Raw genomic sequence first — 72,089 nt, forward strand, 5'->3', positions numbered from 1 at the left:
CACTCCATACCTTGCTGGCTTTCTCAGCATACATCACGCTATTGGCGATGTCAGGATGCACCGAATTCAGGATCCAGGAGTATACCATTCGGTTGTATTGCTTCCACTATGAGGCTTTAGCATCGGATGAATCAGGCTTCCTGATGGTTCCATTGACGAAACCAATTTGTTTTTGGCCATGATGGCTATGCGCATGGCCCGGCACCATGTAGCATAGTTGTCTCCGATGAGACTCTGAGTGACAAGAGAAATACCGAGATTGTCAGAAGGATGGAGAACATAAGCCGAATCAGAACTCATGGTGACATCGCTAGAAATCGATCTGGTGTTGCTGCTGGAATCGACCATGATACTGGATGGGTGTGATATCAAAGCTCTGATACCATGAAGGTAACTAAAGAAGATTGTAATGGAAAGGAGGAGGAGGAAGAGAGAAAAAGTAGAGATCAAGAGATAACGTGGTTAGGCTGTAGTAAGCCTACATCCACAGTAGAAATCCCTCACACCTTTTTATTATTTATTGCAGGGCTATAGCTCTCTTTTCTCTTATAGAAGAGGGAGAAGGAAGGGCTCCCATAAATTAAGGGAAACAGTTCCTATTATGTTGCCAAAGTAAAAGAAAAAAAAATCCCATTGATTACAATCACCAAAATCACCAGACACCAAAATAGATAAATCACGAAAAATAGATCTATGCCTCCACAAGTTTGTAGGAGACGCATCCGCCCAATCAGGGATATCGTCCAATAACCAGCGGATACAGGGGACCTACGAGGAGTTTGCCAACACCAACAAAGCCACCTTCTGCACTACCTCAATGACACCCTTTTGGTAGCTCGCTAGCAGACACGGCGGTAAACAGAGCCCTTTGGCCTTCGAAAACACCCCAATGCCCAAGCAATTATTAAGTTTCCACGAATTATATCAACGATTAAAGTAGATTCAGGAACTGGTATTCAAAAAAAAAAAAAACACTCAGGGTTGGAAATGAGATGCATTCACTTGTACATTAAACCTGCACGATGATACATTCTGTTATTCTCAGATGCTCTGAGATCAAAGACGCACAAAATTTTACGTGCTCTGTGCTTCTAAAAATGCATTGAATTCCTCTCTTGCCTTCCGCAAACGTGGCGTGACGCAAGCAGAGGATGGAGATGTTGGATACGAGGTAGGGGTTGATGTGGAAAATCTAACGTGACGATTCGATGCTTCATGCGACTTCCCTGGGGACAAATTTGACGTGCTCTTTTTCAGGACCCCCTTCCGATCCCTATCGAAAACAAAAGCTGTCTTCACCGGCGAATCGGCATCGTCAGCGCTGCTCCTTATCAGCTCCAGAGGCAAGTCGAAGTAGGACTCACCAGCTCCATCCTCCTCCTCATCAACATCCAAAATGGCAGCAGAAGACCACGACCCGCACTCGAATTTTTCAAGAGAAACTGCTCTTGAGACGACGCTTCCCTGGTCTCCTTGCTCATCTTGGCTAGCTTGCACTCGTTTCTTCCTGGAGAAACCTGGCAAGAACAAGCACAAGGCCCCACATTTGAAGTTTTCCTCTACTCGAGGATCAGGCTCTTCAGAATCCTTACAGTTGCCGGCGTCGTCGGTGCAGTCATAGAGGACACGAATGCCATTTTCAGGCAGCTTCATGCTGGGTCTTCTGGATGGAATGTCGTACTCATCGGATGGCGCGCAAGATCTCCCCTCACCGCAAGACTTGCTCCTGCGAAGGGGCATTCCCTGCTGCAGAGTCAAGCGGGATAGTGCCGCGGAGTGCTGGTGCTGTGCCGGAATTTTCCATTTCTTGGAGCTTTTCGTCGTAGCTGAACCGGCCTCTGGTGATGCGAGCGCTGAACTTGGAAGGCTGAAACTGAAGAACTTGGGTTTTCCGAGTGGCGGCAGAGTCGGTGGTGACCGTGACAAGCGATCTCCCACCTTTGCCGGTTGCTTGACTGATGCAGGATCCACAGAAATTTGCTTCTCCTTGTTCGGTGGGAAATGGGAGTCATAAAGCTGGCAGGACAATGAGGTTTCCTCACAGCAAACATCTTCCTCCACCGCAATATCTCTGTTCACTTCTTCCTTGTAGGCTTCAGAACCTTCCATCGCATGCTTTTGCTCGTAGGCAGGCATGGAATGTCGAGAGGCATTGAGCAAGAGAAGCCATAAATAGTTCGATGTATTTGAAGAGGAAGATATTGACTTTGGGAGAAGATGGCGAGCACGATCAGCATGTATAGTGTTGTGCATGTTCTTTTCTGGCTGTCAAGACGTTGACCAAGGACAAATAAAAAGGATAACTCATGCCTCCACTCTATGATGATTCATGCATAGCACCAGGGCTGCATTCTTTAGTACAGAATACAACATACAAGCTGAGTGACTGTTTTAGTTTCCTGCTTGAGTTATTAAAGCATTTTTCTAGTCATATATTATAGAGCAATGCTATGGTAACTCGAAAAATCACTCAACAAAGTTACTCAAAATCTTCCACCATTCATTTTGCTTAATAATGTGGCCCCATTCACAATGCAAATTCAAAGGGAGCAATGAGTACAACATACCAGCTGAGTGATTTTTTGAGTTACTAAAGCATTCTTGTATAATATAAGGCATATTAGTTGTCCCGGTGTCACGCAATTGTATAAAACCCCATTGGTTCTTTGCTGTTGACATTTATGCTAGACCTATAGAGATGATTAGAAGCAATAATAGCATTAATTTTTTATACCCAAATTTGACTAACATGTGCAAAGCCATTCGAGCTGCCGCACGTCTAGGGACCATCTGTTTACACTGCTTTACCTGTGGATGAGCTACCATATTTTCTGCAAGAAATAACGAGTGATCTTTCCAACACATGCAGAACTCTTCAGTGAATCATGAAAAGAAGAAAAGTAGAGGCCATTAATCTGTCGTAATATCTGTCACTAGGATGTGGGCTGGATCCCATCTCAAAGTGAGCAACTAATAATAGCTATCATGCAACTTAACATGATCTCCATCACCAACAAAACTAGCCTAAGTTGTTCAAGGGAGAGATTTTAGCAAGCATCAACAACTTTTCGAGGACAGACTGATCAAAATAGAAGAGTTCTTCTTATAGCAACTAAGCACCATCTATACAAATTCGAGAAAAACTATTGCATTTTGAACAGATTAACTTGAGTAGCGAAAATGCGATCTTGTGCACGTGGGCCAATATATTTATAATTACAAGGCCACACAACAAATAAAATGATAACGAATTATACGGCTCGACAACATACAAGGTTGGCTGAATCATCAAAAATTACAAATGAATATCAAATTCAAAAGAAAAGTACAGAATGGTATATAAGTTTGCTAAACTGCTACTGGAGAGAATTGTAGAATAGGATCAGTACAACTGACAGTCCAATGAGAAGTGGCAATGCTGTTACCAGGTAAAGAGCACTATATCCCTGCATGCAGTTAAGCAATGTTATATATCTGAAAACGTGAACCAAGACTAGGAAAGATGTAGGGAGGACAAAACAAATTGAGTCAGCCATATCACAGTGGTTGCATGCTCATAGCAACAGAGTAAAGCAAACAAATTGATTGCAGAAATCGGTACAACCCATTGTGGGTGCACTAAAAATCGAGACTCTTACCTCTGCACGTAAATCTCTTAAAAGCAGAAAGAACATGGAGTATTGGTACTTACAACAGCAGGGGGAACTTCTATCTCATCATTCTCATCTCCAGGTTCAATATCAGCAGCTGAATCCCAATCTATGTTGAGCCTCTTGGCAGCTACTTTTGGGTCAACACCTGTGTCTGTGGCTTTTGCATATGGAGATTTAGTAGGACTTCTTTTCTTCGGTGCTTCGACCTATCCAACAAAACAAAAGAAGAAAGAAATGAGAATTGAAAAGGCTCCAACCAATCCTGTTAGATAGGAAAAAAGCAACTTGATAAGCAGCACCCAAGCAGGTTGAAGTTATTTCGCACCATACAAGTAAATTAATGGCTCAGACATGGATGAACTAAAGTGAAAATTGAAGGTAACATAATATATATATGTAGAAAATTATAAGGATGAAAGAGTAGTAGTTTTGTTTCCAATTTTAACATAAACACTTTATTCTGCTAATTTGGTCCCATAGAGGGCACACGTAGTTTGTCAACCGCTACCCAAGCAAGATCCATGCAGTAAGCACCTCCACCCAACGGAAACAATGACCCAGGGTGTGGTTTCAGTTTGCTTTAGCAATGAACCATTGGGCTTAACAGATTAAGTAGTTGGTTCCCTTAAAAGAAAACATACCATGAGATATTTCTTGCCACAGAAAAGAGCTTAGTAACCAAGGTTCGCCATCTAAGTACCGGATCCCATAGTAGTACATCCTATTATAGTATCGGTATGCGATACAATACAATAAGATTTAGTATACCGAGTGTTAGTACAATATGGTACAGTGTACCGGTTCGATACCAGTACTGTATGGTACCAATCGGTATGACAAATCTTGTTAGTAACTGTAGAAGTCCATACTAAAATAACATGGACCTGCTATCAATTAATATTGTAAGACAAAATCAATCATCTCAGTGAATTTGCACAACACCATGAAGTAGGTTGAATCCAATAGTTCAAAGACCATGGCAGGTCAAAGGTATAGTGTAGGGGTATACCCTTTTATTTAACCCAATAGACCAGCACAATTTGCTATTACCTTCAAATGTACAATCTTTTCCATACTTAATTAAAAGGGAATTGTAAGGATCTTTCCATGCTAAAAGAAACCTCAATAGTCATTGACAGTTCTGCATATCAATGATTAGCAATTTCAAAAGACTGTTACGAGATAAGAAATACAAGTATTACCTCAAGATCTGGCCATTCCATCATCTCCTTAGCAAGCAAACGGAGAGCAGCACGATTCTCTGGAATTCTCCCTTCATTCACCTACAAAAACATCAGCATTATTAGTACTGCAAATATGTGATGCCATATGTGAATTTATCCTTGAAGTGGTTGTTAATATTAGATTATGAATTTGATCACAATGGATTGGCAAAATTCTTTATTTCATTGTCAGTGTATATTGCAATGCAACATCAAGCATATGTTAGCCTCTCTCCAAAAGCCACAACCTTGTATGACTATAATGGCCATCTCATCATATCATCAACTCTGTTGAGAGTTCGCTGGGACCATAACAGAACCTTAAGAAATCCCAGGTATAGGAGTAATGGCAAGAAAGCCGCACTCAAGCCTTATATCACCATATTTCCTGTGAAGGGCTGCAAAGGCCAGCCCATCATTCAATATAAGGTTATATTGTTGGTTTGATATAAATCTAGAGAAAAGTACATCTTCACAGCTAAAGGATTCCCTCAATGAAGAAGGTTTATTACCTTGTCGGGAGGCTATAACATGTTAATATTGTTCTACATCTAAAAAGAAGACAGGCAATGATGTTTTCCATGATTAAACTTGACCTCATTGTCAATGACCTCCTCTGCCAGAATACTAGTTAGAAAGTCTATTCCTTAGCATAAAAGACAAGAAGCTTAGCTTGTAAGACCAAGGTTTGCCGTGTCGGTATCGGTCGGCCGACAGCATAGTTCGGTATGCCCCGTGCCGTTCTATGCCAGGCTCATACTGACAAAGCAAGGAGGGCAAGAAAGGAGAGGGAGAACGGGAGAGAGAAAAAGAGAGAGAAGGGAAGGAGGGGAGAGGGAGGGAGGGCCGTCGGAGGGGCTCCGAAGGGACGGAGCACGGGCTCCTCCCTTCAGAGCCCCTCCGGTGCCCTTCGGAGGCCTCCGACAGTCCTCCCTCCCTCTCCCTCTCCCTTTCTCCTCACCTCTCTCTCCTTTTCTCTCTTTTCTTCTCCCCCTTTCCCACCTGTCGTTTACCGTGGTCCGCCACCGGCACAATTTGGTACACCCGAACCAGGCAATTTGGGACAAGTTCCACATTCCTTGTTTAAGACATTGCCTATGCTTCTGAGAGAGCTATATATTTTTCTAGTGCCCCACGTGCTTATATCCAGCTGCAAAAACCAGATTAGGTGGCATAGAAGATTTAAAATGACCCACAAGACCCACGGAGAGGGTTTTTGCTAAAGCACTTTTCTTATTAGAATGGACTCTTAAGAAAAGGGCAACTTTGGCCATACAGATGGAATCAAATGCGGCACCTACAAGATCCTATGCTTCACCTATTAGTTATGGAAGTTCATCCTTAATTTGCAAGTGGATAATATCTAACTAGACTTCTTTCTCCTTCTCGAAAGAAGTTAGGAAACCATTCTAAGGTAGAGAACTGATTTTTACACATACACATACACACGCACGCATGCACGCACACACACATATATATAGGTGGACTAGGATTTAGTAGAGTGGCTCTCCGCTCGGATCTGATCAAGTCTAGATTGAATGATGGAGGTTTCATATCTATGATCTGAACATCGGATGTGATCTACTACCTCTAAACTGCTTACTAAATATCAGGGGATTTAGAGATCCTTAGCTTATACATCAAACATCAAAAAATTGGACAGTTTCAATAACACACAATGCTATAACTAACAAACATTGCTAGAACTCTACAAAAAACTTCTTGTAAAATCATGTCAAATTATACATGACAATCCATGCACATGCAACAGTTCAGCACATGAAAAGATAACAAATAGACAAGGGATAAATAATGATATTGAACAGAAGAACTATACACTTCAATAATCAATTAGTAGATACATATCAATGCCCCTAGAATAAGGCCATTATTGAATGTATACAAATTCATTTACTAGTTACAGGATCTGAAGTTACGCATCTTACAGAACTGAAGCACATACGTCTTCCAAAGCAGCAACCAGATCATCCCTCGTGAGTCCATCAGGGTCCTCAATGCCAAGCAATCTTTTACGTTCAGCGTCTCTGGGATCCTCAATCATGATAGTTAACCTAATCTGACAATGTGAAAGAAGGAACACTGAGCATATGAATCTGTCTGTAAAACACCCAGGCAAAGAGAATTAATTGGCAGCACAGTTGACAGAGAAAATGGTCAAAGAAGTCAAGATGACCACTTCATAGGAGTAGCATGACGAATTATTATGGAGTAGATTACGTGAATCAATGATTTAACAAATTGAGTGTTAACTTTCTTGCTAGTCATATAGTTTCCTAAGCATGTATCAAGCATCCAGAAATATAATAATCTACTAAAATGAAGTTAAAAAAGTGAGCTAACATGTCTAAATCAGCTTTTCTGATATCCTGATGTTTAACTAAAAGATACCAGTTCCCCTCAACCTATTGACTAGTAAGGATTCATGATGTAGCCTCAAGGTTGGAGACCTAAAGCTGAACTCAAAGGCTTTATCCTGGCCTAAATTAAAACACCAAATCCTGCAAAAAAGGCAATGCAAGGTCTAGGAAATATTCTAACTTCTTTCCTGGATATTTTTGGTCCTTAAGAAATATTTCATTAACCGGAAAGGCAAGTATACATTTTTTTTAATTAAGTGTACTCAAACAATTTTTCTTATAGATCATTATAGAAAGAATGCTAAGATATGACCCGAAGGCATCTGCTCAAATTATTGTGCTAACATGGTTGGTTGACATGTGTCTAGTTTATTTTGTCATTATCATGTAATACACATAGCTAGATATTTTCATAAGAGTCCTTAAAGTGTAGTTATGGAAGCATTGTGAACACACTGAAGCACCCACTCCGCCCCTCCCCCCAATGGAGGAGCCTAACGGCACAAAAGGCAAATGGCTGGCGATGGATCGTGATTCACCAGCAATGGAGGATTCAAATTCATTGAAGGATGCAACAACCAACCAAGATGATGGTAGCTTCAGTGGAAAGGAATTTGATGCCACGTTTCCGAAACAAGAGAGGACCTGGGCCTAGGTAACCTAGGGTAGGTGTCGGTACAAATGGAGAGTCAAATAGTTTCAGAGGAAGAGATCGCATGCTTGTAGCAGAGATTCTTGGAGGCTTTGGTATCTTCATATGACCAGTATGAAGGTGCATGCATATGGCGGTTGAAGTCACTGATTGGAAAGTTTCTTGGTACTGGTTTATCATTAGATTTCACTCAACAAAACTTGAAGATAAGATGGAAGATTTCAAATGAATTCAAGATCATCCCTCTCTGGCAGCCACATTCTGTTCTAGTTTGCACTAGCATAGGACTGGGATTGGGTGTCATCGAATGGCCCGTGAATAGTGGCCAGCCAAGTCTTGGCGCTAGAATGGTGGAGGCCAAACTTTCGGTTTGCTTTAGATATTAGGCATGCTGCAAACTAGATGTCTCCCGATCATTGGAGCAGTGGGATTGGAAGATGGTTCTGAAAATAACGACGATCGCAGGAATGCCATTATTCATTGATAACTAAATGAAAAATGTGGTTTGTGGTGGCTATACAAAAGCCTCCATATCGATTGATATTTCTAAACCTCTACGTCCTAGGGTGGACATTATTGTGAAAGGAAGGAGGTCTTGGCAACAGTTTCAATATGAATATATCCCATTACTCTATTTCCTTTAAGATAGGACTGGGCATCTTGAGGATTGCTACCAACACATTGTGGAAAGGAGGTCGATCTGGTTCGACAAGAGGGTAAGAGGTTGTATGGACCATGGATGGTGGCCACCAGTGTTCTGATTGGTCAAGGAACAAGAAAGGAGCCAGTTCATCCTAACGGCTCTTTGCAATCAGATGGCTCTAACTTTCGAACCAGTCCAAGCTCATCTATCCCAAAAGCGGCAAACCAAACAAATAGGACTCATAATTGGCTGGCGGTTAAGGAATGGGCCAATCAATGTAAGGCAAGCGTCCACCCTACTATCCACAATGAAGAGATTTCCATTCGTGGGGAATCACCATTTGTGGCTCTTGGGGAGGATTTGAAGGAGCGAATGAAGGAATTTTGTCAACTAATGGAGATCACTAATGCTCGCCACGCGGCTACGGATGGGAAAAAGGAGTAGTGGAAGAAATCTCCACAAAGAAGTAATGATGCGGTCGCTTCAAGTTCCCCTCCACAATCGGATACTAAAGTTCTTATCCTTGAGGAGGGTGCTCAGAGAGACCGAGCAACGGTGAAGACTAAACAACTAGCATTAACCGCCTTTTATGGTTATGACCCTAACTCAAATGATAGAGAAGTTCCCCTCCATCAATGAATCCTCATGCACCCAGCAATCTTAGCCCCAAATCGAAAAATGCCCACAACGCTATGGTTGTTTTGTGCCGAGGGATGATGTTGTCCAAAAGTAAGGGAGACTCGTCTTTCCACTTATCTTCTAAAACGCTTGAAGGTGACACTACAGGTCGCCATGAACCCGAGGCATGGAAAGAGGAAGACAAATGCACTAGAAGCAAAGAAGGAAGGGCAATCGAAGTCGTTAAGGTACATACTCAAACCCAGCAAAACCATGATTCTGCTATCGTGGAATTACAGAAGCACAAGAAAGCCCACCTTTCAGAAAAATCTAAAGTGCTTGATTAGTAAGAATGATCCTGATGTATGTTGTATTTAGAACTAGAAGTTCGGGTCATCATGCACTTGGTAAAGTGCAAGAAAGCATTGGCAAATAGTAGAAGTGTTTGTCTATCCTGGTGGAAGGATTGTCAGGAGGAATAATTGTTCTCTGGCAAAAGGATTGTGACTATTTTGATTTTTATAGCATTGATACACAAGCTGAATTTGGTGTCGCATGCTCCCCAGACTCTCCACCTTGGATCCTTAGTGTCATATATTCTAGTACTCATGGAAGACAGCACCACATGGTTTGAGACATGATGTTGAACGCATTGTCCATAGGATTGTGATTACGCCCAAGGAATAACGCGGCTATCGCAGTATGGATTGGGGTGTCGATTCCACAGGAAGAAGATAGAAACACTAAAAGAAACTACAAAACTAAGGAGAAATATCAAAACAGTAAAACGTGATGTGAATATTTAAAAGTAAATTGACAATTAGATTATAGTAGTGAAAAGATGTGATCAGAATTACTGAAAGCAAAGCATCGGAAATCCCTCATTTGAATCAGGTAATTCCATTCATATTTGATCCATTGGATAACTCAATTTGAGATCATAGCACTAGATTCTCTAATCGAAAGATATAGCATTGCAATCAAAATATTTAGTACTAATTCTAGAAAATCATTCTCCTCTTTTAAAACCAAGGATTGTTATCCTATTAGACTCAGATTCAAAGACAAAAATATACCCAATGACAATATTTCAGCAGAGAATCACACTAACTAGATAAACAATCAAATCTGGACATAATTAAGCACCTCAACAATTCTATAGAAAAAGGCATGGCTAAATCTATGAAAGAAATCAGTTCAAGATTATCCCAACACAAGAAAAGATCTATTGATGAGAGATGATAAACAAGAATTGTATCAACATGAGAATCTATTATATAGATCAAATATAACTGAAACTACCATCATCCAAGCGAGTTCATCCCTAGCTTCACCAAAGAATTAGCTCTCCATGAATTTATGGTTCCTCTTTAGGATTTCTTTGTAATGCCGCCTTTTCTTTCTCAGAACGGCGAGCTCCCCCAAGTATATATATGGTTTAGGAACTAAAAACCCTAGAAAACACAGCTTAGACACTTGCATGCGTTTTTCCGACTTTATCCTCGAGCATCAACATCAACATAATGTTTGGGAGGATCCCCAGATCGCATCCGATTTCCAAATTTCAAGTTCTTATAGTCATTGGAAAGCCCTAGACGTCTAGTTTCCAACAAAATTTGAATCAGCTCAATTGGACTTCTGTAGCTCCCGACATCATCAAAATACTATACAAAGGTCCAATTTGTCAGGGCCTAGGCTGGCGGTTTAGGAAAACCTAACTTTGCAACCTCATAACTTTCTCTCCAGAGCTCCAATTGACCTGATTCTTGATGCATATGAAATCTCAACATGTCTACTTTATCTCCAACAAGTTTCATTTCATTCGGACTGCAATGGAACATTCAATCTCCTTAACTCCATTCCTACAATAAAATCACCAAAATCAATTAAAACTTGGACACTTTGTGAAGTAAAGCTCAGATTAGAAAATATCATAAAAATGCCTAAATCATGCTTAAGTGTTAACAATTTAGCCTAAAGCGATAGTATTACAAGGTACATTTTCATGCACCAATCACATTGCCAACAATAATCGAAAGGGATTTTGATGTATTGTTTCCAGCTCAGAGAAGAGAGGAGGCAAGGCACTCAAAGAAAATAGGGATAACGTAGAATTTCAAAACTTTATCAGGGATAGTGGCTTGGTTGATCTTGGCTACACTAGATGTTCGTTCACATGGTGCAATTATTGGCAGGGGAAAGCAAGAGTTTGCGAGAGATCAGATAGGGCCATGGCTTCCACAAAATGGATTAGATTACTCCCAAAATCAAAGGTCATCCATCTCACTCGAATAGGCTTAGATTACAATTCATTACCAGTAAATACCCAGGTCAAAAGAGCTCGAATGCCTTTTTCATTCAGATTTGAGAAGTTTAGACTTTCTTCTGAGAGGATCCTAGAGATTGTTCAAACAGCATGAAAACGTAGAGAGAGTATCACTAGGAATCAGAGAGACAAAAAATGTTAAATAATGTAAAACATGCTTTATTAAAATGGAACAAGGAGTTAGTTGGGAATTTATTCAATAAGGCTCAAATTTTGGAGCAACAGATAAAGCCATTACAAGAAGAGGATGTCAATTGCCAGGGTCTTACTCCACATTGCGATGCTTTGTTGCTAGAGAAGCTGAGAGAATATGACAAAAATTGTTAGAATGTAAGAAATGTTATGGTGTCAAAAATCTCGTGTGAGATGGTTGAAGGAAGGTGATTCTAATGCATCCTTCTTTCATAAATCAACAATATTGGGAAGGCAAAAGAACAGAATTTTCAGAATAAACAGAGATGATGGATCGGGTACAGATAATGAAACCAAAATTCAAGATGCCTGGTAGGGTGACACTCCTCTACTTGGTATTATCTTGAACCCCCATATTCCTCGTGTCCAAATGTGTTGCACCTCTGTTCATACTGTCCAAGATGAGGATGATTTTCAAGGCCTTCCTATGGGGTTATGAAGTGGATCAAAGGAAAATTCATTTAATTGCTTAGGATACTGTATGCACTACCAAGAGCAAAGGAAGTCTGGGATTGCAACAATCGATATTAGAAGAGGCACGATGGGCAGAGCAGCGGGCCGATTGGTCCTAAATGATAAATCAGTATCGACTAGAGTTTTGATAGCAAAGTATAAATTTGCATATTGAAATATTTATAAGCTAAAGGGGAATTCATCACAATTTGGCAAGCAATATGTGTCGCTGTCAAATGGATAATAGGAGAGTTCACATGGCAGGTTGGTAATGGAAAAGGTGTCAGAGGATCCATTTGGCAGAGCTTTTGGTGGGCCAGAAAGCACTATCTGACCCTCCAAAAGTACTTTTGGATAGAATAGAGGTGTTTTGGTAAAAAAATTGAAAAGTTATTTTAGTTTGTCAGAAAGCTAAAATAGCTTCTTGAAGCTCTAAAATGGAGCTTCTTCGGAAAAGCACTTTTAGCATACGTCAGAAAGCTGTTTTGATTTATAATTTTTTTTCTTTTTGGATCAAAATATCTATAATAAAATATTATAATTATAGAAAATGTCCCTTTATATTATAGAAATCTGCAGGAGTCCCAACAAAAGAAACAAAAAACCCAAAAATTAATTCCTAAGAATATTAGATTAATAAAATTTAATATATAATGATAATTATAATATTTTATACCTCTATTATTGTATTATATTATAAATATAATATTATATTACATTATATCATTATACAATGATATGTTATATTATATACTATCCAATTATGTTACATTATTATGCCACAGTATACAATATTATATTACTATATTATAATAATATTATACTATATTACAGTAATATTATACTATATTATATATTTATGTATTAATACATATTCTATTTCATTATGCTCTATTGTATAATACTATGCAATGCCTTTATGGTCATTTTGTCAAACCAAAAGTACTTTCTCAATTTATTTACCAAACACATATTAAAATTTTACAATATTTTAGAAATATAATTACCAAACATCAAATAGCTTTTTATAAAAGCTCTAGTTCAAAAAGCTCTATTTTCAAAAGCTCTACTGCCAACAGCTCTACCAAACGGGGCCAGAGTCTTACAAGACCTGTGGTTGTTTCCTAAACCGATTAATCAACTCCCAATATTCATCAACTCTTCGTTGTGCTATGATGCTTGGAATGTTAATCAACTCGTGGATCATGGAATCAGAATCTTCTACATGATATATTTCTAGATACCTTGGCTCAAAGGATAATGTCTATCCTAATTCCCAAGCACAATTATGATCATAGATTGGTTTAAAAGCAACAAGCTCATCCACTCTGAAAGCAAAGGATGTCTACGACATTATAAGGAGGACCTTACAGCCTCACCTTACTACAAATATCAGTTGGATTTGGAATCATATAGATATGCCTAGAGTGAAAAGTTTTTGGTGGAAATTTCTGTGGGGATGACTTCCATGAAGGGAGCTATTAATCAGAAAGGGTGTTCTGCCATCACAGAGCAGTCAATATGACCCATGCCTTTGTCCAGGACATTGAATATATCCTTGTTCAGTGTAGCTTTGCTGAGATCGTTTGGACAGAACTGAGGACTCAATTCCTAATTTTACCTCTCTGCAGAACCTGGTCGAATTCATAGTGGATCATAGAAGGAAGATAGAGTTGAGGATGCTGATGAGTTATGCTGGCTTGATCCTGTGGTTAAAAAGAAATGAACCACAATTCCAAGGAAAACGGAGTAGGCCAGAACAACTAATCATTCTGACTCGGCAACTTGCTGTTGAGGTATTGCATGCCAATGAACAGTTCACAGGAATGGGTAAACCACGACACTGGGGTACCGACAGCTCAATGAGCTCACCTACTTCAATCCATTTGGTTTCTTGGATCCCCTACCCTGTGGAGTTGTGAAGGTGAACTTTGATGCATCATGGAAGGATGGGAAGGCTGGTGCAGGTTTTATTATTTGGGACGGCTGTGGTAATGTTCTTTGGCCGTTACAAGATAATTTTATGCATCTATTATGCATGAAGTGGAATTTAGAGCGGCTTGGGAAGGGATAACAGCAGCTATTGAAAGGCTACAGTGCTCCAGGATCCGGTTGGAAGGTGACTCATCAATAGTCATAGGTTGGATTAATGGATGCCACAGTACCGCTTGTCTGACACCAAGCCATCCACTTCTTATGGATATTGTGCAGTTCAAGCAATACTTATCGCTTTTCCATGCAAGTCATTGTTCAAAGACGGAAATCATCCAGCAGATAAGCATGCCGGAGAGCGACCTAACGAAGACAACTCATGAAACTTGGCTGATATGCTAGGTGTTTCGTATTTAAGAATTTCGTTTTTGTGGGACTTCCCACTTTGTTTTGCCAAAAAAAATGTGTAGTTATGGCAAACAAAGAGTCATGTAAGTAGAGTAAGTGAAGAATCATATAAATTTTCTAGTTAGAGTATGGAATGTTTTCTAGATTTAATTACATGGAAATTCGGATGGCCATGAACAGCTCTAGAAAAGTTAAAATAATTGATGTCCAACTACTCCAGAGTCACTCTAGAGGGGCCCCTAGGGTCTATATATATTGATGGGAGGTTCATCCCTTGCAACCAAGTGAGCAAATAGTATGTTGAGCATTCCCAAATCAAACCCTTTGTGATCTTGCTTGATTAATGAAATATTGAGTCTTTGGGATTCAGAAGGACACCGGACATGTGGCTCACTTTGGCTACATCAAGGATGTGGTAGGTTTGGATAGGATTTTTTGGAAGAAGATCCATGGCATCCAAAACTCGATCACTTACTACAATTTTCAGAGGTCATACTTTCTCATATGGTGTCTATTTTCAGCATGTTAGGCATTAAAATCAAGCTCTCAATGAGTATAATGACGCTTCAACCCCAATAGGTTTGCCGTATCCAGCTGAGGTTTGTGCGATATTTGGACCTCTTAACGGGCTCAACAAACTAATTTTTTTTTAGATATGACTTTAACCAGTCTATCTTCTAACGTGGGAGAAATTGAGCAATGCAACTATGAGTGTGAATAGTTTGGGTCAAACTGGGGTATGCTTGCCTCCAACCCGACCCACTTTCATGTTGGGTCTTGATTTTGGAGCCAGACCTATCCATTAGCTGGTCAAGCAGGTCTAGTTGGATCATATCTGTAGCCTAGGTCAAGCACTCAACTATTCTTTTATAGCTAAAAATATAATAATTAATAATTAAATATAAAATTACTAAAATTTTTAAATGAAACTAAAAAATAATTTAAATATAAATGTTTAATTCAAGAAATACTTTTAATTTCATCAAAAAGTTGATCATTCTTAAGGTACAAAGTCACAAATTACAATTTTTAAAAACATATATCGATATACCTAAGAATAATATAAATAAGAATCCACCAAAACAAATAATGAATTTTTAAATATAATTAAGGAAAATAGGTGAAAAGAAATGTCATTGTTGAGATGAACAGGGAGAGTTTTAAAATCAATGTTCATTTGATAAAATTAGAAAAGATATTTAGGGTAAGGAGAAGGGATTTTATATGATTTGGATTTTCAGGTTGGGCCAGATCAAGTCTTGGTCGTGTTGGACCAATTTCTGGTTGTCTCAGGTTAGATCTAGATGATATATGGGCCGTTGGTTGGATCAGGTTCAATTATAAACCTAACCCAATTTATAGGTCTTCGAATATGAATAGGATCAAATTTAATTGAGCCAGGATTGGGTCAAGTCATAGATGGATCCAATTCATTTGTAGTTCTAGATGCAATAGAAGAAAAAGTTGATATAGAAATCGATATCTTATTTTAGAGGAATTATAGTTTTCTAAGTAGAAGAGGAATTCAACTCAGATTCCATAAGGATGGACCTTAGTATAAAAAGAGGATCTATGTAACACCTTTCATCATCCTCAATGTGTTAAGGTTGATATATTATTGACACTTTTCCTATCAACTTAATTTTTTGGAATTAACTGGTAGTTAAGATGGTGTCAAAACTCAAGTTTGCTGAAGGTCAAGAGTTTGAATCCCCTCTAGTTCAATTATTTATTTAATCATCCAATTATTTGTTATCTTTACCTTAACTCAAATATGCCTCCATATGCAGTGTCTTTGTCCACATAAGAGGGGAATTGTTATGCCTGATATACCTTGTTGAGCAATTTTTTCAGGATCAGTTAGTTAATTAACATAATAAAAGTAATGGTCTTAAAGCCCATTTCGGAAAATTCTTAATATTATTCTTGTTATCTTATTCTGAGAGATTCAAGTTGAGCAGATTATAGAAAATTTTGTCTTCTCTCCGATTGGATCAGTTTGTATCTCGAATTTGTTCTTCCTATTTATTTTGGTCATGGCACTACGTTCCTAGGCATGTAGTCCAGTGTGCCAGCTCCACTTTTGAAAGCGACCATACTCCCCACATCATCATCATCATCATCATCATCATCCATGGAATATCAATAGGCAGACTATAGTGAAAAGGCAAAAGAATCCCAATTTTTCACTTACAATGACTTCATGCCGGAGATTCAGAATAGTAAAATCAAAGAATCATCAAAGCAAAATAGAGATAATCTTACCTCACCGAAGAGCATGTCTCTTTTCTTCGTGAGAATCTCCAAAACCTGCCAGAGAAAAAAGAAGAAAGAAATTGAGACCCAAATTTACAAATGGCCAAATTCAGTGAAGACGAGCGAGACCAAAAGACCCTTTGGATCTGCTGAACGCATTCCAAATCCTCCGGGCTCGCGTCCCGCTGCTCCTTGCCACTGGAGACGCGCAGCTCGGTCTCTTCCTTGCCGACGGAGACCACCAGGCGGGGGCCGAGGTGACGGCGGAGGCGGAGGACATGGGAGAAGGGACGGACGGCGTCGGCAGGGGGAAGCTGCGGTCTGGATGGAGGTTTGGAGGAGCTCCGCAAGTGGAGGAGGCCTGGCGTCTCAGCGGACGGGACCGGCAGATGCAGAGCCATGAGTAAAGAATAGCAGTGGCGGTGAGAGACCCACGAGACTGTAGAGCTGAGAAGTTGTTTATCTTCATTCATCTCTTCAACGGGTTGGGCCGGGTTGGGTTGGTAGTTGGGCTGGGTTGCCTTCCAACGAGCTCTGACCTTTCTTCGCAAGCATGACATTAGTTGGGACGGGCTTCATATATTTGGGGTTTAAATCCTTTTTTGAATTCTTTAGGCTTTAGGCTGCGTTAGGTCCAATTTTTTTCTTTTTTTCTTTGGATACAACATCAACTCACACACAACAAGTATGGAAGTAGTCAACAAAATCAGATAATAAAAAACTATAATCGTTGTGTGTAAGCCGCCGTTATACCAAAAAAAAAAAAAAAAAATCTTTTTAATCTCTAGCTAGCATGCAGTCTGCACCAAAAATATTGTGTAGTTCTCAGTGGCCACCATCAAGAGATAGACAGTCATCACATAATGTGCACCTCACACGATATATGCTCGTGGATCATATTATTTGATGGTTGTCCATCTTTTGATGGTAGGTATCTCTGTGGTGCTGCCCGCTCACTACAGAGAATCTATACAAGCAAACTATTGCCTTAGGATTTTTTTTTTTTTTTGATACAACGGCGATGCACACACAATAAGTGTGGATGCGGTCAATAAAATCAAAAAATAGAAAACTACACTCGTTGTGTGTGAGCTGCCGTTATACAAAACAAAAAATCTTTTTAATCTCCAGCTAGCATGCAGTCTGCACCAAAAATATTGTGTAGTTCTCAGTGGCCACCATCAAGAGATAGATAGTCATTACATAATGTGCACCTCACACGGTATATGCTCGTGGATCATATTATTTGATGGTCGTTCATCTTCTGATGGTAGGTATCTCTGTGGTACTACTCACTCACTACAGAGAATCTGTACAAGCAAACTATTGTATTAGGTTCTTTTTTTTTTTTTGATACAACAGCGACTCACACACAAGTATGGATGTGGTCAACAAAATCAGAAAACAGAAAACTACACTCGTGTATGAGCTGCCGTTATACAAAAAAAAAAACCCTTTTAATCTCTAGCTAGCATGCAGTCTGCACCAAAAAATGTTGTGTAGTTCTCGGTGACCACCATCAAGAGATAGATGGTTATCACATAATGTGCACCATGTGATACATGGTATATGCTCATGGATTATATTATTTGATGGTCATCCATCTTCTGATAGTAGGTATCTCTATGGTGCTGCCCACGCATTACAGAGGCTCCTCATGCCAGCAAACTATTCTATTCAATCCCGGGATGGTTTACTCCAACGCAAAGTGGAGTAGGAATATTCTCACATTTTTTATTTTGGAAGTTAACCCATCCTGAAGCTAAGCAGAAGAGTAAGATGAGCCGTCACAGCCCTCCATCCTTTTTTTGCTTTGGCAAAGAGTAGGGAGAAATCTGACAAGTGCTCCGCAAATAGGACTTGGTTGGCTTGGAGCGGAGAAATTTCTCGATCGGCTCAGAATTGGATGCGTCGTTGGACTCCTTAGATTCCGGAGGGGCAAGTGGTCCTCTCCCATTTCTTCCTCTGGTTTGGAATTGCCTGAGTGAGCTTATCACTTGGACCGTCAAATAACATTTGCTAGCCAAGCAAACCTAGACTCTGTAGACTACGCTCCATGCCATTTTGGTAGCCCAGCGGTGATAGCTCAGCGAACAAGTTCTATTCTTCCAAAACTTATATGAAACTGGATAAGATTCCAGCACACCATTACCACAAGACAAAGGTGACATGGTTATGGTCATCATGTTTGAGAATTGTTACAAGGGAGAACCGAGGGTGCTGGGAAAGTGGATTACTTATTCTCATACCATAACATTCTCATGCCATTTTTATTTGGATGCTGAGTAGAGCAGTTTCCTCTAAATTACTTGGGATTCCCTTTTCATTTACCGAAGGCCTGTAAAGAGGACTGGGAGGTGCTTGTTGAGAGGGTGGAGAAGAAACTAGGTGGGTGGAATGGAAAGCGAGGTCCTTAACAGCAATGCTTACTTTATGTCAGCCTTCTTGCTGCTGGTTTGAGTCAGAAAGAGAATAGAGGGAGGAGATTTTTATGAAGGGGAAGAGATGTTTTAAATGGGGGACACCGCCGGGCTAACTAGAGAGTTCGGTGTGTTTGGCATAGGACGAAGGAGGTTTAGGAGTGAAGGACTAAAAGGATTTAAATATGGCAGTGGAGGCTTCTAAAAGAGGTTAGCTTTCGGTGGAAATGCTTTCATTTGACTAAAGGTTATTATAGGAGGATGGTAGAAGTGCTCCATTCTCTTCTTAGGCAAGCTATAGATAATATTCATAAGTTCAATGCACAAGGACAGCCAACAACTTTATGAAAGTAGCAAAATCAAACAACCAAGAGAATATAAACACGAACAATTTATGTGGAAAATTCTTCAAAAGAAAAGAAAAAACTACGGGGCACCAAACAGGAATCCGCTAATCAATGAGATGAGGTGTACAATAGGTCCACAACAACAAGAAAATGTATGGATACAAGAGAACCTCTGCAAGAAAGATATCAAGTAATTTCTAACTTAAAAAATTAGTGCACACACCCTCGAAGAGAAAACCCCAACTTTCTGGAAGCATTACACGTCACTTGTTTCTTGAACTTCAATTCAAGAAGAACCTTGTATAAGAGCCTTGTTTTGTGTAGAAATTCCTGAGGCGCACCTCTTCCCCCTTCTTCCTTTTAACTTGTATTCTATCTCATATTGTGTAAACTACCACTTAAAAAAATACGTCTTGTTAGTAAGGTCCATGCCAACACCTATTAGTATGGTGTGGGCCACTACACATGGGGCTAACCCAAAACTAGTAAGCCCAACAATCTCTCCTTCTAGGCCCTTGACGAGGTTCTCATTAGTTAGTGAATCCTATGCCCAAGTGCCAATGCCCACCAAGTATCCATACCCATCAAGTCCCTAAAAAGTTCTTGCTTCTCCTTTGTAAGGGGCTTGATCATCATATCATAGATTGCGGTCTATTGGGATCTTCACAATTTTCACCCATTGTTTCTCCAAGAGACTTTGATCCAATGATAGTGAACATCAATATGCTTGGTTCTAGCATGATAGGTTGCAACCTTATTAAGATCAATAGTACTTTGACTATTACCATAGACCACATACCCATCTAACTCCAAGTCCAACTCCCACAAAAAACCTATCAACCACAACATTTCTTTGCAACCTTCCATAATGACTATATACTTCGCTTTAGTGGTGGAAATAAAAATACATTTTTGAAGCTTAGATTGCTATAACATAGCTGTTAAGTGCACATCTGTGCACATTTTTAGCACTCTTTTGTATCTAATTTTCTGAAGTTTTCATGCATATAACTCTTAAAAAGATGTATTTCTTTATTTTGGTTCCTTGTTGTAATTGAAGGTCCTTCCGGGCCAAACCCACCTAAAACCTAGGTCACTCCCTATCTTTCCACTGCATCATCATGATTCATCCCTATTGTTATGGACAGAAGTTCATCTCAACCAATTGCGATCAGGCACATTTCAGCCATGGATCCCTTCTCTTTGCACCGCTCTCACTTCATCACAAAAGGGAAGATCCTTTTAGCATCCAATCCCATTAATAATGGCTGAAGTTGCATGGACGACTTGGGAAAAACCTAGAAGAAAATGCTCAAGAATCCTTTATCGATAAATTGAGAAGAACCTAAGAGATTTGGTGTAAGACATGCATAGAGGCAAAATATTTCTACATACTGGATTAAAACAGTGGAGAAGTTAAAGAAAATAAGATTGTTAAAAGTCCCAAGAATAAATGACAAAGGATGATCGACCAATTAATTAACAAGAAAAGATACAACTAATGTTATTGTTTTCTGAGGGTGTGCTTGGCTACGTCAAAAGCACAAGAGGTTCTGCATGTCTTGGATTTCAAAGAAAAAATGAAGCACCATAATGACATCCATCATATCAAAATTGTTATTTTTAGAAGTCACCACAAAAACTCTAAACTGTAAAAAAAAAGTAGGGGTGATAAGAGATGAGAGTACAGATTAATTTACAGATCAAATCAAAAATTGTTCAAGTGACAATAGAAATGATGACCCAATCAAATTGTTTTCATGTTCATTTCGCCTATTCCCAACAACTATGAAACTAATTCTTAATAATGACATTTATCCCTGTTCATGGCTGAAAACACTATTCATATGAACAGTGTTTGAGATGAAACTGTTCATATGAATACTGTTACGTAAAAATACTCTTCATATGAATAGTGTCACGGAAATGTTTTTTGATGTTCACTGTTCTTCTTCCTCCCAGCAGCTCTTTCGCCTGTTCCAGTTGCATCCAAGCTTCTCGGATCCCGTGTCCGAGTATCCCGCAGCGCTCTTTAGCCTCCTACGTGTTAGAAGTATGCCCTAGAAGCCAACGTGGCTGACGCATATTTATAATTCGGGGCATAAATTTGTAATTTGACACTTATTAATAAATAAGATTGGGCAATTTGTTTTTCATTCATGTTTGTATGTGTCCATGAATCATCCAAGAAATTAATAGATGATGACACATATTCTCAAGAAGTTGAGAATTTGAGGCATGTGTCATTAGGAATTAATTTCTTAATGCTCCTGATCGATGGATCCATCACGAGGGACGGTGATCAATCCGCTGAGATTAGTGCACAGATCACTTAGTCAGATGGACGAGTCTCGAGTCCACGGTGTAGAGACACTAGAGTGATTATGCAAGTACTTGTTAGAGAACAAGGTACTGAGCGTGACCAAAGATAGTAGTTACATGTATGTCCATCCACTCGTTAGTGACTACTTATGCTGTAGTTGTATGACTGGTCCTTTGACCTGCGATGCCTCAGCTATTCACTGTGAGGTTACTGTAGTTTGACGAGCATGTGAACTTGGGCCCTAGCCATTCGGATCCTTGTAGTACGGATTGGCTACAGTAGGTTCATTTTGGAATAGGGTTGCATCTAGATGGGATTTATTGACTTTGATAGATTAGGAGTGATCCTATGTGATTTATGAGATTGAATTCGATAAATTTCTAGCCAGATATTTTGGAAAAAGAGTTTTCCATATCTCGAACTGGAAGTCGTATAAATTTGACATATGACGGATGATGGGGTTTGACGAGATATCCATAACCTCCGTCACATCAGGATCCATGATAGAGGGACTGTATCATACGCTAACTACACCTAGAGGTTCAGACATTCCATTCTGCTGGGTTGCCACCACATACTGCTAGGTGTCACTAGTGGATTGTGAGACTCGAAGACATTCACTTGATGATCAGTGAACCCTGAGAGTAGAACTGAAATCATTTCAGTCCACTGAAAGAAGTTTCAGTGATATTGAGATGGAGCTCTCAATATATCTCACTACCAGTCAGAATAGAACCTACAGGGTCACACACATAGAGGATTTAATTAGTCACACTATCATAATTATGATTTAGAATCTTAATTGAAGTCAATTATCAATATGATTGGTGATTAAATTAATCCACTAAGTGTTAGTGAGTTAATGGAAGAAGAATTAAGTGGAATTGATTGCAATTGGATTGCAATTGGGCTAATTTAATAAGCCAAATCAAATTGGGTTCGACCCAAATTGATTTGGGTTCATGATTGGATCAATTTGATTAAACCAAAATTTGTGCGGATTTTAAAGACCACATGTCGTCGTAGGATGAATATGACTTAAGTCATGTTCACACTATGCGGACCTTAAAGTCCACATGGCGTCGTAGAATGCATGCTCCCAAATCAATTAATTCTTCTAATGAGATTAGAAATCCTAATGTGATTAGAAAATTAATCAATTGATTAAGTGAACACATGTCACGCATCTATGAGCACAAAAATTGGACACTTGGCATTAATCCAAGGGTGGGTTATAGTCCCATACCCCTAATAAGATTAGGAGAAGCCCTAAACCAAATCTATAAAAGGGTAGCAAGGGAGATATTATGAATCTGCACGCCTCCGTTTCTCTTTTCTTCTTCCTTCCCACGGTAGCAAGAGGCTTCCCCTCTTCTTCCCACGGCAGCAAGGGAGATCAAGTTCATCTTCTTCCAAGTGTTGGAAAGAAAGAAAGAAGAAGAACCTAGGAAGAGATCAATTCGCCCAAGGAAAGAAGGAGTTCTTTCCTCCACACCCAAGCCCATTCTTCCTCATTCTCCACGGCAGCAAGGGGGTCCTCTACATCCTCTTCTTCCACGGCATCGAGGCAAGGAAGATCCACTCGCAAAGGTTCCTCCTTCCTTTTCCTCCGTTGCGAGTAAGATCAAAGAAGAAAGGGTTCTTCTTCAAGAAAGTATGTTGCAGATTTCTTCCAATCTATTTGATAGTCATGAGAGATCTTTGCAAGGAGCTAGCACTCCGGTAAGACCTTATCTCAGATGATTAGATCCTCGTGTGGATACCTATTGAGGTCGGACACATGTGCGGCTCAAACAGGAACCTAAAATAGATTATCAGGCTGCAGTATTCTACACTTGCAGAATTTTTTAAGATGAGATCTTCAAATCTAAAACTTCTGATTTTTGTTTCAGTTTTATAAATCTTAATCAACCCTTCTCAGATCCTAATCTTTCCACCCTAATGAGTTCAAAGATCTTCTGGATTTGGATCCATAAAATTTTTTGAATTCTACGATCCGAGGCGCATTCATACAATGAACGACGTTCCGTTCGAATTCCGCTGCAAATGTCGCATCGAACAGGGCGTAACTCAGCAGTGGTATCAGAGCCATGGTTATAGGGAGCATGATTAGGACTTAAGTATTGGTTACCACATTTTTAATCTGATTTTTAAAGAAATTATGCTTGCTGGATTTTCTGCGTGCTGAAATTTCAGGTTGCTGAAATTTTCAGCATACAGATTTTTATTTGCTATGATTTTGCAAATTATTTTAGAATTGCAATTAGATTACAATATTTTAAATCAAGTAATGCATGATATGAAATTCAGAGAATAGCATAATAGGTTTAAAGTTTCAGATCTGAAAATATACATGAGATGCATGTGGTAATCACAATGTTTATACTTGTTTAAGATATGTTTAAAACAATGTATGCATGAGATGTATGTATTAGTTAAACAAAATTTATTTGCATGAGATGTAAATAAAACCTTTAAACAATAGGACATTTACACACTACAAGAAAATTCACTTTTAGCGACCACTTTCGGCGACTACATGAATCGTGGTCGCGGCAAATAAGGCTATTTGCGACCAACATCCTTGTTAGTTACTAAATGATTGTCCTACACCGACGAAATGCATATTTGGTTGCGGAAAAACAAAACCAAGTTGGCGGGGTGGAGGTAAAACTTTTGGCGACTAACGTTTGGTCGCTGAAAATAAGGCTATTTGCGATCAATATCCTTGTTAGTTACGGAATAATTATCCTACACCGACTAAATACATATTTGGTTGCGGCAAATCAAAACCAAGTTGGCGGGGTGGAGGTAAAACGTTTGGCGACTAAAGTTTGGTCGCTGAAACTAAGGCTATCTGCAACCAACATCCTTGTTAGTTACGGAATAATTATCCTACACTGACTAAATCCATATTTGGTCACGAAAAATCAAAACCAAGTTGGCACGAGTCCAATATTTCGCGCGGGCTGGAGGTAAAACTTTTGGCGACTAAATTTTGGTCCTTAAAGTTCACCTCCAACGACTAAAAAAAATTTAGTCCAGAAAAACTTTTACGAATGGCGCCTTTTTTCGATGAAAAAATTGGGCAGAAAGTTTGAGTTTTTTAGTGACCAAACTTTTGGTAGTGGAAGGTTCCCGTAAAACCGAACGATGTTGTGCTAGCCCCTGTAAGATGCTAATTTCTAAGTTCAAAAAAACAAAAAAATGCTTATTTTCAAACGGTGCCGTTTGACACCTTAATTCACTTAGGCATGCATATCCTCGTCTCTTCGGCTAAATCTCAATTCCACAACTTTTCTTCATACTTAAATTCTTTTTTATTTTTATTATTATAATATAATTTTAAAAGCTCGAGCTCGATGCTTGACTCCTTATCAAATAAATATACGGATCGACAGGATATGCGGCTTGAGGACGTGGCGGGAACGGAAATTCGCTTAAAAATATATAGAATTCTTGGACATCCTACGGGCAGGATCGAAAATTCGCTTAGAAATAAATTTGCACGCATCCTTTTTAGTTACTGAATGATTGTTCTACATCAACTAAATGCATATTTGATCGTGAAAAATCAAAACCAAGTTGGCGCGGGTCCAGTATTTTGCGCGGGCTGGAGGTAAAATTTTTGCGACTAAATTTTGGTCTCTAAAGGTTCATCTCTAGTGATTAAAAAAATTTAGTCGCGAAAAGTATGCATGCAGGAAAACCAAATAAAAAAAAACCTAATTTCCTATTCCTCTATAGCTCCTTGCCTTCACTCGCACGTCGCCTTTACCTGCACGTTGGCATCGCCCGTTCGCCCGTTCTCTCGTTCGCTCATCCCTTCGGCGTCGGCGTCCCAAGGTACGTTCTCTGGATTTTAATTTAGCAGAGGCCGGGAGGGAGAGGGAGAGGGAGAGGGAGAGGGAGAGGGAGAGGTGGCCAGGGGTCGTCGGGGGTTGTCGGGAAATTTGGAGGCGAGCCGGGAGAAGAAGAAACCCATTTATTTAGCAGAGGCCGGGAGGGAGAGGGAGAGGGAGAGGGAGAGGTGGCCGAGGGTCGTCGGGAAATTTGGAGGCCAGCCGGGAGAGGAATTGATAAGCTGGGAGAGAAACAGAGGCCGAGAGGGAAAGGGAGAGGGAGAGGTGGCCGGGGGTCGTCGGGGGTCGTCGGGAAATTTGGAGGCAAGCCGGGAGAAGAAGAAACCCATTTATTTAGCAGAGGCCGGGAGGGAGAGGGAGAGAGAGAGGGAGCGGTGGCCGGGGGTCCTCGGGGGTTGTCGGAAAATTTGGAGGCGAGGCGAGAGAAGAAGAAACCGACGAGGGCTTCTCCTCCTTCGTCGCTGCCGCAGCCACCGCGGGGGGCTTCTCCTCCTTCGCCGCCGCCGCAGCCACTGCGGAGGGCTTCTCCTCCTTCGCCGCCGCCGCAGCCACCGGGGAGGAGATTTGGGGCGAGGTCCTTTTCTTGGGCCGGCAGGGAGAGAGAGCGAGGAGGGATTTGGGGACGGTGGTTTTGTTTTGGGTGGAGAGAAACAGAGGGGAGAAAGATAGGGGGCTTGGAGATGGACTTCACTTTTTTGGTTTTGGTCTTGGTTTTCCTTCCCTCACATTACTCCGATCCAGCTGGGCCATCGGGAAGAAAGATAGGGGGATTGGAGATGGACTTCTTAGAGGGTGGAGATTTTTTTAATTTTTTCTTCCCCTTTCTATTTGGGTTGAATGGTTGCCGTGCTGTGGTATCGAAGGGGAGATGGGAGATGGAAGATGGGAGATGGGATTTCTTTTAAACTAAATATTTTTTCATGCTCCTATTCAAGAATTATATTAAACTGAAGAGGCTTCTTGTCTATCTTTGTTAGATTCATGCATCTTTGTTGAAATAGTATACTTGATAGCTATCTATTTTCATATCATTTTTTTAACTATTTTGTACTTATTAAAATTTATTATTATTATAATAATAAAAAAAGAAAATGTCTCATTCACTGAATTTGTCTTAGGTCTCCAAATGTATTGGGCCGCCCCTGGTTTTCTGCTGCAACTTTTTTTTGCAGGATACAAAAATAAATCTATAAACTAATCAATCTAACTTGATGAAGTACTTTGTAGGTCAGTCAAAATGGACAAGAGTTGGATGACAATAAAAAATAGAATGAAGAGTAAAGAGTATAGAGAAGGGGTGAAGTCCTTTATTGAATTTGCGGTGGCAAATTTAGGCTCAGCAAATGATATTTGGTATCCTTGTGTCGAGTGTATGAATGACAAAAAACAAAGCATTCAAGTTGTCAAGATTCTTTTGATGTTGACAGGAATCTCGCCTTCTTACAAGACTTGGGTGCAACATGGAGAATCAGTTCACGTGCATCAATCTTGTGTTTCAAATAATGCTAACTGTGACAATGGTGGAGGTGTTGAGGATAGAATGGATGGGGATGGCATCGATGATAGGGAAGAATTGTCTAATATGCTGGAAGATGTTTACATGGGCACTTTTATGAATGACGATATTGACGAATTACCTAATAACTTGGGGAGGGAGGATGTACAGAATTTTGATAAGTTGTTCGATGATGCTCAACGACCCATTTATCCTGGTTGCAAAACTTTTACAGTATTATCATTCGTTATTAAGATGCTTTATATTAAGGTGTACAACCAGTGGAGCAATTCCTCTTTTGACATGAACATGAAGGTATACAAGGAAATTCTACCGGAGTGTGATAAGTCTGTTCCATGGACCCTTTATGAAGTCAAGAAATTTTTACGAGATTTGGGTTTGGGATATGTGCTAATTCATGCATGCAAATATGATTGTGCTCTTTTTTGGAAGGAGAATGCGAACCTGGAGAAATGCCCTATATGTGATGAGCCTAGATATAAGCTGAATGATGGTAACGGTAAGAAGATCCCTCATAAAATTTTGCGGTACTTTTCCCTGACACCGAGATTGAAGCGCTTATTTTTGTCCCCGAAAATAGCTGTAGATATGAGATGGCATAAGGAGAAGCGAGTGGATGACGAAACATCAAGACATCCGGCTGATGGGAGGAATGGAAGAACTTTGATCGGCAACATCCTGAGTTTTCCAAGGATCCGCGGAATGTGAGGTTAGGGCTAGCCACCGATGGTTTCAATCCTTTTGGAAATATGAGCACATCGTACAGTATGTGGCCCATTATCGTGATGCTTTATAATCTTCCACCTTGGAAGTATATGAAAGAGCAATTTTGTATGCTGTCATTGCTTATTTCCGGAAAAACGGCTCCCGGTAAAGAAATAGATGTTTACTTGAGGCCATTAATTGATGAGTTGAAAGAGCTTTGGAAGGATGGCATGCAAACTTATGATGCCTCTAGTGGAAGTACATTTAGAAAAAATTAGAGGACCAAATTGTTCTTATTCTTTGCAAGCTTGAGAAGATTTTCTCTCCTGCCTTCTTTGATGTCATGGTTCATCTAGCTATTCACTTGCCTCGCGAGGCTATTCTTGGAGGGCCAGTGCAATATCGATGGAAGTATCCAATTGAAAGGTAATTGTTTGCAACCGTATAGTAGGAATAGTAATCTTATATATTATTGTACATGTAAGAATTTTTCTATTAGCATTGAGCTATTATTTATCGTAGGTTACTCGGAGTTCTAAAAGGATTTGTTGCCAACCGAGCTCACCCAGAAGGTTCTATCGCTGAGGCTTATATTTCTAAAGAGAGTATAACATTTTGCTCAATGTACCTCGATGGAATCAAAATAGTGTTTAACAGAGAAGAAAGAAATGATGACGGTGGTGATCGTGGCACGGGGTTTTAACTTGCTTATTAAGGTTCAGCTATTGTATATTTAGTTGTTTTAGACTTATATGTTACTTATACGTTACGGAATGTCGAATAGGGAACACAAGAACTACATACAAGGTGAGAGTGAAGTTGACATCACAAACAGACAACGTAAAGAATTTTCCAAGTGGTTCAAAGATCGCGTAAGCAAAATTAATTAACATGTAGGACCGTTATCCTTGCATTTGAAAGTGAAGTAACATATTATGTCACTTTTTTGTTATAGATGACTCAACTTCGAAACCAGCGATCACCAGAAGCTACTGATGAATTATGGTCATTGGCCAACGGTCCTCGTCCGATAGTCAACATATATTCGGGGTGCTTTTGTAACGGTGTCCGATTCCATACCATCGAACGTGACAACCGCCTTAAAAGCCAAAATAGTGGGTTAGTTGTTGAAGGGACCACGAAGGGAAACCGATTGACTTCTACGGTTACTTGTGCAAAGTTTGGGAATTAACATATATGTTCGGACAACAAGTCATTTTGTTCCAATACGAATGGTTCAACACTGGAAGTAAAAAAACTTTCTGCATTGATGCGCATTGCACTAGCATTGATACAAGAAGTCGGTGGTACAAAGATGATGCTTTTGTACTACCGAGTCAAGTGCAGCAAGTATTCTATATTAATGACACTGCAGAGAGACGTGGCAATTGGAAAGTTGTCCAAAGATTCAAGCATCGAGGTATATGGGATGTGCCACAGATGAGTGATTTAGAACCCAATGATGTTGAAGAAACCATTGTTCTCAATCATGCATTCCAACAAGATGAAACCAATGATGTTGAACCAATTTACATTGAAGAGCCAACCACAATGGATTTGCATAGATATGATATTGATGCTGAAATTATTCAAAAGGAGGTCATTTTGCAGTTCCGTGGGCGAGATCAAGCCGGGGGGAGTGTCGATGAAGTAATGGATGAGCCTAGCGATGAAGAAGAAGACATTGATAGTGACAGTGATACACTCGTAGATTTAGAGCCATGATATATTTCTCTAATGATCTATCTATAGCAAAGTTGAACATTTTTATCTTACATGCTTCTATTTTATATGTTAATGAAAATCATCCATTTTTATCTTACATGCTTCTGTCTTATATGTTAATAAAAATCATCCATTTTTATCTTACATGCTTCTGTTTTTTATGGAGAGTGTGATGTACTTTTTACTCCATATTTCTTTATGGCTGAATGTAATGTATCTATCTGGTTTTTATTATGAAAGATGCGCAAAGTAGGTAAAAAATTTGTGAAGCCTGGGTGCTTGTCCCAGAAGCTGACGGGATACGAAAGGCAAAGGCAAAAAAGGATTGAAATGAACTCAATGAGATTAGAGGCTCTTGGCATACCGGGTATGTCCAAGGCATTGTTTGGTTCAAATCAGAATGGTAATAAAGGACCGAACAAGATTAGCAATGGCGATGATGATGAAGAGTATCTGCCATCTGATAATGAAGGACTGAATTCTTCTGGAGATGCTGAACTTGTGCCTGTGATGGCTGCCCAACCTACTCTGCTCCCCACCTTTTCTACCCAGCAAACCCACGAGCTTTCAAGTCCACCTATTATTGCCAACAGCGTGGATGAGAAAACTCATCTTTCTGAATCTTGTTATTGCTAAGATACTCTTGGTAAAATGATGGCACTTCAGTGGTTTTGTATTTTTTTTTTGCGTTCTCTTTGTCTATCATTAGCAGGTTTGTCTTATGGCCTAAAGTATTTAAGTATTTTAGCAAGTTCATCATCAAAGCGCATGCGGGGTAAGATAGTTGGGAAAGGAATTGATAAGCTCATTGCCCAGAATGGTGGAGAAAAGCTTTCTGTTCCAGTACTTGATGAGTGGAATACTTTATGTGATATTAATGCCCCAAAGGTAGCCAGTCTGTTGGGGGTGTATATTAGGAGAATGTGTCCAATTAAGGGCATACCGACGTGGCGGCATGTAGACGAGGCTACTCATCTGCTATCATACAATCTGTCCTTATAATTATTTATTGCATAATATTTTTTTAGGTACTTGTAATAGTTGCATTGATCATACTACATAATGATTTTACTTATGTTTTTAGGACATGTTCAAAATCTCGGATGATTATCATGGCAATCTAGTAGCTCAGCAAGCTGTCCACAGAAAATGCTACAATATTCACAAAAATTGGAGGCACAATATAAAATTGCATTACAAGCATCTTAAGAGGACACGTTCTTCGAAGAGCAGTTGTTTGCACTTTCGAATATACCATGGTACGCTGATATTGTAAATTTTTTTGTTACAAACCAGATTCCGGAACATTGGGGGTCGACAGATAGAAAAATTTTTTTGCGCGAAGTGAGAAATTATTACTATGATGAACCCTATTTATTTAAATATTGCAATGACCAAATTTTTAGACGATGCATACCGGATCATGATATACAAAGCGTACTTTTTTTCTGTCACACTGATGCTTGTGGTGGACACTTTGCCTCTAAGAAAATGGCAGCTAAGGTGTTGCAATGTAGTTTTTATTGGCCTACACTATTTAAAGATGCCCACGAGTTCTGTAGGACATGTGACCCATGTCAACGTGTTGGAGGTCTAACTCGTAGGCAAATGATGCCTCTTCAGCCCATTACTGCTATTGAAATTTTTGACATATGGGGCATCGATTTCATGGGCCCATTCCCACCGTCTTTTGGATATGAGTACATTTTAGTCGGTGTTGAGTATGTGTCTAAATGGGTAGAAGCTGTCGCCTGTAGAACCAATGATCACAAACCTGTTTTGAAATTTCTGAAAGAAAATAGTTTTTCACGATTTGGGATACCTAAGGTCATAATTAGTGATGGTGGAAAGCACTTTTGTAATGAGCCTTTCGAGATCTTATTGAAAAAGTATGGTGTCACCCATAGAGTGTTGGAAATTGTATCATAAATGTCAAACGTTAGCATGTTGATGATTTAATTTTGTAAATGAATTGACAAATCAATAAAGTATTTTTTGGCATTATTCATCATTTTACATCTTCAAATGGACTCTTATATGATGAAGTCCTTAGGACTTATTAATGATAAAGGAGGATTTATCTTCGAGTCCTTAAACTAGTTCACAACCAAATGATATGTTTTTACTAGGACGACAGTATTATCGAGATTAGGTTGTTGTGTGACATATACGTTGGTTGTCCTCTTAACCAAGGAGTGTAGAGACACTGGTATGCCACACAGGTGAAGTGTAGGAGTACATTTCACTGAACGTGACCAATTCCGAAACGCTCTACTGTCAAGAGATGTTCCGAGTGGATATGGATATAAGTTTGGCCCTCTGACCTGAGATCACAACCTGTGACTAGCAAGCAACTCATTGTACTTTGATACCGGACTACCTGAATTTCTAATTCAGTAACGGAAGGTCACTGGGTGCAGTCAAATACTTGCATAGTCAGTTGTGAGTTGAGATGAAATTGACCCCTCTTGGAAACAGGAGATAATGTCTTGTGATTAATTTAGCAAAACCTTGGCCAGGGTACTCCCAGCGAGGAGTCACGGGATATCTAAAGTTAATCACATAATGGATGTACTAATTATAGGGTTGACAGTGAGTTCTAAGTCATCCTGGCATTAGGAGTCAAAGGGATTGAATTATACAGTAACCATAGTTCAAGGTTCCAGAATATTTGCTTCACATATATTTGGCCTATCCGAACGTCGGGTACCATTGCTAGATGGTCACATCGATTAGTGTAAGAAGTCGTTCTTATACTACCAGCTTAGGTTCGAACCTATGAGGTCACACGCATAGAAGATTCCTGATTGATCAAGAAGGCTGATGAATGATTAAGAATCATTCAGGGATAATTTGGTTAATTTGATTGGAAAATTATCTTATAAAATAATTAAAGTAATTATCGGAGGATTAATTAGTAATTAGATTGCTAATGAACTCAATTGAATTGAGTAATTAGACTAAGGATGAGCCAAATTGAATTAGATTCAATTCTGGGCTCAATCAGGATTTTTGATCTGATTGGATTAGGTCTGAATCAAGAGGACTTAGGTTGACCAAATTAAATTAGATTAAATTTGTGCTTAATTAGGAATTGACCTAATTGGATTAGGTTCAATCCATGGTAATTGGATCATTCTAATTGTTAGGATTTAATTAAATTAAATGGGTTTGATCTGAAACTGTTCGGATCTTGAAATCCACTATCCATGCATGGTGCCATAAATTCATTTTTAATATGATTAAAAATTAATTTAATTTATTTAATGGTGCCATGGGATACTTGGCAACATCAGAGACCTCTTTCATCATTAGATGGGTCGAAATGGAGAGATAAATTCATGAAAAGAATTGAATAAGATCAAATTCTCTCTTCATGGCATATGTCATCCTTATCTTTATCTCACTTCTAATTAAGGTTGAATTTCGAATTTAATCACCACAAAATCACCACGTGACCCTCTAATCTGATTGGGGGCATGAGAATTTCGAAATTGAAAGAGGGAAGTGGCAACATGATGAATGGTTTAGATTAGATCAAGCTTCATCATATAATGGCACATGAACTTGAATTTTGAATTCAAAATTCAAAACCCCACAAAATCCTCCACAAATATGGGATGGTTGGCATGAAGTTAGAGGGGATAGCAACATTAAAAGGACCTCCATCAGCTGGTGGTCGAATTCAAGGAAAAAAAAGAGAAAAAAAAGAAAAAAAAGGAAAAAGAAAAGAGAGGAACCCTTGTTCATGCATGAAAAAATTCTGCATTCAATCTAGCCGACTTCTTCCTCCTCTAAGTCCATCACACCATTAGTGTTAGGGGTCCCTGATAAGAGTCTTTAGATCAGATCTAAGTCCTCTTCAATCCCTCCAAACCTTTCCTCCAAGTTCTTCCAAGAAGGCGGTTCAAAAGTTGATAGCGTTGGGAAGATCAAATTTCAGCCTCAAGAAATTCTACGCAAGCTAGCACTTCCGCAGGATTGGATCTCTTCAGAAACTTCGCATGTACTTCTCGTAGAGGCCATTCGTGTGCGTGGCTGCGAAGTCAAGGATCAGATCCACAACTTTCATCCATCATAAAAGGTATTAATCTAACATTAATCATTTATTATGGTGTCAAGATTTAGGTCCGATTTCCCGAGGTTTTACCCTCTTTTGGGGCTCCTCACGGAGATATCTCCAGAATCCATTCGATGGATATTCGGAGATTAATTGGAATAGAGTTCTTAAGTTTCAGATCTGATAGTTAATCATGCATGAAAGTTTTAGCATAATTGTTTAAACGATTCCGGCATAATCTTATGTGTTCTTAAGGTGCTGATTTCTAGATTTGATCTTGTAAGCATGCATGAATTAAATTGTTTGATTTGATTTTTCCGCTGTATTTTTGAAACTTAAAAAGAACTACATATGGCTTGATCCCCCTTATGAAGGGGTACGTAGGCAACCCGATCAGGTTCAGCCATGGTTTTTAAAAAAAAAAATCAGCATGCTTAACACCGAAGAACCTAGGATTCACTTTCATAGAGTTGCTACCCCATATCATCCACTGACTAGTGGCCAAGTAGAGTTAACCAATCGGGAGATTAAATGAATTTTAGAGAAAATGGTGAACCCATCACGAAAGGATTGGTCCTTGAAACTATCAGATGCATTATGGGCTTATCGTACTGCATACAAAACCATTCTTGGCATGTCTCCCTATCGGCTAGTATGTGGAAAAGCATGTCATCTGCCTGTAGAAATAGAACATAAATCGTATTGGGCAATTAGAAAATTAAATTTTAATTTACATGATGCCGGTCTAGCTAGAAAATTACAATTGAATGAGCTTAATGAGATTCGCAGAGATGCTTATGACAATGCTAAAATTTGCAAAGAACGAATGAAGATCTTACATGATAAATCAATTTTAAAAAAATCTTTTGAACCTTTGCAAAAAGTTCTTTTATATGATTCCCGCTTACATCTGTTTTCTAGTAAGTTGAGATCGAGATGGACAGGTCCTTACATTATAAAAACTGTTTTTCCACATGGGGCGGTTGAGATTGAGAATCCACGGGATGGTAGAATTTTTAAGGTAAATAGACACAGGTTAAAACCTTTTCTTAAGAATTTTGCAGATGAAGAGGACTCCTTTTTCTTGGGGGAACCTTCTTATGACTGAGCATGAAGGCAAAGGTATGTGTATATTAGTTAGAATTATTTTTTTCTAGTTTTGTAGGTCTTATTTTCTGGATATCAATAGCTCAAGGTATTCCTCTTCTCTCCAATATTATTTTCTCTACTGTCTCTCATATATAGTTTTCTTGTATCTATTATGTTGAGGACAATGCAATGTTTAAGTTGGTGGGAGGGAAATATTTTGCCAAAAAAAAAAACTTGTTTTTGCATTTGATTTATTCTATTACTTTCTTTTCTAAGCAAATGCACATGTATTTTCATATTGAGTTTGTGCAACTATTAAGGCAAGGAACACATGCATACTATGACTGATCAGAGACCTATTATTAGATCCCCGCATATGTACTTAATGATTATAGGAAGACCTTAGAAGTTCACATTTGTTTAATGCATTTTTATTAAGCCGTATCTGTAAAAGAAATACGAGTATCCTTGTCTGTACTATAAGGTTCACGATTTGGTTTTCACATAAAGATAGAGGTTGAATACCCTAACTAGATCACCTAAGTACCTTACGATCCAACCTTGGTTGACCTATAGTCACGATGCAGTCACGTATATAATAAAAATATCAATATGGTTCAGTCTACCTTCTCTTCTCTTGCAAAATTATTATAAAAAAAAAATCCTTATGATGATAAGTCTAGCCTCGTGGCGTAGTCTGGTTTGAGTAATTAAGTCCGAGGGGTGTTTCACCTAATGTCTTGAGCCAACTGGATCGGGGGTCATTGACTGAAAGCTCGCTACATGGACCTTACTAGAGCCTAATGGGGTTGGACAGCTGTAGTCGTCATATGTATTAAAAAAAAAAAGAAGCATGAATGAGTTGGTCAGGCTGAACTCAGTGACATGTGGTAATGGCTGGTTTGACTCCATTGTATTGGACCTCTGTGTACCTAGGTTGTTTAGTTGGGATTGATATCTTCTTCTTTATATGCGAACCATTCTTGACAAATTTAGACAACATGAGATATTCTGAAAATTTGATGAATCAGGCTCTAATAAACTGTAGTAAACACTTGTGAACTTGAGTAGTGCACCTAAAATTCAAGTGGTACCATGTTGTGGTGGAGGTATTAGTGCTTTAAGAAAGTTATGCTATTTTATGCACACTACACTTTCATATTTTTCATGCTTTGATAGTTTCCATGCTTGAAAATATATATTAATTAATTACATGTGTATTAGCTTAGAATTTATTTCACATTTTTATGTCATGATGTTTGTGGGTAACATCTCTGCAAACCCTCACGAGACAACACTCGTCCACTAGGGCAACTTAGGGGTTTAACGGCTTGTTGCACATGCTAAGTGCAATCGTGATTTCCTACGAAAGTGGGTACATATTTTAGTTTTACGTCTTTAGCTTTAATAAAAAGTCATAGGTTAAACCACCCCTTTTGCACTCTCATTTTATTATTTGCTCGTTGATTGCTAGAGACTAGCAATAAGCTAGTTGGGGGGTATGATGAGAGTACAAAAGTATGATCTACATACTACTTAAATTAGTATTATTGCCAACAGATAATGATATTATCACTAATTTAATATTATATTTTTGATTGGGTGCAAGTGATCATAAATCAAAGTTACAATGCGCATTTAGTATAAATTGGGCCTAGACAAATGCATAACTCAGACCACATACGCCCAACCTCGTCATGGTCTGATCGAACCTACCATTCATCAAGCACACTTCCACTCGAGGGATATATGGCAGCCATCCTAAGGCAACGTGCAATGGGACATCCGAGGGCTTAGATTTATCAAACCGAGAAGTTCCAAAAGGGAAGAAAGTGGCCACATCAGCGATCATCCCGTGATCAACGAGTCACCTCCACGGCGTCCGAGCTTCTTCTCCCACGTGCATCTCCAGCATCCTGCGATCACCTCTCAGAGCTCAGGATCCCACGCTTCTCACGCAATCCATCCCGCTGCCAGTTCTTCAGCCATTCCATCTCCGTGTCAAAGGATCCTACACGATTCCAGCCGTCCACGATGCTTTCGGATCTGCATTCGTTCATTTCCTTCCGCGTCTGCGTCCCAGCGCATTCATAGCAATGGATTAGCGGCCTCTTGTTCGGGCCCCATTCTGCTTCTCCCGAGCATCCCAAATTCCTTCAATCATTCAAACCCCAGCTTCATGCATCCGTTCAAGTCCGCGGCCTCAGCAGGACCCGCATCCAAGCTTCCCGCGTCTGGATACTCCGCATCAACCTTCTTCTTCATTCGATCCTAGCCTCCCGTGAAGCATCCCAGCCGTCCGTGAAGCGTCCTCCGTGTCCCAGATCCCCTTCTTCCACCCATTTCACGCGCCTTCCAGCACCATCCGCGATCTCATCCTCCCAGCTTTCCGTGGCCAAAGTGAGGATGATAGTGTTATTTTGATGATTAACAAGCAACAATCAAGATTATGTTATAAGTTAATTCGATTCTTTATTTATAAGTCTGTTACTCTCAGTATATTCGTATAATTATATAAAGATGCATCTCATTGTTTATATGGATGAATCTAACCTTGAGTTGCAGCAAAGTGTGGTTTGAGTCGACCCCAAGGTTGATTGGTCGACCCCGGCACAGCAAGAAAGCATCTGGCACACTTCTGCAAAAATGGCACGGATGAACAGTAGTTGGGTCGACCCAAGGAAAGCATGAGTCGACCCAAACCTCAAGCCTCTCAAGCCTCAAGAAAACAGTTCTCTGGAAACACTAAGAGGGGCGACCCAAGAGGAAGTTGAGTCGACCCAAGCTTGAGTCGACCCAAACACTGAGAGGGTCGACCCAAAGGCAATGACAGAATACATGACAGAATAGGTTCTCTGGAAATCCTGAGAGGGCCGACCCAAGTGAAAGTTGAGTCGACCCAACTGAACCTTGAGTCGACCCAAAGAAATGTTGAGTCGACCCAAGTGAAGGAAGGCTGAATTACAAGTTTCTGTGGTTCTGAGAGGGTCGACCCAAGGAAAGGTTGAGTCGACTCAAGTGAAAGTTGGGTCGACCCAAGGACAAGTTGAGCCGACCCAAGCACGGGCAGAAGCATAATGGCTAGTCTGCAGAAGTACTTTTTGTCCTTCCAATTGTGAGTAACGTCTAGTTTTTGAATTCTAACCATTGGGGCTTGTCCAATGGATGAAGGAAACTATTTAAAGTGGCATTATTCATCAGAGAGAACATGCTTTTGCAAAATATCAAAGAGTACACAAGAAAGACAAAGTGCCCTAATCTTCTTCATCCAAGTGCTTCATTCAAGAGTCAAAAGAAAGTGGTTGAGCAGATTCCAAGAGTTATTAAGAGCTCCATCCACCCTTGAAGAGTGAAGCATCCTTGACAAAGAAGAGAGAAGTCACATCAAGCGATAACTATTCTCTAAACTCTTTTTTATAGATTATATTGTTATATTTGCTCATCTAGGAGCTTAAATCTTCTTACTTCGTTTATTAAACTCCTTGTAAAGGTTAGTTGGTAAGCCCGCAAAACCAACGGTGTAGGTTGATTGGTGAACCCGTAAAACCAATTGTAAAGGTTCGTTGGTGAGCCCGAAAAACCAACATAGGTTCGTTGGTGAGCCCGTAAAACCAACATAGGTTTTTGGTGAACCCGGAAAACCAAAGTGTAAAGATTTTTGGATTGTGAGTCCGGAAAACAATCCAACTGTAATCCGCGGGATTATAGTGAATTCCCAAGGGTCGCTTGGGGAGTGGACGTAGGTGCTTAGGAGAGCACCGAACCACTATACTTCTTGTTGTTTGTATTGTGATTTGTTTTAATTCCACTAACTCATCAATTAACATAAGTAAGATAGTTAAAATTAAGAGAAACCAATTCAACCCCCCCTCTTGGCTTGTCACCTTGGGTAACAAGTGGTATCAGAGCAAGGTGCTCCAATAGTACTTATTGATCTCACAATCAAGAGTTAAAGATCATGACAACCCAAGTGGGATGTTCTATGAGTGAGGAGCAATCCATAAATAGACCTCCTCTATTTAATGGCACAAATTACACATATTGGAAAGCTAGGATGAGGATATTCATTCAAGCTTTAGACTATGAATTATGGTACATTATTACTAGAGGACCTCACACACCCACACTTAATATAGAGGGCACTATCATACCCAAACCAAAAATGGATTGGAATGAAAGTGATAGAAGATTAGCACAATTAAATACAAAAGCAATTAATGTACTTTACTGTTCATTAGATGTAAGTGAATTTAATAGAATATCTACATGCATCTCTGCAAAAGAAATTTGGGACAAACTTGAGGTCACTCATGAAGGGACTAATCAAGTTAAGGAGTCAAAAATAAACATATTAGTACATAAGTATGAATTGTTTAAAATAGAATCCACTGAGTCCATAACTGATATGTTTACTCGTTTTATTGAAATTATAAATGGGCTTAAGAGTTTAGGAAAGTCTTATACTAACTCTGAATTGGTGCAAAAAATTCTCAGGTCTCTACCAAGAGTTTGAGAGGCCAAGGTAACTGCAATTCAGGAAGCTAAGGACCTCAACACACTGCAATTAGAGGAACTTCTAGGATCACTCATGACCTATGAGTTGACCATGAGGCAAAATTCAGAAGATGAGGTCAAGAGAAGAAAGATCATTGCCCTAAAGTCTACCACCCCTAAACAACAAACTGAGTCGGAAGATTCAGATGATGATGATGAATTTGATGAAGAAGGAATGGCTATGCTTGGAAGAAAATTCAGAAAATTTATGAGAGGTAAGAATAGATTTCATAAAAAGAAACCCTTCTTCAAAGGTAGCTCAAGCAAAGAAAAGGGTAAAGAAAAGAAAAAAGAATCACCTATTTGTTATAAGTATAACAAGCCCGGGCATTATAAGATAGATTGCCCGGAATTAAAGTGGATGGCAAGAAAACTGAAAAAGAAGAACTTCATGGCTGAATGGAGTGAAATTGAGGAGTCAAGTTCGGAAGAGGAAGATCATCAAGAGACGGCCCAAATATGTCATATGGCCAATGACGATGAGGTAGATTCTGAACTTGAATGTGATTTTACTGTTGATGAATTACATGATGCATTTTTAGAACTCATGGAAGAACATAAAAAACTAATTAATAAAAATAAAGTTCTAAAAGAAGAAAATCAATCTCTTATCAAAGATAAGGTAAAACTATCTCATAACTATGAAACATTAAGTAGGAAACTCACAAATGAAACCAAGAATCTAATTACTGAAAATGTCAAGTAAAAAGAAGATGCTGAAAAATATAAATCCTTAGTAGATAAGTTTACACTTAGTTCTACCAAATTAAATATGATTCTTGATAGTCAAAAAGCTGTATATAATAAGGCTGGATTAGGATATAAAACAAATAGGAAACAAAAATACTTTAAGAACATTTTTGTAAAAGCTAAAAATGAAAATATTACTTGTCATTGCTGCAATAAATTAGGACATAAAGCATATGAATGTAACTATAGAAAGTCCAGTCAAAACAAATTGAGTAATAATCATAAGCTCAAATTCAAGAAAGTTTGGGTTCCAAAAGGAACATCAAGTACTAACCCTAAAGGACCCAACATAGTTTGGGTACCTAAAGCTCTTTCTTGATCTTTATTGCAGGGGTGTCTTGCAGCTAATAAAGTGGAAAAACGATGGTATCTAGATAGCGGCTGTTCAAGACACATGACCGGTGACGTAGATCAATTTGTCACCTTGGAATCTAAGAAGGGTGGAGTAGTAACCTATGGAGACAATGGAAAAGGGTATATCATTGGAAAGGGTAAAATTTTCATTACTCCATCTACTTTCATAGAAAATGTCTTATTAGTTAAGGGTTTGAAACATAACCTACTTAGCATAAGTCAATTTTGTGATAAAGGGTTTAAAGTCACATTTGAAGCATCAGTATGCATAATCACAAATCCTAAAGATAATAGCATTGTACTAGTAGGACAAAGGCAAAGAAATATTTACATGGTAGATCTTCATGATTTAGGCAAGAAAAATGGATTATGTTTAATTACTAATGAAGAAAAAAAAATGAAACAAGTTGGCTTTGGCATCGTAGACTAGGACATACTAGTATGGAATTAATATCAAAACTAGTCAAGAAGGAATTAATAAAAGATGTGCCAGAATTGATTTTTGAAAAGGACAAAATCTGTGGACCATGCTCATTAGGAAAACAAACTAAATCATCTTTCAAATCAAAGAATATAGTATCAACAACTAGGCCTTTTGAACTCATACACATGGATTTATTTGGACCTACTAGAACTGCGAGTCTAGGAGGGAAGAAGTATGGACTAGTTATTGTAGATGACTTTTCAAGATATACATGAGTTTCATTTTTGGCACATAAGAATGAAGCATTTTCAGAATTCTTGAAACTTTATAATAATATCATAAATGAAAAGAAGCTCACCTTAGTAGCAATTCGAAGTGATCATGGTAATGAATTTGAAAATCAACACTTTGAAGAATTTTGTAATAAAAATGGTATCTCACATCAATTTTCAGCACCTAGAACGCCTCAACAAAAGGGGGTTGTTGAAAGGAAAAATAGGACATTGGCAGAAATGGCACGCACGATGTTGTGCGAGTCAAATCTTCCAAAGTACTTTTGGGCTGAAGCTATAAGCACTGCTTGCCATATTCTAAATCGGGTTTTAATACGACCAATAACCAAAAAAACTCCTTATGAACTTTGGAAGAATAAGAAACCAACTGCTAAATATCTTAGAGTATTTGGATGTAGATGTTTCATTTTAAACAATGGCAAGGAGGATCTAAGTAAATTTGATGCCAAGTCAGATGAAGGTATCTTCTTAGGATACTCCACATCTAGTAGGGCATACAGAGTATTCAATAAAAGAACTCTTGTAGTCAAAGAGTCAGTTAATATCATATTTGATGAGTCTGATAGTGAGTCTGCTAGGCAAGAAAATATTCTTGATGATGATACAGGAATTATTAACTTTGAAAAGTTGAATATTGATGACGTGCCAATTCAAGATAAGGGAGATGATTGCGTGCCACCACAATCTCAAAACTTGCCAAAGGAATGGAGGTATGCATATGGACACCCTAAAGACTTAATCATTGGTGATCCATCTCAAGGGGTAAGAACTCGATCCTCTCTTAGAAATTTAAATGATTATCTTGCTTTTGTTTCACAGTTAGAACCTAAGACTTATGAAGAAGCTGAAAAAGATACCAATTGGATAAATGCCATGTAAGAAGAATTAAATCAATTCAAAAGAAGTAATGTATGGACATTAACTGAAAGACCAAAGCATAACTCTGTAATTGGAACAAAATAGATCTTTAGAAATAAATTAGATGAAAATGGGTTAGTTATAAGAAATAAAGCTAGACTTGTAGCTAAGAGATACAATCAAGAAGAAGGGATAGATTTTGATGAAACATTTGCTCCTGTAGCTAGATTAGAGGCTATTAGATTACTTCTAGCTTTTGCATGTTTCATGGATTTCAAATTGTATCAAATGGATGTAAAAAGTGCATGTTTTATAGAGGAAGAAGTATATGTAGAGCAACCTCCTGGTTTTGAGAGTCATGAATTGCCAAATTATGTGTTTAGATTACATAAGGCATTATATGGATTGAAACAAGCACCTAGGGCTTGGTATGATCAATTAAGCAAATTTTTACTAAAAAATGACTTTAGTAGAGAAAATGTAGATAAAACACTGTTTCTCAAAAGAAAGGACGAAAATCTATTAGTGGTACAAATATATGTAGATGACATAATCTTTGGTGCCACAAATGATACTCTTTGCAAAGAATTTGCTGATTTAATGCACGGAGAATTCGAAATGAGTTTGATGGGAGAATTAAGTTTCTTTCTAGGATTACAAATCAAACAAACTAAAGAAGGTATCTTCATTCATCAAACTAAGTATACAAAGGAAATACTAAAGAAGTTTGGGAATGAAAATCATAAGGAAGTAGGCACTCCAATGAATCCTACTAGTAAGCTAGACAAAGATGAGAAAGGAAAGAGTATTAATATTAAGCTTTATAGAGGATTAATTGGATCCTTGCTCTACCTTACTGCTAGTAGACCAGACATCGTGTTTAGTGTAGAAATAGGTGCTAGATACCAATCAGATCCTAAGGAGTCACATTTAAGTGCTGTTAAAAGAATCCTTAGATATTTAAGAGGAATTACAAATATAGGATTATGGTACTCAAGAGACTCCTGTCTAGATTTGCTTGCATACTCAGATGCTGATTTTACTGGATGCAAATTAGATAGGAAGAGCACTAGTGGAACATATCAAATCTTAGGAAACAACTTAGTATCATGGTTTAGCAAAAAGCAGAATTCAGTGGCACTGTCAACAGCTGAAGCTGAATATATAGCTGCTGGCAGTTGTTGTGCTCAAGTACTATGGCTTAAGCAACAACAAGAGAAGCTACGGAGCCATCTACAGTGTCTCTACAAGGTGAGACACGTGTAGAGCCACCTCCTCCTCCCTCCCCTTCAGTACAACTTGCAAAGTTTGCGAGGAGACCGGTTACAATGGGGAGAAGGATCCATTCCGAGTTCTTGGATCAAGAAGGGTTCCGTTTGGGGGAATGGATCCGAAGGCAAGGATGGAAGTATCTCTGCTCCCTAGATGTGGTGATATACCCGGGACTAGTCCGGAAGTTCTACGCCTTCCTCAAAACTGGGATGGGAGGGCTCATATCGGAAGTTCGAGGAGTTAGGGTTCGAGTTTCCGAAGAGAGTTTGAGTGAGTTGCTTCATCTCTCCTGCGAAGGAGCAACTCCAGAAAAGCCAGAAAACAAGTTGAGAGCCCTGCAGTTAATTCTTGAGAATGAAGACTTCGACTTCTCGGAGCAGGTTATAGCGAGCTCTCTTTCTGCAGAGATGAGGTTGTTGCATAACATCATTGATAGGATTCTATTTCCGAAGAGCGGGAGATTTGATCTCATTACAGAGCGAGATCTAGTAGTGAAGGAGCATATGGATCATCCTACTGCACCTTCAGAGGCTGGACCATCATCATCTGTTCCTGCGGGAAACACAGATGAGTTCTGGAGTAGGATGACTGAGCTTATGTCAGCTCAGGCGAGGACTATCACTGATGAGCTGACGAGCCGACTAGATATCATGTCTGCTGAGATCAGTGATCTGAGAGAGCAGATAGGAGCTCTACGGAGAGAGAGAGACTCATGGACCATCTGTGCCACAGGCTGCTGAGTCAGAGATTTCGGCACAGAGTCATCCAGCTCACCGTGCTCCACGCCAGACTCAGTCTAATCAGGCTCGACCTCCCCTCGCCACTTATACTAGGAGGATGAGGACTAGATCACAGCCATTAGATACTCCCTAGGCTGATATTAGTATTTCTGTTTAGAGCCTAGGATATGTATCTAGTTCTCATATGTATTTTGTGTTGATCATGTATTTTAAACTTTGATTGAGGAACATTGTATTTGTTTTTGTTTTTGGCATTAATTGTACTAAAATATTCCTATTTTGATCAATGAAGTTTAAATATTTGTTAATTATTGTGTATATTCCCATGCACCTATTTGATGATAAAAAAAAGGGGGAGAAGTAAGGAAAGACAAATAAGTTGTGTAAGAAAGAGAAATAAGTTGTCAAACAAGTGGAAAATTATAATAGGAAAACATATACATTTAAGGGGGAGCAATTTGTAACAATGAAAATGATTAAATCTAAAATTTCTATTAAATTTCAGAATTTGGCACATACCTTTCACACCTCGATACATAATCTGAAACTCATGCTTTATCTCAAATTTTTGAAGTTTCATCTTTAATGAAATATAAATGAAAGGGGGAGCAATTCAAAAAGTCAAATTGGAAACATTTGGATGAAATAGGGGGAGACTTCACTCTCATATTTGAAAAGCTGAAATTCAGCAACTTGAGCCCTTTTAAAACTGAATTTAAGATAAGTATCAATAGGCTCATACTCTATATTTTGTAATCATCAAAAAGGGGAAGATTGAGGATGATAGTGTTATTTTGATGATTAACAAGCAATAATCAAGAGTATGTTATAAGTTAATTCGATACTTCATTTATAAGTCTGTTACTCTCAGTATATTCGTATAATTATATAAAGATGCTTTTCATTGTTTATATGGATGAATCTAACCTTGAGTTGCAGCAAAGTGTGGTTTGAGTCGACCCCAAGGTTGATTGGGTCGACCCCAGCACATCAAGAAAGCATCTGGCACACTTCTGCAAAAATGGCACGGATGAACAGTAGTTGGGTCGACCCGAGGAAAGCATGAGTCGACCCAAACCTCAAGCCTCTCAAGCCTCAAGAAAATAGTTCTCTGGAAACACGGAGAGGGTCGACCCAAGAGGAAGTTGAGTCGACCCAAGCTTGAGTCGACCCAAACACTGAGAGGGTCGACCCAAAGGCAATAACAGAATACATGACAGAATAGGTTCTCTGGAAACTCTGAGAGGGTCGACCCAAGTGAAAGTTGAGTCGACCCAACTGAACCTTGAGTCGACCCAAAGAAATGTTGAGTCGACCCAAGTGAAGGAAGGCTGAATTACAAGTTTCTGTGGTTCTGAGAGGGTCGACCCAAGGAAAGGTTGAGTCGACCCAAGTGAAAGTTGGGTCGACCCAAGGACAGGTTGAGCCGACCCAAGCACGGGCAGAAGCATAACGGCTAGTTCTGCAGAAGTACTTTTTGTCCTTCCAACAGTGAGTAACGGCTAGTTTTTGAATTCTAACCATTGGGGCTTGTCCAATGGATGAAGGAAACTATTTAAAGTGGCACTATTCATCAGAGAGAACATGCTTTTGCAAAATATCAAAGAGTACACAAGAAAGACAAAGTGCCCTAATCTTCTTCATCCAAGTGCTTCATTCAAGAGTCAAAAGAAAGTGGTTGAGCAGATTCCAAGAGTTATTAAGAGCTCCATCCACCCTTGAAGAGTGAAGCATCCTTGACAAAGAATAGAGAAGTCACATCAAGCGATAACTATTCTCTAAACTCTTCTTTGTAGATTATATTGTTATATTTGCTCATCTAGGAGCTTAAATCTTCTTACTTCATTTATTAAACTCCTTGTAAAGGTTAGTTGGTAAGCCCGCAAAACCAACGGTGTAGGTTGATTGGTGAACCCGTAAAACCAATTGTAAAGGTTCGTTGGTGAGCCCGGAAAACCAACATAGGTTCGTTGGTGAGCCCGTAAAACCAACATAGGTTTTTGGTGAACCCGAAAAACCAAAGTGTAAAGGTTTTTGGATTGTGAGCCCGGAAAACAATCCAACTGTAATCCGCGGGATTATAGTGAATTTCCAAGGGGTCGCTTGGGGAGTGGACGTAGGTGCTTAGGAGAGCACCGAACCACTATACTTCTTGTTGTTTGTATTGTGATTTGTTTTAATTCCACTAACTCATCAATTAACATAAGTAAGATAGTTAAAATTAAGAGAAACCAATTCACCCCCCCCTCTTGGCTTGTCACCTTGGGCAACACAAAGAAAGAATTCAGACGCAGCATTTCTAGCTTCCGAATCCTAGGAATTCCGGCTCAACATTCCGGATTGATTCCAAGCCACAGCGTTCGTGATTCACTTCCCGAATTTCAGCCATCCGCATGCAATCTTCCGTGTTAACAGCCATTCCTCCTTCCACAAACGTCTCAGCTTCCGGATTTGCAACCAAGATCCAGCGCGTTCCCAAGATCCATAGAGGGGGAGAGTTGAGGATAAGAGGTAGTCGGCTGAGAGGGGGAGGGGAGCTCGATCATTAAAATAAAAAAAAATAGAGTTGAGCCGGGCTAGGACGTTGTTCTTGTTCCCACACAAAAAACAAGAGAGGCTCTGCTTCCAAAAAGAAAAAACAAAAAAAAAGGAGTGAACAGGGGAGATATTCATGTCAATGGTTAGCTAACTCCATTGGTCAAGGGTGATGGAAGAACCCTTGACTTATTGCTCTCATGAAGTAGACTCTGAACTTTGGTTTTAATTGATTTACATATTATCATATGTTCTGATTCTCTCATAATTATTTATTAGATAGATTTATTATGGTTTATATTTATTGATGCATGAATTGCTTCGATATTTGATTTGTCGTAGACATAACCGGCACGATGAATGCTTAAAAGTTGAGTTCATGTATTCAATTGATTTATTCCATGATCAAAACTATTTTATTTGATCCTTAATCGAGAAATCGTCGAGTTTATTTGTTGAAAGTAATATTGTCAAGGGGGATTCCGGATCCCTAGCCATCTCCATTTTATCGAACTTAATCTATTAATTAGTTTTTCTAAACTTTTGTAAACCATCTAAAATCACATCTGAAATTAAACTGATAATTCATAGACCGCTCCCTGAGAAATCGACCTCGGACTCCCAAGTTTTACTGCTTATGCGATTCTCCTGCACTTGGGAGATTAGTTTTGCGAAAGCATTTTTGCAAAAGCACCACACACAATATCCCGTGAGAGACCGTCTTGTTTTTGGGCATCCAGCCCAATCAGAATCTGAATATGCTTAGATATTCAGTTGAGAGGATGACGAAAAAAATAAACCTTGGCCAGGAGATCCTTTGAGGTACCTCAGCACCCGGTGAGCAGCATCAAGATGGGGCTGATGTGGTTTATCCATATACTGGCTGAGGACTTGTAAACAATAAGAGAGATCAGGCCTTGTGATGGTAAGATACAAAAGCTTCCCAATAAGATGTCTGTAAACACTAGGATCAACAAGAGGTGAGTTTGAATCTCTAACCAATTTCTGCTCAATGGGAGATTTAGCTGGTTTGGCACCAAGAAAACTAGTTTCTGACAGTATGTCAAGCGTGAATTTACATTGACATAAGGAAACACCTTCACTTGATCTTGCAACTTCAATTCCCAAAAAATACTTGAGCTTGCCCAAGTCTTTAATTTTGAATCTTCGATCTATAACAATCTTCAAATCTTCAATTGCAGCAAGATCATTACTAGCCAATATGATATCGTCAACGTATACCAAGAGAGCTGTGAATGATGAATCAGATTGCTTTGTAAAGAGGGAATAATCTGCCTTAGACTGTATGAACCTAGTGTCCAACAGAAATTGAGAAAGTTTGAAAAACTATTGCCTGGAGGCTTGTTTCAGACCATAGAGGGACTTATTTAGTCTGCAGACCTTGGACTCTCCCTTACTAGCAAAATCGGGAGGAATCTTCATGTAGATCTCTTCATTTAGATCACCATAAAGAAAGGCATTGTTCACATCTAGCTGATGGAGGTGCCATTTGTTCACAGCTGCTACTGCAAGTAAAATTTTGATGGATGCCAACTTTGCCACTGGTAAAAACGTTTCAAAGTAATCGAAGCCTTCTCGTTGAGTGTATCCCTTAGCAACTAAATGAGCTTTCTTACATTCCACAGTGCCATCAGAATTGAATTTTATTTTGTAGCACCATTTGCAATCAATGGCTTCCTTGTCGTGTGGTAGATCCGTAACAGTCCAAGTATTATTCTCTTTAAGAGCAGCTATCTCTTTTGCCATTGCTTTCCTTCATTCAGGACACTGAATAGCTTGTTTGTATGAGGTGGGTTCAACTTCATTGCTAACAGCGAAATTGAAGGATTTATGTGATGGAGAGAGCTTACTGTAGTCAAGGAAGAGGGTGATGTCACACTCAGTACCAGTCACCATGGATTTTGATTGGGGAGCAGAGGGATTGGTGGCTAGTTGACAATAATATTGTTCCAGATAAAGAGGTCGTCTTCTGATCCTAGTTGACCTTCTAACAGGCTGAACAGTTGGCTCAGATATAGATTGTGAATTTAAGGGAGGTTCTATTGAATGTGGAGGAGGTTCTGAAAGATATTGAAGAGGAAAATTGTGATTAGATGGAATGGATGAAGTAGGAGTGTGTAACTGGGAATCTGAAGAGGAGTACACATCAGGGACAGCATTCGGAATTACACAATGGTAATCTGTGTATTCGGAAGTTAAGGAAGGAAGTTGCTTGAATGAGAAAATATGCTCATGGAAGACAACATTCCGAGAGACAGAAATGGACTTGGATTGCAAATTGTACACCTTATAATCTTTCATTCCGTAAGGATAGCCAAGAAAAACAGCAGATTCAGCACGGGAATCGAATTTACTTCTGTTTCGTGTAAGGGTAGAGACATAACATAAGCACCCAAAAGTTTTGAGATGATCATACGTAGGCTTTGATGAAAACAGGACTTCATAAGGACACTTATTTGACAACAAGGGAGATGGCATTCTATTAATAAGGTAGGTGGCTGTCAAAACACAATCACCCCAGAATTTAAGAGGGACATTCGATTGAAATCTTAATGCTCTTGCAACGTTAAGAAGGTGCTGGTGTTTTTGCTCAACTGCGCCATTTTGCTGGAGAGTTTCGACGCATGAGTGTTGGTGTATAACTCCTTTTGTAGCAAAAAATTCTTGAAGATTAAATTTAGTACCATTATCAGTGCATACAGCTTTGATATTGGTACCGAACTGATTCTCTACAAGGTTAAAAAATGATTGTATGAGGGACTGTGTTTGTGACTTTGAGTTCATTAAGAAGACCCAAGTTGACCTACTAAAATCATCAACTATGGTCAAGAAGTAATGAGAGCCGTCATATGATGGAATTGCAAAAGCCCCTCACACGTCACAGTGAACAAAAAAAGGGAACCTGGTTTTATTCAATGAAACAAGAAAGGATAGCCTATGTTGTTTAGCCAATGGACAAACAACACAATGTTGTAATTTGAAGCTTGCTACATCAGGGATGGAATCATGCAAAAGCTGCATCCTAGATGAAGATGGATGTCCTAGTCGGCAATGCCACAATTGGGCAGAAACTGCATGGACATGGTTTACAAGCTTTACTTTTGTTTGACTCATGATCTTGAACTATGTAGTACAAGCCACCCTTCTCCTTAGCCAAACCAATCGTTATTCAGGAGCATAGGTCCTGAATGAACAGGTAATCAAATAGGAGGATTAAACAGCATGGCGTCTGTTTAAGTAAAAAGCTGGCTGAAATCAAGTTGAAAGAAAATGAAGAAACAACCAAAACGTTGGTGAGAGTGATGTGCTTTGAAATCTTCACAATTTCTGTATGTGTTACAAGAACAGAGACTCCATTTGGAAGCTTAACAAATGTGGAAACTATAAAGGTAATTGCTGTTAGCTTAGAAGTTGAATGTACCATGTGATCCATTGCACCAGTGTCGATTATCCATTGTTTAGTATATGTAACGGAAGCAGAAGCTAAAAAATGAGGGGATGTACCTGCCATGTTGAGCCTTGAAGTTTCTACTTTAGAGGCATTAGATGATGAGACTGGTGAAGCAAATCCAGGATTTTGGGGAGTTGTGGAACTATTACTGTGACCAGCATCTGATGAAGATGAATGGTTGATCAGTGCTAGTAATTGCTGACATTGTTCTACTGTGAAAGGAAGCTGTGGAGCATTAGTGAACTGCTTTGATCCAGTCTGAGATGATGCTTGATTCACAGTGATTTGAGATCCTTTGTTCTTTGATTTATACCCTCGAGGATATCCATGTAACTTGTAGCATCTTTCTTTTGTGTGTCCAGTCACCCCACAATGACTGCACACAGATCGTTTCCTCCTTTGAAATTGATTTGCTCCAGCTCCATATTTGGCAAGAATTGATGGAGCGTTGTTATAATTTGTTCTGCCCAAAAATGCTGCTATATTCATGTTTGGATTAACAGGAGATGTGATCTCTCTTTGCTTTTCTTCTTGTAGTACAAGTGAGAATACCTTGTTAGTGGAGGGAAGAGGGTCTATTAAGAGAATTTGACCCCGAATTTGTGAGTAACTATCATTTAATCCCATTAGGAATTGCATCGTGCATTCTTGGTTTTGATACTCTATTAACTGTTTCATTGCTCCACAAGAACAGATGGGATTTGGTCTATAATTCCATAGCTCCTCCCAAAGACCCTTAAGTTTGGTGAAGTATGCGCTAACACTGGATTGATCTTGGGATAAAGAAGCAATGGACTTTTGAATTTGAAAGATTCTGGGTCCATTGCCCTGTGAGAACCTTTCCTGCAGATCATTCCAGATTTCTCTAGCCGAATTGATGTATAAAACACTATCAGCTAGCTCCTTTGAGATTGAGTTGAGGATCCATGAAGTGACCATGTCATTACATCGAATCCATACCGAGAGTAATGGATTGGATGGGTTTGGTCTAGAAAGTGATCCATCAACAAATGCTATTTTATTTTTTTCGCTTAAAGCCATTTTCATTAATCTGCACCAGCTTGAGTAATTTTACCCAGTGAGTGTTTGTGAGACTAAAATGGTACCTGGATTGTCTCCATGGTGCAAGAAGTACGGGCTTGATTGATCATCTGATATGCTTGGAGAAGAAGATGAGTGAAAAGAGTCAGCTGCAGCGTTAGCCATTGAAACTTGCTCTGATACCATATCAAAAATGAACTCCCAAATAGGGAAGATAGAAGGAGAAAGAAGGTATATCAAGAAGAAGGATTTCTGAAAAGAAGAAGGAATATGATGAGTGGAGGAACTCTTCTTTCATTTCTCCAAAAGTTAAAACATTACATGCATTGGTTCTCTATTTATAAACAGGGCCAGCTACTGTACACAGATGATGGAAACCTACCAACTAAATTCAGTTATCCTAACCAACTAACAGAATTCAGTTGTTAGTTGGCTTCCTTCTTGTCCACATCAGCTCCAGCTTGGCTCCAGCTTCTTGCAGCAGCCCACGTCAGTAATTGTGATGATGTATCAGTGGCGTATCTGGTGTATCAACTGTAGCTGAAACAGAGTAATGAACTGAGCACCTGAAGCAGTGGAGTAATGTGCCCTTCATGACTAATGGTTTTCAATAAGAAGTTTGTAATTTAATCATGATTATAAGGCTGTTCAATTCTTTGAATTCTTCTGATGCAGTCGTGCCATCAGAGAAGAATCACACTGTATACATTCATTTGAAGACCGCCGCTGCAATATTTTTACTCATGCATATAAAATACAATACGAGTTTGGTGGTTGGCCATGCATTCAAACCGGACATCTCACATATCTCGCAACAAGGCATCAAGGCATTTCCTCCTCAGAGTTTCCATCAAAACTCAAACACTCAAGGGAGAGCTGATCCGCGCAGCCACGGTCACATCCCATGGCCTTGCGCATCCTTTAGTTCGCAGGAACCTACAAACTAAATCGCATCCAACTCACAAAGCGCACCTAGGCATAGAGATAAATTTTCTTCCATTTTATAGATATCATGTGGCTATCACTCACCTTTCTTCTTAAAAATAAAAGAAAAAATGGTACTTTCTTTTAGACATCCACTAGGATGCCAAAAGGAAAATTGCTTGCTGGATTCCAAATCATGCGTCTCAGTACGTCCCCACAGACATGGTACTTAATTACTTATTAGTCGTTGTCACATCAGCAGATCTAGTTATATGTGCAGTCCAAACATTAGAGTCCAGCTAGCATTATTCTGAAGGGTGGTATACAAACTCTTGCACAGAGAAATCTGCAGGTCATATCAGAGAGATTAAACGTAAGTCACGGTTGACATGCAACAAGCACTTGAAGACGAGGGCATGAGGTTCATCTCTAGGTCAGACCCTCCTCTCACACTTCCACCTCTCGGATTAATCCAAGAAGGTCTCCATGATGTCTGAGTAAATCCCTGACTCGGAGCTCCGGTACTCCATGGCTTGAGGTGCTGCTGCATGGTGATGATCCAAAGAAGACGACGATAAAGATGAAGTCATTCTTGCAGGCAATGTGAAGCTCCTCTTGAACTTGTTGTTCTCCATTTTCCTTGCTTTGTTGGAGTGGCTTTCCAAGCTCAAGTAGTCATCTGTGTTGCTAGCGCCGAGCGTGGCACCGGTTTCACCTCTGTTTCCATGGCTCTGGAAGTTGGAAGCTTCGGCAGCAGCCTTCATGTCATCGGCGATGTTCATAGGAGAACCAGCAGTCGGATTCTTCGCGGTCATCGTAAGCGGGTGTTGTTGGGCTGGTGGCTTGCTGCCCAGTCCCTCAGCGCCGAAGAGAAGCTTTGCTTCGTCGGCTCTTCCGGTAAGAGCGGTGAAGAAAGATAGCCCATTTGGCCATTTCAGGTCGGACTCGTGGTCGGCGATCATGTCATCCATCGGGGCGGGCTCGGAGGAGTGAGGGAGGAAGAAGAGCTGGGTGTCATCTTTGTTGTTTGGAAACCCAATCCTGGGCGAAGGGTGGAAAGCCGGGGGAGCGATCGGAGATGTGGAAGGGAGCGGCGGGTGGCTCCAGTTGAAGATTGGAGGCGGAGGGCGAGTGGGAGGTTGTTTGAGTGGCGTGGGCGACGAAGGTGAGGTATTCCTGGAGGAGGAGAAGAGCTGGGAGAGGAAGAAGCCGGACTGGTATCCCAGTGATTCAAACATGTGCCTCATTCTCAGCACAAAATGCAAGTCCTCGGGTATCTGACATGTATGCAAATTCGAACAGAGACAACCATGTTAAGATGACGTAGTTCTTGCAACATGTTGAATCCTTCCATAGAAGACAAAACAAAGGAAATACACAAGACTCACAATCTTACAAGAACCCAGCTGTAGAAGGCCATGGCCAGCTTGAATCACAGCTATAGTCTGTTCGAAAGGACAGCCCAAAAAATAAATAAATAAATAAATAAAGAATCAACTCAAGTAATTAGAGGAAGACATCAAAAGGGGGAGAGAAAATATTAGAGAAAGAAGAATGAGATTTACCTGAATTCCGGATGCAAATTGATCAGTCCATTCAGGAGGAAGCTGCAGTTACCCAGAAAATGGAATAGAAAATTCAGGAATAAAGTTGTAGCTACTGTGAATCTGTGGTCATTATTATTGTTATTCATAACGATGGTTAAGGAAAAAGATAAGAACTGTGGAGGCATCAAATTCTCTCTCTTTTATTGGTACAGATCTGTGATGCAATGACTGCAGGGCTGCTCAGAAACACCTCATCATCTCTCTCTCTCTCTCTCTCTCTCTCTCTTTCTCCGAGGTGGGTGGTAAAAAAGCAAAGCAAAAGAAACAGTTTTAGGACATACAGCATCAAAAGAGCTCTGCCAGTAGTTGTTGATGTTGGGTTCGCATTCAGAAGGTTCTTTGAAAACCCATTTGTGACACTTATCAGAGGCAACCTTACCCATCAATCTGTTTCAATCAATCAAATCGCCCATTCAGAATCAAGTTGAAAGAGGCAAAGGAGGTGTTCGGACAAAAAAAAAAAAAGAATGAAAGAAAGGAAAAGAAAAGAACAGGAGAAAAACTAGAACAACTAACACCTGGTCCAATTTCTAGCGCTATATATCTGTTCCACAACAATAACTACAAACTAAGAGTGGCCATCTAGTGCTCACTTAATCCAAAAGGGATTTCTGAAAGATGAACAATTTGTAAAGCAATTAAAGAGTTTAAAAGGAATAAAGAACGGCAAAGCTAAAAAATGAAATATTTGTAACACCGGTAGTATTTATTCCTCCTCAAGTAAAATTTAACAACACCTACCCAGTACCCACCCTTCTCCATAATTATACAGCTGAATGGACATCTTGCTGAAGGCCTTCCTGACCGGATCCTCACCGTCGATCTCCTCCAAGCACTCCGCCACCCTCGACCGGCAGAATCCATCCTCCCACATCAGCATCCTATCGCCACCCAAACAAACAAACCAATCAAAACCACCACTCCAAAAAATTTCCACCATCCTTCAATCTAATTCCAGCCAAAGAAAGAGTTATAGACACAGAAAACAACTCACAAGCTGCCATTGTCGTCTCCCACCTTGCAGCCGCTCCCTCCTCTGCACCGCCTGCAGAAATCAACAACACAGTCACAGACTTTAGAAGAGGAAGGGAAACCAATGGAGAGTTAAGAGTAGAAGAGGTAGAGAGAAGGGGTGTGCACGGTCGAGGACGGATGGTCCAGAAGACGGAGTAAGTCCAGTCCGAGCTGAGGCAGACGTTCCTAAGAGCCTCGTGAAGCGCCATCATCCCGAGCGCCTCTTTGCTCCTACCATCGCCTCCTGCGCCCGAGCCCACCATCTTCTCTCTCTAACTCTCTAAAACTCTCTTCCTCTCTCTCTCTCTCTCTCTCTCACTCTCACTCTCACTCCTTGGCGTGGATCCTTTTTTCCCCCTTGGAACCGGCTCTTTTGATTTTATCTCGCGCATCCACAGTAAAACAAACCCCACTCCCACGTTAGCATTAGCAGGTAAAAGATAGCAGCTGGGCCCCTTGACCCTTCTCCCGTCTCTCTCTTTCTCCGGCGTCTATCTATATATTATTCCCCACCCCCTTCTTCCTTCGCTGCAGTGGTTCACATTCGCGCCACCAGCCTCAGCTTTTCTGAAGGCAAGAAAAAGACTGAACTAAGAAGAGGAGAGAGAACAAAGGACAGGGGGCCAGGGTGGGAGGGTGCAGGGCGCCTTCATGTAGATTTTGGCTACTGTTTTCCGACAATAAAAAAAATGACATCTGGTGTACAGCTTAGTTCTTTTTTCCCCATGGGCAAGTGGTCTGAACCTTACCTCTATTTCCTATAATTACAAGAGCAACTAAAGGTAACCAAGGGAAATAATCGGAAGACATCGAGGGCAATTCAGTAATTCTGGTGGGTGGAGGTAACAAAAAAAATAAATAATATGGGTTTGGGAGAAGGCTGGCTCACGTGTGCACGTGCCGGTGCAGTGGGGCGGTGCCTCGTGAGACATAAATAAGGAAAAGAAAACAGAAGAAATGGTGCAGAACAGTGATTTTTTAATTTTTAATAAAAAAATTAAAGAGGAGGAGGAAAAAAAAGAAAGAGAGAGAAATGAAGTGATGGAGAGAGAGAGAGAGAGAGAGAGAGAGAGACGGGGGGGGCTTGAGCTAGCGCACGAATTGCGGGGCGCTGTGCCCGGGTCCACGACATCCTCCGCCTAAACAAAATCTCCTCGCCTCCGCATTGACCGCCCACGCCGTCTGCCAACCCTGGCACCGCCGTGCCTGGGCCGAGCCTGCTCCGGACTCAAACCCAATCTCCCCCAACCCTGCCCATCAATCACAGCCGCTCACTTTCGAAGATTTTATTCATCTTGCACTTATCCCGATGCACTGGTGCAGAGACAAGCATCAATCATTGATGGCATGCACGGCACGTGGTGCACGCGCCACCCCGTGTAGAATATAATTTCTCCTGCCCGCGCCGCACCAAACCTCTCGGCCCAAGCCTACTTCCAAGCCCCCACCCGGCTCTAACCCCCAATACCACCTCCCCAAGGTCTCCATTGGCTTTTTATTCTATCCCTCTGACACGCCAGAGTGCGCAAGAGATAAAGATATCAAAAAATGTTTGACCCACCAACTCCATCAAGACCCAGCGTTGCACCCTGTCTCAGCGAAAGCGTGTGGTTTGGGTGCTAGGAATTGGTGAGTTAGAGAGAGAGCGAGAGAGGGAGGAGCATCTGCAAATTTTGTCCGTACAGGGACTCTATTGTCATTTAGATGCCGTTCATGAAAGTCAGGGATCCATCTTTTGCAGTAACCACATGTATTTATATATATATATATATAAAGTCTCGGACCTGATTTGATCCTGTCTGCTGCCTCGAGAGGGAATCAGGGTGTGTGCTGGCACCAGCCGTAGAATGGCAGACCGCGTACTTTGCTTGACACGTAGAAAATTGATGCATGCATCATTGTATGTGCTGCGGAGCAAGTACTTAGCGAAACGCGGCACTGCACCATTCGGCTGACATGTGGGCCCTGATCATGTGGTCCCTACATTTTAGCTATAAGGTGTTGCGTGTGGATCTTGGTTGCGAGCTCGTCAAACAAGAATGATGCGGTCAAAGCCTCATTTGTAGACATAATTAATGGGCGGGGAGACCCAAAGAATCCCCACGTATTGCTGTATAAATTAGGATCCGGCATTGGATATAGAGCGCTTGTATAGCCCATATTTTGTGATCGTATCTCCAGTCCTTCGTAGCTACAAACTAGATCGGTTGAGTAGGCTAATCTTAATGAAGATGAAGGATGATGGAGTGAGCCACTGTTCATGCATTGTAACGTATGTGTGGAAGAAATCTACGGAACCCCTGATTTTTAAGTAATATTTGATTTACAAGATCAATGGCCTTTTCAATCCAGTAAAGCTAGGAGTGTTAGGTATCAATGACCTAAATTCATACCCTGTGGCTGGCACAATTTGTTACATTGATGAATTTCCATGGGCTTAGCACATTTTGAGACTGTGCCGCCATGGAGTGCTAAGGCATAGAGGGTCGGCTAGCTGGTGACGACAAAGGAGGAGATCGAGATAGTGACCAAGTGGTACTAGTGGTGGATTGCAAAGTGGAGGTTCCAAGAGATCGAGGGGAGGGCATAGACAAGGAGAAAAAGGATGAACCACATCCGCCACTTGCTTAGCGCCTGCCTATCCGTTAGGGAGTGGACGCCACAAGGGGGCTTCGAAGAGGCCAACACTTGCATAACCAACAAGGCCGCCTATTGAGGGAGAGTGAGGTCGTTGGCAGTCAAGAGGGGCTGGCAAGAGGATGGCAGACGAGTGGAGAAAGTAGGAGGGAATTAGGGTGGGGACATAGGTAAGTTAGTCCAATAAAAAAGTTGGCCAACTTTTCTATATTTAGCTATGAATGACCTATAAGAGGCCCTAAAAAAAAAAATTGCATTAATTCAACACTTATGCATGGAGCCACCTATTCAAATTATGCCCCATTTTTGTATAAAAAATGATAAAATATAAATAATTAGGATCTTTTCTTCAATGGATAAATAGCATGGAAAATCAACTTTCTTATTAACCAACTTACCCATGTCCTAATGCTTCTCAAGGTGGATAAATTATTTTTTCCATAGATAGCACTTACCCAAAAAATGGAAAGAAAGTTTTAGCCATCAAGGAGATGGGTAAATTATTTTTCATCGATCGAAAAGATAATCTTTCTACTTAATTTCCAAAATACCCCTAAGCCTATAATAATAATACATAATATAATATATAATTTACAATATTATAAAATAGTATGATATATTATACATAATGTATCATATATTTTTGTATATGATACATACAATATAATATATAATAAATATTATATAAATATATTATAATATATTATATTATATAATAAATATTATAATGTATAATATATTATAATATATTATTATTATTGTATTTATATAATAAAGAGTAGTTTGGAAAATATAGATAGATCTTAGTAACTTATCAAAACAAAGAGTAATACAAAACAACATAGAAAATAGATTTTGGAGCCATTTTTCAATTGTAAAAAAATAATACAGATAAATTATTTTTCTATCTAAATATTTTTAAAATATATTTATTCAAAAAAAATTGAATTTCTGAATATTTTTTTTTTTATCTTTCAAGGAGCAGAATTCTGCTATAGTCTATTAAAAAAATCTACACAGCATCCTGATTTGCTCATCCTTAAAAATGGTTAGGATCGTTTGCGGGTTAACCTTACAGGTGATAAGAGAAAATTCTTTTGTAATTAGATGGAGCATCATCCCCTGTTGCAAAATTTCACCTTCCCTTCTCTTTCTCCCTCCTTATCCCATCAAGCTGCAAGGATCTTATTGTCACTGAGGTCCTGTTTGGGGGAGCTTTTGGATGAAAAAAGGTGTTTGGTAAAAATTTCGGAAATCTGTTATAGATATCCGATAAAGCTGAAAACAGCTTTCTGGGAGAAGCTCTATTTTAGAGCTTTCCGAAAACGTTATTTTTCGCTTTATCGAAAAGCTGTTTTTTTGACCAAAATACCCTATTTAAGTCCATTTTTCCTCCCAGGACCCTCCATCCCATGCCTCTTCCTCTCCCTCACCTTCCCTCACTCTCTCCCTCTCCATCTCCTTCTTCTCAACGTCGCCGCCCTTTTTTTTTTTTTGGTGAACCCATGGCTGCCCATGGTGGCAGCCACCACCCGTGGCCGGCGACCCCTCCTTAGGTCGTCGCGATGCCACCTATGGTGCACGGCCGGCCAGTGGAGCGGCCGTGCTCGGCCATGGGGTGGTCGGGCCTCCACCAGCCATGGGACAACGGCGTCCCAGCCGCGGGACCGAGAAGGCGAGCGGCAGCGAAGCCCGCGGTGGTGGCGAGCGAGCCGCCTCGGCTCTCTTCAGCCGCCGCCGCCGCGGGTCGTGCTCCTTCCGGCGAGGCGAGCGGCAGCAAAGCCCGCGATGGTGGCGAGCGAGCCGCCTCGGCTCTCTTCAGCCGCCGCCGCCGCGGGTCGTGCTCCTTCCGGCGCCGCTGGCCATGCAGGAGGAGAAGAAAAGAGAAGAAGGGAAGGAAGGAAGGAAGGAGAAAATGTTAAGAAAAAAGAAAGAAAAAAATGAAGAAACGGGAAGAAAAAGAAGAAAAAAAAGAAAAAAAAGAGAAGAAAAGAAAAAGAAAAGGAAAAAAAGAAATAACTAAATAAATAAATGCATAAATAAAGAGAAGAAGAGAAGAAAAAAGAAAAGAAAAAGAAAAGAAAAAAGAAGAAGAAAAGGAAAGGAAAAGAAGAAAAGGAAAGAAAAAAAAGAGAAGAAAAAAAAGAAAAGCAAAGAAAAAGAAAAGAAAAGAAATAAATAAATAAATAAATAAATTTATATATATATATAAATGAACAAATAAATAAATAAATAAATAAGATAATAAATAAATGCATAAATAAATATGTATATAAATGAACGAATAAATAAATAAATAAAAATATTAGTAATTATTTAACCAATTTTATGACCAAGCTGGAAAATTTGTTAGAGAGATGAATGGTCATCAGAAGGATGAAAAATAAATTTACACTAATAATTATAATATTTTATACATTTATTATTGTATTATACTATAAAAATAATATTATATTACATTATATCATAATACATTAATATATTATGCTAAATAATTAAATATTATATTAAATTATTATTCTATAGTACACAATGTTATAGTACTATATTATAATAATATTATATTACATTATATTAATATTATACTATATTATATTTTTATGTATTAATTCATATTATATTTTATTATGCTCTATTGTATAATATTAGCAATGTCCTTTATGATTATTTTGTCACATAAAAGTACTTTCTCAGTTTGTTTACCAAACACATGTTAAAGTGCCACAGTACTTTAGAAATATAGTTACCAAACAACAAACAGCTTTTTATAAAAGCTCTACTTCCAAAAGCTTTACTTTCAACAGCTCCCCTAAACAGGGCCTGAGTGGTCTCCCATGATGGTAACCGTCAACTCTCTCTCTCTCTCTCTCTGTCTAAGGATGCCACCCTCCCGCAAATGCCACTCACATCCTCTCATCCCTGTAGATCCTATTCATCGTATGCCTGTCACCGTGATTGGCTCATAACAAAAAATTGGCTCATAGAAAGGAAGTTTGATAATCGGCGTGATACAGGACCATGTTACCGCACACAATTAATATAATTCCTCCTCTTGCACCCATTTTGAATAAGCAGTCAATCAACATCCATTACTGCCTCCCCACTTACGATCAATCACCTCCATTGCCAATTGGACGCTCCTCACTCAACCGTCCTTCCATGGAGGTGGAGAGGAACGCACCATAAAGAAAGCCAACTAATTTCTAACCGGTTGCCCATAAATTTCGGATTTATCATTATCAGAACTGACATGGCGTGCACTAATGGCTATATAATAACTAGTAGTACGATTGCAGCATGAAAGTCAGTTTACGTGGCAGCGTGCAATATAGGTCTGATGTAGAGCGTCGTGCTGCCATAACTAAGGGCTGCTAGGGCTGTCGGTTCTTAGAATTGTTAGCCCTTGTCAACACGTGCTGAATGTTCTTCTTAGCTGGTTGGCTCCTCGGCTGAGGTCGAAGCCATTCACCTCGATTTATGTTTAAGGTCAAGAAGATCGGTGTAGCCCGAGACCGAAGTATCCAATATTTTTCTCATCACTTGTCTCCTACTTCCAATGCCAAACCACATTCCGGGTTGGGCGACGAAAGTCAAGTCGCCACTTTGATTGAGGGCGAGACTTTTTTCATGGACAATAAATGCGTCGATCTATCTTTTCGAAGTATCACCGTGTCTGGGTTGCCCCAAAGCATCATCATTATAGGGATTCTCTCGAGACATCATTACTGCAACAATCCTAGCGAATCACGGCGCCGTGTTTCGAGCTAACACATGGCTTGATATGCTCGAGTAGCCGAATCGGCATGTTGATCAAGGTCGTTTGTGCCTCTATATAATGGTGGTTCTGCTCTTCAGTTTACACCTCTTGCTTCATATGTTGTTTCGCCCACGTGCACAAGCATCCAAGCTTCCGGTTGGTGCTTCGGTAAATCTTCGTTACTCCAGCACAGGCATCCTCTATGTTCCTCCATCTTCTGGTGGGTTTCTGCTCCTAGGCTGCTTCGGCACTCTTCTTCATCTTCTTCTGTCTTCTTCTATGTCTCGTCCTTGATCTTTTTCTTGATCTTTCCTTTCATCTTCTTTTGCCACCATGAGCGGGGCTGAGGCCACTGCTTTGGAGAGAGTCAGTCGTCTAGCCACTATTCTCGAGATCGGTAGTTGTCGCCTCCAGTGCGAGGCTAAGTCCAAGGTCCGATTGGGCTCGGATTATGAGCCATCTGTCCTTAATCAGGAAGAAATGGATCTTATCCGAGCTCAGCATTTTGTGCTCCTTGAGTTCACCTTTGAGCTCATCGGTCCAGGTGACAAGGTGACGAACCTTTGTCCTTCTAGGCTTGGCTTGTATGAGAAAACTCTATGGGCCGGGTTGAGGCTCCTCTCCACCCATTTTTTGTGCAACTAATAAGGTCTTATAGCCTTGTTCTGACCCAGCTGGTGTTGAACTTCTGACATGTTTTATTTAGTTTTCTTTCTCTTTATTTTCTCTAAGGCATCCAAGCCTCGATTCTCCTCTTTCGGGGGTGTTTTACCCTGGAGATGCATCCTCGAGATTATAGCTGGTGATATTTTTCTCCTCGAAAAGACTGCCAATTGCTCCAAAGTACTCCCTCTTCCATTTGTGGATGGAAAGGGAGGTTTTTTTTTGGTCCACTCCGAGCAGTCGTGGGGGTTTGAGACCGTATGGAGAATGCTTCGGACCAACCTGAGTCAGCCCCTGAGGTTGTTTAGTGATGATCAAAGAGCCTTGGACAGGCTTCTGAAATCTCGATATGAGATTTCTGCTCTGCAAGAGCTATTGTCTAAGGAGACTTTGATTAACATCGGTTTGAGCCTGACCAACCCTGTGGGTAAGCTCCTCCTGAACTCTTTTTCTATCTTTCCATCTTGTTGCATTCATTTTTAACTTTTTTCTTGGTTTTGCAGTTCTCGTCACCATGAAGACTGATCTCAATCTACTGTCGTTACTCATTTTTGTTGCCCAGTAGATACAACCCAAGAGGGGGGGGTGAATTGGGTCTTTTAAAACTTTTAGGCTACTTCTAACACTTTTCAATTAATTATGCTAAGTTGTATAGATGCACAGTGGAATTTAAACTTAGCAACAGTTTGATTTATTGAATGAGACTTGATTAAGTAAATTGAATATGCTTGCAACTAAAGGATGCGCGGATAAGAGTTAAGCAAGCAATTTATCTAAGTAAGTAAGTGAGCAAGTTAGACAATGACAAAAAGCATCACAAACACAACAAACATATAGTGGTTCAGTGCACCCCAGCACCTACATCCACTCCCCAAGACCTCTTGGGAATTTCACTATAATCCTCCAGATTACAGTCCGGTAGTTTTGCGAGTGCACTACCCAACTCGTTGTTTTACTCCGGGCTAACAACGAATCCTACAATCCCCCAATTTAACCTAGGCTTGGGACGTCTATCCCTTGTTCCAAGTCCCTTGACTGGAACAAGCACAATAATCAAATGTTTTACAAAAGATTTGAAAGCTCTTAAGAAAGCAAATATATCAATGAAAAACAACAAAACCGGAAGAACCCTTTTTGCCGTTGGAAGCGTGGGTGATGGTGGTTCTTCCGATGTGGATCACGTTTGCTTGAATGCGAGCTTTGAATGCTGAGTGGGAGTGAGTAGTTGAGCACGAAATCAGATGGGAAAGCTTGAATACACTTGATTTCTCCTCTTGAAAGCACTAACTCCCTTGAACCTCTTTCTCTTTCTTCTCTCTTGAATGATCTTGTGTTTGGTTGGTGAGAAGTTGTTGGAAGGCACTTAAGAGCTCCCTTTTATAGCCCAAAAAGCAAATATAGCTGTTAGACACAAAGAAAGAAACGTTTGAAATTCAAACAAACCTGCAAAAAGGTGTCAGTCGCGTCCCAGGCGCTCCGGAGACGTCTCCGCTTCAACGCGAGACGTCTCGGCTGTAAGATTTTTCTTTTGACGTTGTTTGGGGTCGACTCGACGCTTTATGGGGACGACTCTGATGATGAACCGTTTGAATGCTTGTTTTTCTGTTTTTCTGAGAGGATCGCCTCGGCACTTTACGGGGACGTCTCGGGATGTTTGCACTTTTTGCATGGGGACGACTCCGCTGCCTCGGGGACGACTTCGCTGTTTTATCTTCGAAAAATAAGTCCTCTGGAATTCTCTGAGAGAGTCGACTCCGCTTTTTCAGGGGACGTCTCCGCTGTTTTATCATCGAAAAAGACATCCTCTGGAATACCCTGAGAGAGTCGACTCTGCTACCTCGGGGACGACTCCAGAAGTCTGCTTTTTACTCGCAGGGATGACTCCGCGTCCTGTGGAGATGACTCACACGCATCCCTTGAAATCGGCCTTTCTGCCGCCTCTGAGAGAGTCGACTCCGCCTCTAAGAGAGTCGACTCCGACCCTGCGAGACGCCTCGCCAGGTGCCGGGGACGTCTCCAGACGTGCCAGTTCTTCCTGTTTGTGCCAGAGACGTCTCTGAGACAACCCGGAGACGTCTCGGCTGTCCCTGATCTATTTTCTTCAACTCAAAAATTCTTCAATAAATCCTTAAAAATTATGGAAACTTGCCTAGATATTTCTTAATAATATTGTTAATTAATCACCTGAAATTCTCAAATAAATTGTTAAGATAAATGGAATTATACTCTAGTGTTTTGTATTCATCAAAATCCATTAGGGGATCAACAATCTTCCCCTTTTTGATGATGACAAAACACTGAGTATATGCAAAATTCGAAATTTAAACATATACACAGTATTTGATCAGATGTACAAGTATTGTGTTTTGGTTAGAGCTAGATACAGTATGCATAATTCAATATAGTCAACTGTCAGTTCTATCCTTATGCATAAGTGTTGATCTTAGTAGCTCTTTGAGCAATTTTGGCATATCACCTATCACTTTTAGATTTGAATCAAGTTAAAGTATAAATTAAAGAAATATTGATGCTAACAACAATTAAAAACCAAATACTTTTGACTCCTCCTTTCTTTTCCAGAAGGACAATTGTCTTAAAGCCAATATTCTTCAATTTTATCTTTTCATTTTGTTGATTCTAATTAAAATTTCAAGTATGAGTTTAAATTTTGCATTTTGCATTCCATATTGGTTCTACTCCCCCTTTTTGACAAAACTTGGAGTAAATGCAACACATAAAGCATTATGAGCATATACTCAGATATTTCTCCCCCTTTTTGACAACATCAAAAAGATAGTGAAACATTAAGCACAAAGATAAGAATGCTCAAGGCAATAATGTTAGAAAAAGATAAATGAGCATAGATCAGAGCCATTTCGGATAATTTCAGAGCAAATTATGATGAGAGCACATCTAATGTAATTCCAAGGATAGTTTTCAACTCAAGTGTAGATGGAATCTTTCTTAAGTTAATTCAAGAAGTACCACAAATGATATTCAAGGAAAGCACGAATAGAAATCTAACCTCTCTTCAATAATAAGTATGAAAGCTTGTTCATTTAAGATCTTTTGCCCAATATATTAAGTATTTTATCAATATGAGAGCAATTTAATTAATTTTTAGAGTATAAGATCAAAACTTATATACTTGAAAAACATATCATCATGTTGGATCATTAATTCTTAATGACTTCAAAGTTCTTTTATGCATAAGATATATTATCCAATTAACAAGCCTCAAGGTGTATCATAAAGATTTTCAGATTTAAATTTCAGATGATACATATTGGAGAGTATTAGGATCACTTTTCATTTAGTATTCTTTCTCTCTCCTTTAGTTATGGATTTATGCGATTAAGTTCCATAAGATCTCTCCTTCTGAGATTTTCTTTCTCCCCCTCAATTGATCATTCCATTTAAGAGTTTAGAATTTGAAGATAATGTTCAATAAAATTGTCAATCTCAAAACAAATATATTTTCTATAAGTTTCAGCTTATTTTCATAAGACTCAATGTTTGAGATAAGACAACCTTTATAGAACTCATCTCAAGGTATAAACTTATTATATAATTAAAGCAAGTCTTGCAATATAAGGAGGTTCATCAAAATCAATCCATAAAAATGAAGGTATGAGATACTGAATATCTAAAGCTCCCCCTCACAAGATGCATTCTTCTTTAATCATTCTTTTCTATTGTTGAATTTTAGATTTTAGTGATAAACGTGAATAAAACTGAAATTCTATGATATCGAGAATGTAGAGTAATCTAGTGTTATTCAAAATTTTGTAGCAATTACTCTTTCTAATCCTTTAAGAACAAGTTATGCTTTCTCTTAATCTTAGAGAAAATGTATAGAAATATTAATCAGAAAATGATTCATTTGAAGCTCAGTTTCTTTCAAAAGCATTTACATTTTCTTTCTTTTAAAATCATTTGAGTGAGCTGAAATATTTCTAGCTTTAAGATCATTCACTCTATATATATTCTGATGGAAGTCTTTAAGAGTGTAGGAGAGAAAAACATATAGATGATCATTGAGGTATATATATTTATAGAACTCAAATTCTTAATCATAGTTTTTCAGCAATGTATACATGAAGCACAATAAATTTTTTAATATCAAAATAAAATCATATATTTAGAAATTTTTTTGTTTGCAATCAAGATCATCGAAAGACACATCATTTGGACTAATATTAGTACACTTTAAAGATAAGAAATGATATGTTTCAGATGCGTATCGGGGCAAACAATCAAGGCATCAGAATTTCTCTATTTTTCTTAAACTGTAGTTTTTATCTAGAAATCATATTGAGTTTAAACTTTTATACAAAATCAGATTCTGAATTTCATAAAGATTTTCAATAGAGGCTTTCAAAATCATAATTTGAGATATGTATCTTCCACATTGTAGCTCATCTTAAATCATTACTATTGAAAACACATATTTCAAACATATAAGAGCATATTCAGAATATTTGTATTTATGTTGAGTTTTGGTATGAATTAGAACATTATATACCAAGGTTAGGCAAGTTGAAAGATAAAACAAAATCAATTCATTTTGCCTAATTAGAGATATACTTCTCTTCTCCTTTTTACAAATTTATTCAACTTTCAGATTTCAAAGATGATTGTGAACGACAAATTTAAAATTTCTTTTCAATAATACCATAAAATAACTTCATATAGTATTTCAAACATTCAATCAAATTATCCAAGCATGGAGCATTACAAAATATTGAGAATCCATAATTCAGAACATCATGCCACATGCAAAATATATCATGTGTTAAGTCATGCATTAAAATATTAAGAAAAGGCATGTCAAGGATCAAAATCAATTCTTTTCAAATAAACTCCCCCTATTTAAATATAATTTTACACTGATTTCATCCTTAAAATGTGTTTTCAAGTGATTAAAAATTTGACTTGATTCTTCTTATATACTTTCATTTACTTTGTCTTTCATTTTTACTTTCTTATGCTCTATACTCTATTTGCTCCCTATCCGGTGGAGTTGGAAGGGGAACGAGGTACTACCACTAGCCTCCCTCTTGTGCCGTCCCTAATATACCCTACACCGAATAGTTGGGTCAAATAGTGCCGGGTACTACCACTAGCCTCTCCATTGGCACCATCCCTATGATGAGCAATATAGCAAGGTTAAAATATTTACTTCAAATTCTCTCTATTTAAGTGTAATTCATTATGGATTTTATCCTTCCAAAAGAATACTCACACAAGTCTCACAAATGTGCCGAATATATTATGCTTGTTTTGTTTTTCCTTAAGATTGGAGTATTTGCCTTTACTTAGATTTTACTTCTCTTGAATAATGTCCAATTTCTTTTCTTTATCTCTCTCTCTTTTTGTTATTCTCAAGTAATTTACATGAAAGAGCAGAATAAAGAAATAATCTTATGTATCATATAGATGTATATCATGCAAACAATATTTTCATTATGCTCAAGGATTCATAGCTTCTCACAAGTTATTTTAAATCAAAATTTTAAGCATAAACTTGTGTAATTCATGGTTATGATATAGGCAAAGATATATTTTAGTTTGGGCAAACCATGAACCAATTTCTAAAAGCATAAGTCAATCAATACATATATAGATATGATATCAAGAAATTAATAATTAAAGACTTTAATCATGCCATAGTAAGATTTAAGTTAATGACTTTGCTCAGCTAATTATAAGAGAGGTATCTAAAATTAGCGAATCATTCTGCATTCTTCAAGTCAAATACCTACTAGATTTCTTATGTATAAACTTTTGGCTGAAAAAAGTCCTCTCTCTTGTTTGCATGCGAATGTTTGTCGTATCTTACATGGAGATATCCTTCAAGTTGAAATCTCTCATTTTCTTGCTCAAGGATCCTGCATTATTAGCAAAACTCTTTTCTTTCTAGAAGGAAAGTCATTAGTTTCTTCAAGATACAAAACATTCTTCCAACATATTTTTAACTAGATGACTCAATAGTTGAATATTGACAATAGTTGAATATTGAGTCACTTTACTCAAGAGATTGCCTAAATATAAGCAAGCACGTATCACTTGAACTAAAGAGATAGTTTCATTAACCAAGATGGTTCAAGGACAAGCATGTGAGGCAATAGGAAGATTTATCAAGGTCAAGTCAATTTCTTATTTTCAAAAATAATTTAGTTTAGATTTTATTTGCTTAAGATAATTATCACTAAGACACGCTAGCTAAGTTTTAATCAACTTATCTTAAACAGTTGTTTCTATCAAAATTCAGATTATGATTTATTTTTTATCAATAAATTATGATTCATTAGAGTTAGATTGAAATCTTGCACATAATGAGCATACAATCTGGTCTACTAGCTGTATGATAAAATAAGTATTCTATCATGCTTCAATACAGCCTTTTAAAAATAATAGATCTACCTTGCTCATCCTTCTCTAATTCTACAAGATGAGGTCATAGAATACCTTCTTCATGCCAATCTTCTATAAGAGTTTTCTTGTGGACTAACTTTGGTCAATGAAGATCCTCTTTCTTGTTTCTCTTAATTTGGAGTTTGAGAGAAAATATTAATTCATTCATCATACATATTTCAAACTCATCTTGCATGAGCTTAGTAAAATCTTCATATAAATCCTCGTTTGTAGAACCAAAGATGATGTCATCAATGTATACTTTGAGCAAATAAGATATCACAAATTCTTATTTTTGATGCATAGATTTATCACTATTACTTTCTATCAAAAAGATTACTCAAGCTTTTATATCATGCTTTTGATGCTTGTTCCAAATCTTATATTGCTTTATCATATTTGTAATGAGTGTTTTCAAATATGGTGGTTATTTAACATATATCTTCTTTAATAAAATAAGCACCTAGGAGTGCATTCTACATATTCATTTGATAATATATAAAACTCATAAAGCAAGCAAATGATAATGGTGATCTTTACTTCTAATCATGCAAGAATTTTATCAAGATCTATTTCATCTTTTCTTAATTTAGTCTTTTAGTAATCATCAATTTTACTTCATTAAGTGTATTTCTGAAAAACTCAATTTGATTCTAATTATTAACAAGTTTTCAGATTGTTATATGTAAAAGATTAACCATATACATATATAATTTAATTTTAGTATCTTGATAATAAATCATTAGTCTCATAAAGAATAAAATGAGTTCATATTTCTACAACTAGAATCTTTTCATGAATGTTCTATATGCATTGCTTGATGAATGATATCCAAAGATAGAAATATCTTTATCAGATTTGGCATTGTTTTCAAGAAACCATATCAAGCATAACATATACTACTGAAAAATATGAAAGATATGCAACAGATCATTTTCTATTTTTCAGAAGATCAAATGGAGTTTTCATCAAAAATAGATCTAATAGAAACCATATATATGACAAGCAATGATGATAGCTTTAAAAAAAAAATCATTTAAGTAGATGACGATCATACATCATTGTCTTTTTCATTTCTTCAAGGATTCTATTAATCCTATTTTACTTATGGTGTTCTTGGTGCAGAAACAATTGTATTCAACATTATTTTCTGTGCACAACTTAATAAAAAATTGATTTTCAAGACTATGCCATGATACTTCTTTTACTTTCATAGTTTGCAAATCTTTTTCATTTGATCCCTTTCACAAGATTTAGCAAATGCAGAAAATACTTTAATTTTACTTGCCAAGAACAAATCCAATGTAAGCTTGTGAAAACTTAGTGATGGAAACAACATCTTTAGATTTAGAAATTGATTCTTGTTTGTTTCCTTAGTTAACATGCATAGCAAACTTTGACCTTGCAGAAGATAATCTAAGTAAACCAATGACAAGATCTTTTGAGATTAGGTCCATACTAGCATAAGTTAATTTTATATGCCAAAAAAAAATTCTTTGATCATAGTATTTATAATGCATATATTCAAAGATATACCAAGTACACATTTTCATATCTATGATCAATGAACAATAATGCCATGGATAAAAACTCTCAGTCAAGCATATAGAGAATTCATAGAGTTATTCTTAGGAGAATTGATTTACTAAATTATCCATCTATAAGTAAAGCATAATCTAGAAAGATGGAGTGATTTGGATATATTTTCTTTTCATATCAGAAATATCACTTATATCACAAGAAAAGAATGATTAATACTTGCAAGTTATGTTTTAATCAACTAATAAAACAATTTCAGTATGAGAGGATGCAAGAATTACTAATTTCATTATTTCTTCCATTTTAGTCACTTTTCTTAAGTATATTTTAAGTTTCATTCTTTAATATATGTCTAAAGCACCCAATGTCCAATTTAACATCTTTTGTTGGAGCCTTGAGTGCTAGACACACCTGCAGAAAATATTTAGATTTTCAACTTAGGAACCCAAGCTCTTTTGGGTCCTTGCAGGTTAGCTATTATTGTTCCTTTTGGAACCCATATTTTCTTAATAGCTATTTTGTCCATAGGCTTGCAGATTTTAGGACTACAAGAAGTGTATTTCTGCATCTTCTTATTAAATTTAACAAACATGGATTTAACATGAGTGGCAGATAACCCTTCAGTTTTCTGTTTTTGCCTTTTAGGTTTATCAAATTTGTAATGTACAGATTTAGGAACAGAAGAGATTTTGCATAACCTTTGTTCCTGTTTATCAGCATTATAAGAATCTATTTTAAAATGATTAGAAACTGTTTTAACAAACATATTCTTGAAAGATTTTTGGGTGTACCAAGGTTGACATCCCAATCCAATATTATCAAATTCAGCTCTTTGATTATTTATCATTAGATTCAACTTTTCAGAGCTCAAAGTAAATCTTTCAACAACAGGTTTTAATTTGTCAACTTCTTTAGTTAATCTTTTGTTATCTTCTGAAAGCAATTCATTATTTTTCTTAAGTTTATCATGGCTTTCAGTGAGAAGTTGGTTTTTCTGATTTAGTTCTTTATTTTTCTTAATTAAGATTTCAGTTTCATTTACTAGGATTTTCTTTTCATTCTTCAGGTTCTTGTTTTTACAAATGAGTTTCTTATGTTCTTTCATTAGATCAAGAAATGCATCATGTAACTCATCAAGTGTAAAATCATTTTCAAGTTTATCATATACTTCATATTCAGAAGAGGAGACACTTTGCATTTCAATACATACCTCGTCCTTGTGTGCCACAAGGCATAGGTTTTCAATATCACCTTGTCTCTCTTTTTCTTTAGAGCTAACTTCAGATTCACTAAAAATGTTAGTGCTTTCATATTTAGCCTCTAGCATATTCCACATGTCTTTAGCAGTTATGCAAGAAGATATGCAATTAAACTCATTCCTATCTAATGCACAATATAATAGGTTCATGGTTTTTGAATTTTGTTGAGCCATTTTCTCATTATGATTAGTGTTTGTGTGTGTTCCATTGACTATAATGCTCCATAAATTATAATCAAGCGATTGTATGAAAACGCGCATGCGTGCTTTCCAATGTGTATAGTTTATGCCATTAAATAGTGGAGGTCTATCAATTAATTGTCCCTCTCCTAGAAAACTATCTATTTGAGTTGTCATGATCTTTGGCTCTTTGACGGTTAGGTCAAAAACACAAGGCAAGAAATTATAGAGCACCGGCTCTGATACCACTTGTTCCCCAGAAGATACAATCCAAGAGGGGGGTGAATTGGGTCTTTTAAAACTTTTAGGCTACTTCTAACACTTTTCAATTAATTATGCTAAGTTGTATAGATGCACAGTGGAATTTAAACTTAGCAACAGTTTGATTTATTGAATGAGACTTGATTAAGTAAATTGAATATGCTTGCAACTAAAGGATGCGCGGATAAGAGTTAAGCAAGCAATTTATCTAAGTAAGTAAGTGAGCAAGTTAGACAATGACAAAAAGCATCACAAACACAACAAACATATAGTGGTTCAGTGCACCCCAGCACCTACATCCACTCCCCAAGACCTCTTGGGAATTTCACTATAATCCTCCAGATTACAGTCCGGTAGTTTTGCGAGTGCACTACCCAACTCGTTGTTTTACTCCGGGCTAACAACGAACCCTACAATCCCCCAATTTAACCTAGGCTTGGGACGCCTATCCCTTGTTCCAAGTTCCTTGACTGGAACAAGCACAATAATCAAATGTTTTACAAAAGATTTGAAAGCTCTTAAGAAAGCGAATATATCAATGAAAAACAACAAAACCGGAAGAACCCTTTTTGCCGTTGGAAGCGTGGGTGATGGTGGTTCTTCCGATGTGGATCACGTTTGCTTGAATGCGAGCTTTGAATGCTGAGTGGGAGTGAGTAGTTGAGCACGAAATCAGATGGAAAAGCTTGAATGCACTTGATTTCTCCTCTTGAAAGCACTAACTCCCTTGAACCTCTTTCTCTTTCTTCTCTCTTGA

General features: G+C 38.8%; 5 protein-coding genes across 6 annotated transcripts; 1 reads left to right on the forward strand and 4 right to left on the reverse strand.

Moving 5' to 3' along the window:
- Positions 1–955: 955 nt before the first annotated feature.
- On the reverse strand, positions 956–2,927 carry LOC103713544 (uncharacterized). Its single transcript, XM_088704325.2, has one exon. It carries the CDS (start codon positions 2,251–2,253, stop codon positions 1,075–1,077), a length of 1,179 nt encoding a protein of 392 aa, XP_088560451.2. The 5' UTR covers positions 2,254–2,927; the 3' UTR covers positions 956–1,074.
- Positions 2,928–3,080: 153 nt separating this feature from the next.
- On the reverse strand, positions 3,081–17,171 carry CEST (death domain associated protein). The gene is made up of 6 exons (XM_008800503.6): positions 16,872–17,171; positions 16,744–16,788; positions 6,840–6,953; positions 4,856–4,936; positions 3,692–3,859; positions 3,081–3,446 (listed from the first exon to the last, which is right to left on the reverse strand). Exons 1-6 carry the CDS (start codon positions 17,133–17,135, stop codon positions 3,357–3,359), a joined length of 762 nt encoding a protein of 253 aa, XP_008798725.3. The 5' UTR covers positions 17,136–17,171; the 3' UTR covers positions 3,081–3,356.
- An 8,392-nt stretch (positions 17,172–25,563) lies between these two features.
- Positions 25,564–28,773, forward strand: LOC148702478 (uncharacterized). Of its 2 annotated transcripts, XM_088704328.2 has the most exons (3): positions 25,564–25,670; positions 26,860–28,334; positions 28,431–28,773. In XM_088704328.2, exon 2 carries the CDS (start codon positions 26,925–26,927, stop codon positions 27,909–27,911), a length of 987 nt encoding a protein of 328 aa, XP_088560454.2. In that variant the 5' UTR covers positions 25,564–25,670; positions 26,860–26,924; the 3' UTR covers positions 27,912–28,334; positions 28,431–28,773. The 2 variants fall into 2 exon arrangements, with proteins under 2 accessions (XP_088560454.2, XP_088560453.2); XM_088704327.2 differs by lacking the exon at positions 25,564–25,670 and having other exon boundaries at positions 25,696–28,334.
- A 20,979-nt stretch (positions 28,774–49,752) lies between these two features.
- LOC148702479 (uncharacterized) lies at positions 49,753–50,973 on the reverse strand. The gene has a single exon (XM_088705205.2). The coding sequence runs from the start codon at positions 50,971–50,973 to the stop codon at positions 49,753–49,755; it is 1,221 nt and encodes a 406-aa protein (XP_088561331.2).
- A 1,301-nt stretch (positions 50,974–52,274) lies between these two features.
- On the reverse strand, positions 52,275–55,255 carry LOC103719083 (protein RICE SALT SENSITIVE 3-like). Its single transcript, XM_008808155.4, has 7 exons — positions 54,747–55,255; positions 54,601–54,651; positions 54,359–54,487; positions 53,888–53,993; positions 53,565–53,606; positions 53,388–53,444; positions 52,275–53,276 (listed from the first exon to the last, which is right to left on the reverse strand). The coding sequence occupies exons 1-7, from the start codon at positions 54,881–54,883 to the stop codon at positions 52,467–52,469; spliced, it is 1,332 nt and encodes a 443-aa protein (XP_008806377.3). The 5' UTR covers positions 54,884–55,255; the 3' UTR covers positions 52,275–52,466.
- Between the last annotated feature and the right edge of the window lie 16,834 nt (positions 55,256–72,089).

The sequence above is a fragment of the Phoenix dactylifera genome, chromosome 9 (assembly GCF_051530095.1).
Source record: "Phoenix dactylifera cultivar Ajwa chromosome 9, Ajwa_hap1_PhDact_Kaust_v1.1, whole genome shotgun sequence".
NCBI classification, from domain to species: Eukaryota; Viridiplantae; Streptophyta; class Magnoliopsida; order Arecales; family Arecaceae; genus Phoenix; species Phoenix dactylifera.

Coding starts and splice junctions, on each gene's coding strand:
- LOC103713544 (XM_088704325.2), bottom strand. CDS start 2,253: ATGCACAACACTATACATGCTGATCGTGCTCGCCATCTTCTCCCAAAG.
- CEST (XM_008800503.6), bottom strand. CDS start 17,135: ATGGCTCTGCATCTGCCGGTCCCGTCCGCTGAGACGCCAGGCCTCCTC. Junction 16,789..16,871: donor GCGTTCAGCAGATCCAAAGG/GTCTTTTGGTCT, acceptor TTTCTCTGGCAG/GTTTTGGAGATTCTCACGAA. Junction 3,447..3,691: donor TAGAAGTTCCCCCTGCTGTT/GTAAGTACCAAT, acceptor AACTGCATGCAG/GGATATAGTGCTCTTTACCT.
- LOC148702478 (XM_088704328.2), top strand. CDS start 26,925: ATGGACAAGAGTTGGATGACAATAAAAAATAGAATGAAGAGTAAAGAG.
- LOC148702479 (XM_088705205.2), bottom strand. CDS start 50,973: ATGGTCACTTCATGGATCCTCAACTCAATCTCAAAGGAGCTAGCTGAT.
- LOC103719083 (XM_008808155.4), bottom strand. CDS start 54,883: ATGGTGGGCTCGGGCGCAGGAGGCGATGGTAGGAGCAAAGAGGCGCTC. Junction 54,652..54,746: donor TGGACCATCCGTCCTCGACC/GTGCACACCCCT, acceptor TGATTTCTGCAG/GCGGTGCAGAGGAGGGAGCG. Junction 53,445..53,564: donor AATTTGCATCCGGAATTCAG/GTAAATCTCATT, acceptor CCTTTCGAACAG/ACTATAGCTGTGATTCAAGC.